The sequence below is a fragment of the Melospiza melodia genome, chromosome 2, assembly GCF_035770615.1.
Source record: "Melospiza melodia melodia isolate bMelMel2 chromosome 2, bMelMel2.pri, whole genome shotgun sequence".
Classification (NCBI taxonomy): domain Eukaryota; kingdom Metazoa; phylum Chordata; class Aves; order Passeriformes; family Passerellidae; genus Melospiza; species Melospiza melodia.
The window spans coordinates 60904939-60975843 of NC_086195.1; the positions used below are offsets into that span (position 1 = coordinate 60904939).

Genomic DNA, 70905 nt, shown 5'->3' on the forward strand with positions numbered 1-70905 from the left:
CACATTTCTCTGTCCTAAGCCAGTATAAGGAGGGTCAGAACAATGTTTTTTGTTTGTTGCAAGAGAGGAGATGTGTACACTACCTATGCTAGCAACTCTGAACAACTGCAGAACATCTCTATAAATGTATTTATACATCTCTGAACTCTCCATACATTGCACTATTGCCAAACATAAGAAGCTGAGACAATTGAAATTTGCCAGCATGGGGAAGCAGGGAGACCTAATGCAGCCACAGTGCCTGGCACATGGATGGTGCTGCACTGACCAGGACCATGGAATGGACCCTGGGCTTTGTGAGTGACCCCCTTGACTGCAAACTGGCACCCTCAACTCCTTCTCAGCCTGCAGCCAAGAGAGGCTTCTCACATGGGACATCTGAGTCTCTAGGCAGGGAGTAGCTGTGCAACTAAGTACTCAAAAGCCAAACAGCTTGAATCCTCTTCACTGCTCACACCCCAACACACCTCATCCACTGTCTAATGTGTTTGGATGGATGTGTTCCCTCCTGACATCTTGATCATGGGAAAAGATGCTGCATGGGCTTTGGGTGAAGAGTCAGCAAAAGCTGGAAGGTCATGGGGAATAGGAGTGCTTCAGGATGGGCCCCTGTGGATGTTTCCATTGGCTTGGCTCAGTGCCATGATCTTCAGGCTCAGTGGTTTGGACTCACACTGGGCTCAGAGCTGGACCAGCCTGTCCAGCAGTTCAGGAGTTCATGAGCTTTGTGTCTCATATCAGGATCCCTGCACTGACCCCAGCTGTGGCCTGAGCTTTCAAGAAGAAAGAGGCTCAGACAGGGGACCCAGTGTTTGGTTTTGCATTGCGCTGCCAGACAAGAATATCCTGTCGTTATGTGGAATCACTGAAAACTTTAATAGCATCCCTAAAACCTCCCTCCCCTCCCAAAGCATTTTTCTGGCTCTTAGCATGTTAGGGAGTAGCTACAGACTCCCACAGCAGAACTTGCAGGATTGAGTGGTCTTGGCAGAGTAGCTGCAAAGGGCATCGTGTTTAATAAAAGGGCTAGACTTTACAGTTAGGGTTTTCCCTATGTCTTGAAGTGAGATTTGGTCTTTGGATGTTAAGTGCTGGGCTGATGAACACAGAAAATACAAAGTGGCTCCCTGCGTCCCTCTGGCAGCAAGCAGGCAGGCACTTTTCTCCTGCCCTGGGACACTGGGGCAGATTCCCTGCAGGTTCCTGCAGTCCTTGCTAAGGAGGCGTGATTCCCAGCGGTGCTGGGCGCCCGCAGGCGCTGCCCTCCGCAGGGGCGGCCCCGGGGGCTCAGCACCGCTGGGAATCAGGCCAGGGGCTCCCGGCAAGGGCGAGGGCAGGGGAGCGGGGCCGGGGAAAGAGAGGAGCAGCGGTGCTTGCTGATGCTCAAACAAAGGTCTTCCGATGGAGGGACCTGCCGCAGGGCCGGGGCTCTCGGGCCCCACAAGTCAAACTGCACAGAGTCACAGTTAGTCGTCGTCATCATCATCATCGTCATCGTCGTCGTCATCATCGTCATCGTCGTCATCGTCGTCATCGTCGTCATCGTCGTCGTCTTCATCGTCGTCATCATCCTCGGTGTTTATCTTCCCAGAAAGCACGTCCTCTATCCAGTCCTCCAGCTCCTCGGCTGTGGGCAGGTCGTCATCATCTCTGATGTCCATCCAGACGCTGTCAGCCTGTGGGGACAGGTGATGAGGGTTAGCTGCCCTCCGGGACACAGGGTGGGACACAGCTGTTGGGGGGAGAGGGCAGGAGCACGGTGGGATGCTGGCATTGGCTCCCTCTTTGTACAGCCTGTGGGCAGGCTCAGCAGAGCATCTCTGCCCTTGCACTGGGATCCCCACCTCCCCCTGGGGTGCTGCTGTGTCTGACCAGGGCAGGGGGGCTGCTCAGCAGGTTTATGGGAGTGTCTGGTGCTGTGTGCCCTGATGAGGTGTGTGCCTGTGAGCAGGAGCACTGCCCACCTGATGCATTCCTCACTCCATCTGGACAGTTCTGTGGACTCCAAGTCTACGTAAAGAGATATCAAAGAGGCCTCTGCCAGCACCTGCTGCATCATCCCAGTTTGCAGGACATCACAGTGGTTCCTTCCTTCCATCCAGAACCCTTCTGGGACCTCTTCCTTGGAGCCTTCACAATCTCCTGTCAGCACCCTTTCTCCACAGCCTCCTTTACAATCACCCTTGCCTCAGGACCTTGCTCTGGACTCTCCATGTGTGATAATGGCTCCTAGTCTTGGAAGAGCCTTTCCTTAGATCATCTCAGCCATGCTCCCATGCACACCAGGGATCTCAGCTGAAGAGTGGTGAGAAACACCAATGCCCTGGACTGCAGGTGCCCCTGTTCTTTCCCCCTGGCTGTCTGCATTGCTTCCATAAACAAAAAAAGATGGGAGAATTCAGTAAGAAGACAATGACAAATTTGTGACTGCTACCCAGGGACAGCAAGATTATTTGGTCTCTGAGGTCTGGAAATGAAAGTTTTCCTCTCTGCTGTGCTATAGGTTCCTTGGGTAAATGCCTGGATAAGCCCCTTTCTGTTCACTGTCTCCCCTCCATAAAACAGGATCAGCCTCCTGTTTTGCAGAGGCACTGTGAGCTTATCTCATGCAGCATTTGATGTTGCAGAAGCAACTTCACATATCAGAAGACATCTACCAGCTTTTGCAAATGCATCCAACTTCTTTCCCTGTCTGTGGTATTTAATTCTCTTTGATTTACAGCTCGCTAAAAAGCCAGACCAATTTCTGCTCAAGGAAAGTGGTGTCTCCCATATTTTCCTCCTAAATCACAATATTTTCCTCCTAAATCACCAAAACTGCACTAATAAAGAACCCTGGAGAGGCATGCAGTCCTTGCTCCACTCAAATGTTAATGTTCCCAACCTCAGGACTGTTCGTGCGGAAAAAAGTGACACTTTTAAATAATGGGAAGAGGAGTGGCTCCATTTCACCTCCAGAAGGTGGTGTGCAAATAAAGCAGTGATATTTTGCAGGGCATCATGGCCCTAGTCCTGAGCCACAGTCACCACAATGTGATGAGCCAGCTGGGGCTGCTGGGAGCTCTGGTGTTTGCATTGGCAGGTTTTTACAGAAGTGATGGGGTCACAGGGGTTATGTCCACTGAAGCCAGCAGCAGTGTTTATTTTCACTCTGTTGTGTAAGTCCCACTTTGTACCTGTGTAGCTTGGCTGAATGCAGTGATGTAACACTGAAATAATAAAATGAGCTCAATGTTTGTTTTAGATATCACCTGCCAACCTAGAACTTTCTTAAATCTCTCTCGAGAAATAAAGAAAGGACTTAAGAGGAATGAAATAAAACCTGCAAATACTGTAATCAACAGCCTGAAACATTTACTATATCAAAGCCAGATAATGCAGGAGTTTTTACAGGTCTCTGAGTGACTGCTGAATAATAAGGCATATGTTCTTACCTAATTCTGCTTTCTATATGATTCTCATGCCACTGATAATCCCACTTCCATGAACTTCCATTGAGTGCTGTTTAATGTAGCTTTGACGTGACTTAAACATGACCAGTCACAGTAAATATAAAGAAGGGAGATACTGTGTTAAGGGCATAAGACTGGAAGACTTGGGCTCTCTTTCTGGCTTGTCCATTCATTTCTCTCATGGTCTTAGGTGACAGGTGCTGTTTTGGCCCTTTTTCCTTTTGTCTCTCCCTTAACAATTCTGCTAAGGAGCATTAACTCACTGGGTCTCCACTCTCTAGGGGTCTGCCCCATGGTCTGGTGGAGTACTGCTCTATTGCAGGCAAAAAGCTCACGTGCAGCCAGGGCTGAAACTACTCCCTGACTCCCAACTCAGCCTCTCAGCCACCTCAGTGGGATGAGCAAGACCCAAGGACTCTGCTTTCTTCGTGACACCATTGCTTTGCCTTCCCCACCAGGTCTCCTGTGTTACAGCCTTGCAGCATCTGTTGTAACAGGAGTACAAGCATCCAGTACACCCTTGCTGTCCCTCTTTTTCTGGGGCAGTACAGGAGAAAGGATGTGGAGGCTGGAAGCAAGGTCAGTGTTGAGCCAAACCAGCACCCAGCCCCACACATTTGTCCCAATTTTAACTCCCTCTTTGCTCTCTTCTGATGAAACATCAAGTTCACTTATGACTCAAATTTTTTGAAACATGAAGTCAAGCACCAATTTACAAACACTTCTGCAGTGGAGAGATTTCTGTTTCCAGAGGCACTTTCATACCCACACAGGTTCATTTTAAAGAGATTAAAACAAACACCCAGCACTTAAATGTTAAAAATAAACTAAGGTAACAGTTTAGGCAGGAGCATGCTGCATTACAGGCTCTCTGATCATCTGGACTGTTATTGTCAGAAAGAGGAAAGAATGGTTTCTCTCTGTGTCAGGGCTGTTCCATTGCACTCAGCAGCTCTGCTGAGATCTCTGCTGGTGAGGGTCAGACGGGTCCCTCTCCCACCTGCCTTAAAAGCTCACAGGGTATGGGCAACCTGAGATCAGTCCCATGATTTCTGGTTTGAAGGCCACCACAGTGAAAACAGTAGCTGCTAGAAACTCATCCCAATAGCACAAATGTGGGCGCTGTGGGTATTGTTCTCCCTCAGCTGTGCCAAAGCAGCACCTCTGCCTCTGCAGGTCTCCCTCTGCAGCTGCTCCTGTGGGATGGTGTGGGAACCTTCACCAGGCGTGGGGCAGGCAGGCAGGTCTCCTCTTCCCACCCAGATCCCACCAGCACTCCCTGCACAGCAGTGGCTGAAGGGCAGGAGGGCCTGGATGAATCCCAGTGCACCCTCCTTACGGCAGCAGGATTCCTTGATTACCAGTTTATGCTGTACTTCTGTTAAAGCTGTGTATTTATTTAGCTTTTTTCAAGCTGTGCAGTTTCTCCCTGTCATCTGCTGGGGATAATCTTTCCCTCCTACACTCAAGCTGTGCCCTTTTGCTTCTGTAGAAAACAACAACCTCCTGTTACTCCTCTTCTCCTCCCCTAAGCATGGCTTTCTTTTCCCCCTACACACACTTTTTCTACACAAAGCCACCCAAGCTGTTGGAGCAGGGAATGGATGATGGTGCATGCTGTGAGCTGGGGTGAAATATAAGATCTTGAAACCAAACTGGGCAAAGCCCTGAATCCCAGGCCACAGAGGCTGGTGCTGTCCCCAGCAGATGTGGTTTGTGGTTTGTGATTTGGCAGCAGAAACACACTCAGACTAAAGCCCTAAGCCTGACATCAGAGGTGTTACAAACCCTGCGCCATGTGGGAAGGGTGAGGCTTTCATATTTTTTCTCTGTTCTACCTGCACTTAACAGTGGAAATCCCACTGATTCCAGTGTCCCTCCTGAGGGACGTCCCCAACCCTTCCAGCACCCTAATTTTGGGATCACTGGATTTTCTGGGCACGTGCTACTCACATCTGTGACGTTCACCACCCCAATCTGTGGTCTGAACAGGTCGATCTTGAAGGTCTTCTCCCAGTAAGTGATGAGCTGCAGGAGTGAGACACACAAAGCTCAGTCAGGGGTGTCTGGGGAGTGAGGAATGTGCATCCATGTGTGCATGCAGAAAGGAGAGGCTGAACACAAGCTTGGCCTGTTACACATGGCAAAGGAAAGCGCCGGCTCCAGGGGTGTTCCTAAGACAATGCCCACTTGGGAGGCAGACCCAAACAAGCAGCTTTCAAGGGCCTGTGGTCCAGTTTCCCATCCTTCCCTGTCCCATATTCCCTGGGGCAATTCCTGCACTTGTGTGTGCACCCCCCCACACCCCCTCATGCCCATCCCATCCATGAATTAAAGCAAGAAAGGCAAACAGCCTCTGCCACTCACCAAAGGAAAGTCGTCAGGGTCAATCCAGACAATGCTCAGGTCGGGATTATCGGTGTTGTCCCTGGCAACCTGCTTCAGGATTTCCAGGAACTCAAAACCATCTGAAATGATACATGAACCACTGCAACTCTCCTGCAAATGCACAGGCACTTTTTGCTTGTGGGGGTTTCCAGCTTCCCTGGCTCCCCTATGCACACAGGAGTTGTTTATAGTTCTCATTAAAATGCTGTCTCCCAGCGCTTTCTTTTGATAATAAGGCTTTTAATTTCAAGCATCCTCCTCGGGTATTGAAATTAGTTACACATGAATTAAGCCCCATAATCCTTCCGTGGAGTGAAACAATGTCACTATTTTCTTGTGGTGAGGAGGAACTGAGCCCCCAAGAGGCCAAAGCTTTCCGATTTGCTGATGGCTCTGAGAAGCACCGATGGCACGGCTTTTCAGGAGTCAGTGGCTTTGTGTTTCCCACATGCCTATCCCACAGCCAGCCCTCAGCACACTCCCAGAGCTGCACAGCAAGATGGATGCAGAGTTAGGGAGCAAATACTGGTACTGGGGTGGAAGGAATGATTATTTTTTTCCCAGGCAATCATCCATTTCTATCCAAAATTTGATCCTGGCTAGCACACCTGCTAGCATAAACACCCAGTAGGTGTCTACAATGCAAACAAAGCAGACGAAAATACATTTTCTTGAAGGATGGAGAGTCACACAAGGAAGAAAATGGGCTCCTACCTGGGTCATCTTCTTCAGCAAAAGCTACGATGTGAATGCCCTCCATGTCATCCTCCTGGAAACAACACAACTATTACTGATGGGCCAGGGAGGGAGGACAGAGTCTGGGTGGTTGCTGGAGACAGGAGCACTGGGATGGCTTCAAAAAGGGCAATTACAGAGGGAGGCTTGACTGGAGGCCCAGAGAGAAACCAGAAATGGGAGCTGAGGTGAGGCTGCCTCATGAAGGTATTTAGTACTGAAGGGGGTAGTTTGGGTAGTGTTGCTGAAACTCTTTGGATAAAAATTAGGTGGGCACCATGATGGCAATGGCAAGGGAGCTTCTGATGATGTGAGGCAAAAGCTTCTCTGCAGAAAAGGTCAAGGGCTTTCTAGGATGAGAATAGAGGCTCCCCCTTCATGCCTGAGACCACCTATCCTCATTAATTTTCAGCTCCCAGGGGATGGTTTGCAAGGAAACAAATATCTGCCACCATGCTCAGCTCCTTTGGGGCCAGCAAAGAAGTTTTCTCACAATATGAGAGGCAAGGTGGCTCATTTGGGCCCCTATTTGGAGCTGAAGGGTCTCTGCTTTAGGTGAGGGTCTCCGAGAGCAGTGAGGGAAATTGAGTGGGGGGCACATTTCAGGGCTCCAGTGAGTGGAGGACAGAAATTACAGCCTGGTGGATTACTTTTCTCCATGAAACACATGAGTAATGATATTGGCAAAGGCCAATGGATCTGCTGGCCAGTTCATCATCTGCCTGCTATGAATGTCATCTCTGAATTATCCCATGGATCGGTTTCGCCTTCCTCACCCGCTGTCGGTCCCAGTTTCCATTTCAATTGGTTTTAATGCAAGCAAAAATTCCCATCTAAATGCTAATTTCTTTTCCCTTCTGAGCCCAGAGGTGAAAAAGCCACCATCAAATACTGAAAGGGAAAAAAAATCCTGAAAGATTAAGTGGAAAACATTATCTTTAAAAACAATAGTGGATGCTCAGCCTTTGTGGATGTCTTCAGGGAATACGTTTTCACCGGGACATTCCACGCAGATTTACTTGGGATTCAGACCACTTACAGCTGGCAAAATTTACACTGTTGCTTTTTCTTCATATTCACCAGCAGCATTGTCAGACAGCAAAATAAAATTAATATGTCTATATGCTACATATAATTACATGTATGTACTGATATAATGCAGCTCTATTCTGTCCTGCAAGGCAGCAAACAAAACTGGACTAACTCCAGGGAAGGCAGTGAGGATGTTGTGACCTGGCAGTGAGATCAGAATCCAGCCCCCTGCCTTCTGTAGCTATGAGCCCACTGCTTGTGGCAGAGGCAAGCTCTGTATTCCCAGGCTGCTGGTTGAGCAAGCATCCCACCATTGGGAATTCACACTTTTCATGAGGCTGTTTTAGAATATGGCCAGTATGAAAGTGAAACCACTGCTTGTGTAATTTGGGTCTCGCTGAAGTGCCATTAGAAACCTTGGAGGGGCTTTGGTGGATCTTGGAAGCTGTGTTCTATACAGAATCTGTATTTCAAAACAAAATGAAAAGCTATTGTGCCTAAGTGACTCATAACTCCTGGTTCAGTTTTATTACCTCTTGCCTTGCTATATTAAAGACTCCCAAGGTTTTTGCCACTTTGGAGTCCCGTGGTGTTTCATGTTACACAGCCAAGAAGGGGACATCTAAATGCTGTTATAAATGTGTCAAGTCTTTTGAAAGAATGACTGCATCTTCCTTAGTGTCTGTAAAGCACCTGTTCAGCCTTGCTTTTCTGCATTCATCTGGCACTTGAGAGCCCCTGACTAGCTTTTAACACCATATTCACTCACAGTGAAGGGATAATTTTGTTATACACAATTTTTCCTTCATTTTCACCCTTCTTTTCCCCGCCCCTGCAGACCCCATGACTCCTCTGTGTGAGATAGAGGCCAAAATGCAGGTTAGTTCTTCACAATTGCTGATTTGCATCTTGCTTGCACTGTGAGAAGTGCAGTCAATACAGGATCTGCTTTGAAATCTATATAATTAACTGTACTGTCTGCCTTCACTTCCATTTTGAATTGTTCAAGTGCTCTTGTACTTTTACAAGGACACATAGTGAGAGGATGGGGGAGAATGGATTTAAACTGAAAGAGGGTAGATTTAGACTGAATGTAGGGAAGCAATTCCTCACTGTGAGGGTAGTGAGGCACTAGAACAGATTATCCAGAGAAGCGCTGGATACCCCAGTCTCTGGAAGTGTGCAGGGTTAGGTTGGATGGGGCTTTGAGCAACCTGCTCTAGTGGAAGGTGTCCCAGCCACAGCAGGGGATAGGAAACAGATGATTTTTAAGGTCCCTTTGAACCCAAACCAGTCTATGATTCTGTGAGTTTCCATGAGACATCTGCACAGTGAGCAGGCCACAGAAATCATCCCACCAGCAGCTCTGGTGCCCTCAGCACTCAGCTGAGATGGAGCATCCTTGGGCAGGATCTCTCACAGGCCCCACACCTGCCTGGCACACTGCTTATCTTTCCCTCCTCCTTCTCTCTGTGAAGCAAGCAGGAGCCAGCCCAGCTCGCCATTGCTGCTGTGCAAAGCCCTTGAGCACCCTGGTTGAAGTGAGGCACTCGGCAGTGCACGCAAGGCTTTCCCATTTTCCCAGAAGAGACAGAGTAGCTTTGCAAGGAAGGAAAGGTGATGTTCTGCCCAGGCAGAGGCTGCAGCTCTTGAGCAGCAGTTTCTTGTCGGAAGCTGGCAGGGGACACGATGGTTCCCACCACAGGTGCTTACCCATGTCTCAAACATGTCCTCGGGGCGCAGCTTCCTCAAGGTGGCCCTGCAAGGGAGACAGAAATGCTCTTTGAGGACATATCCAGCACTGCCACACGTGACACTGTCAGCATCACGGGAAAGTCACCATGGCAGGTTTGGCTGGTGGCTGGAGTCAGCCACCACATTTTGAATACAAGAATGGGGGCACTGTAGGTAAATTTATGCCTTTATTTTTGGTGATAAAACCCTGCCCATGGCCCCACTGGAGTCACTGCAGCCACTGTTTCTGCTTGGGAAGATGAGACACCTCTCTGTGCTGGGATGTGCTGATGAATTTGTCCCGTACATGGCAGACCGGTCTGTCTGTCCTGAGAGCATGAGACAACAATCACTTTTGTTTTGGAGTCCCTGGGACATTCCTAATGGGCTCTGGCCCCCTTTTCTCCTGGTTTCACCCCAGCAAAATTTCAGAACAGAAATCTTTCCCACCTCTGTGGAAGCAAAGAAGACAGAATTAACTCTGGGAAGAAAATTTGGACCCTAACAACTACTGACAAGAAAATTTACATGCTAAGACTGGTCAAAGAATTTTTTTTGAGAAGTAGTACATAAAGGTAAAAAAGATTAATTTTCAGACACACCTGTAGCAGGAAGCCTGGCAAGTTGAGAGTTGATTGGTGTTAGAGGGGCACTCAAAGAACACAAAGCCATAGAAGATGAACACAAAGCCATAGAAGACAAACACAAATCATCCTTTGCACATCTGCTTGCTGAGGTATCAGCTGTTTGGGAGGATCCCCCAGCAGAGCAGGTCTCCCTGGCTGACCTGCCCCAGGACCTGCTGCAAAGAGAGGTGTCAGTCTGTGAGGTTTTGGAACAGATTGGTAGGAGTGGCAGCGTGTTGCCAGACCCAGGTGGAGTAAGTGAGATGTGTAACCTGTCACTTCAATTTGTCCAACAAACAGAGCAATGGAAACAAGAAAACATTTTGTGGAGGTTCCTAATGGACCTTAGGAGCCACAGAACTGAGCTCCAGTTAGATCAGAGAAGGAGAATCTCCTGTGGATTAATAACATTGAGGGGTGGAAATGAATGGTCAGTTTTCATGACAGAGGGAATTCACCAATTTAGATTCATAGCATATTCTTTGGCATGATCATAAGCACAACATATCCCCACATAATCTGAAAAAGATGGGAAATAGGAATATGGCAACATTTGCTTATCATATCCAATTCTTTGGCAACCAACAAAGGCCTGACTATCAGTTGATACAGAAGATCTCCCGAGACCTGAGTGTCTGCATGATAAACAGACATACAGCAAGTAACACACTTGCAGAAAACCAGCCCTGAGTGTACAGGTGCAGCAATTGGTTCTAAATTAGTTGTAATTAATTTTTGCCTCTCAGGAAAGGAGCCCAGGTGTCACAAATTGAGAAAGAATCAGCTCCAAAGGAAAAAGGCCAAAAGAAGGTTGCAAACAGTTGGGAAATGGCCAAGAGTAAAACAGACCATTATGGCAGTGGACAGCTACAGTGTGAGCCATGACAGTGGAGTTATGTGCAGTTCTGGTCATGCCATCTCAGAAATTATATTGATAACTGAAAAAGGCACTTGGAAGCGTGGGAGTGGTGAGTGAAGTTATGGAAGGACCTCTATTTGGTGAAGATTAAATAGATAAGAATTCTATATCTTGTGAAAGAGTTGACTGAAGAGGGTTTTGGCAGGTATTCTAAATACTGGGAACGGTAAAGAAAACGTGAATAGCTTAGAACATGGCCACGGCTCTAATGACATCAAGGTTGCAGATTTGATCCCTGCACAGGTCATTCACTTAAGAGTTGGACTTGATGATGCTTGTGGGTCCCCTCCAACTCAGAATATTCTGTGATTCTCTCTCTACCTTAAGTATTAATCATTGTTCCTCTTAAAAAAGAGTTAGTAGGTGCCCAGAGAAATTATTAGGTAGCAGGTATAAATGAAACAAATAAGAAAGGTCTTTTGATACAATGCATATTTTAGCTGCTGAACTCATTACAATTTGGTACATTCAGCATCAAAACAGAAATAAGGTAAAAGGAGCTATAGAAATTGAAGAAATAGCCACTAAGCACAAGATCAGGGATACAGTTTTTGAACTAGCAAGTCCTTTCATTGTTGATGCTCCAAAACTAGAGATTAAATCAGGCGAATGTGTATTATGTATTTAGGTGCACTTGTACTTGGCTTTTAAGACACTTTCCCTAGCTGTTCTCTGGGGGCAGCTCTTGGAGAAAGGAAACTCAGTGGGAAGGATCTGGGCACACCCACGTGTGCTGATTGCTGTGTTGACTCTGGGTACTTCCCCGTGTTGGAGGAGTGAGGCAACTGGGGTTTGGGTTAGTAAGAGAGAGCAGCATTCAGCCCCCATGTGGCTACACCACAGCTGCAGACAAGTGGGGTTCCAACCCCAGCATTTGCATGTGAAAGAGGCACCAACCCAGAGACTGCACCTTGTAATTTGTATTTGTGCCACTGAGAGTGAAATCTGGGCTGAGCCCTTGGAGTGGCAGTGACCCCCGTGCTCAGATGGACACCCACCTGTGCAGCCTTGGAGGGGTCACCCCACGGTGCTGAGCACCAGCTTCCTGACCTTCTGTGGACAGCATGGACCTTCCCACCACAGCCTGCAGCTGCCCAGCTGAGCTGTCTGTAGGGAGCCAGCACATGGCACCTGCTGAGGTTGCTTCATTTCAATCTACAGATCCTCTCCATGTCTGACCAATTCCAGCCTGTGGCTTTAGGTCCTTTACCGCTGGCAAGGCAGGATGAAGCACTTGTGCTCTGAGAAGCTCAGCATGAACTACTGGGAACATATGGCTGTCACTCACTTCTTCCCCTGCCATGGCAGCACCTTGGCAGGTTTGGGATTTCAGACATACTGTTTCATGGACTCCTTTTAATTATTTTCTGAGCTTTGGCACTTGCAAAATACATGCCCATCCCCTTGCTTCTACCAAGCACTGCAAAACATCCTGAAATATCTAAGACTTGGAGAAATTCCACTGCAATTTTGTGCTGGTGATGTGTTTGCCTTATTAGGATAGAATTTAGATGGCTGTGTCTAATCAGCCTTCTGATGCTGCTGCTTGACAGAAAGAGCTTGGGGAAAGGAAAATGGGAAGGACTAAGGCCAAGAAGCCTAGAAGGTCAGCAACGTGAATTGTGGGTACATGGAAGATAGAGGAGCCCTTCATATTTCAGAAAAAGCAGAGAACTATTTCTGGTGAGTCTCAGATTCTGGAGATGATCTCAACCTCCAGCTGAGCCTGATTTGAGATCCCCTTTTGATATAGATGGCCCTGCTTTCCTCAAACTTGTCTGGCCCCTTGATTGTCTGCTGAGAAGTGCAGTTGTAGGAGCAGCAGGCAGCCTGTGTCCCTCTCCTGAGGCATGGTTCTAAGGGTATAAAAACACAGCACCTCTGGGTAGCTCGGCCCAATACCTAACCCTGTGCTTTTACACAAGATCAGCCTCTCCAGTGGCTTCCAGACTATTTTTGTAGCTGAGTCCCTAAGCAACTGTGCAATAAACCTGATTGCAAAAAGCATGAGCATCCACAGCTCCTGCTGAGTTGATCAAACACTGTAGGTGCTCAGCATGGTTCCCACACAAGGCTCAACACAGCCATAACAGCTGTGGCTTCTTCTCTGTGCCTATGGTCAGCAGGAGCCTCTTAGGCCATTGTGGTTCCTCTGAGCTTGGTCTGAGCTCAGAGACTGCCTCCAGACAGATCTGACACCAGGAGAGGGATACACCCATTAGTAAATCAGTAAATCTGCTTTTGGGAAGGAGGGGATTGGACAGGATTTGGATTTGGATTTGGCTTGAAAGGCCTTGGAGAGTGTCATCTTCTGTACAGACCTAAATTAAAAGCAAGGGCAGTTAGGGCAAGGATTTCACTCTCCACTGCTTTCCAGCCTCACTGCTTTTTGAGTGAGGACTAACCAGGGAGGAGGAAGAGCAGGAGGAGGGAAGCTGTGTTATCTCAGCTCCCTTGTGGTGAATTATGACCGCTGCACAGATACTTGCACCTCTGGGAGTAGGAAAAAACCAGCAATTTCACAGTTTCAAACCTGGGTCAGAAAATCATCAAAAGTAGTCATCATAATAATGTTTTTTGAGAGTGATGCCCTAGAGAGGCAAGGTCACAATGACAAACATCTTAACCCACTTTTCTTGTCCAGGAGCATCCTGAATGCTACTTACCTTCTGTGCTCTCTCACAAAATCAACCAGCTCCTCTTCTGAGTAAGGCTTATCAGGGATGTGGACAGGCTCATCCATAAAGGGTTCGTAGAAGTCCACCTCATTCATCTTTAGGCCAAGCTTCTTGGCAACCTGTTGCAGTGCAGAAGTCACAGGTGAGAGAGCCTGATGTGCCTCTCTGCCTACCCAGAGTCTTTGCTGCTGGCAGAGCTGAGATCAAGGTGCTTCTCCCAGAGCGTGCACTCCTAGGAGTGGCCCACAAAACAGGATGGATCTCTCCTTGTTTAAAAATCCATTGATGCCCCCTACACTACTGGTGTCAAGCACTGGGGCAGAGCAAAGCCTCAGCCCAGGGCCTGTGACCAAACCCACATCAGGACCTGTCTCCATGCTGCAGAAATTGCCTTCTGTCTTGCAACAGGGCCAAAATATCAATGCAGACACCAACACGACTGATGCTGTTGAGTCAGGGACAGAAAGAAGACTCCAGTCTTCAGGTGGATCAGAAGGCAAAAGTGTTTAATGAAAGTAGTGGGTCTTTTTATAATGTGACTTGCTAAGGTGATACTTGATTGGTCTCAAAGCAGAAACATCTCACACCATTGGTGAACTATGAATAGCACACTTTGGAGAACCATATCTATAAACAATGGTTACAGAAAGAGAGATAATTGTTTGAATTTTTTCACCTAAGTTTCTTACAGTTTCTACACAGCTTTCCAGGATTTTCCCGGGAAAATTATGTCTCTCTCTATTCAGAGGATATGTAATTGCTACACTCCACAAAATCCAGGAATGCTGAAGCTGAAACTAGACAATAGATCTGGGAACATCCTGAGCTCTCAGCAAACAGGTGGTGGCATATGTGAGCTACCATGAAGATGTGTGGATGCTTACCCCTTTGTCAAAGGTGGCAAAGAACTTGACGTAGGGCTGGAATTGTTCAGCAGCTTCTTCAAATGCCTTGAAATCTGAAAGAAGAAAAGGGAAACGAAGAAGATGTTTCACAGACAGCTGGCCACACTCTGATCAGCCCAGAAGGTATTGGGGGAAGAATAAATACAAATTACTGCAAACTCCATCAAATGATTGTCCAATGTTTCTTCCACCCTTCCAGGGTTTACAAAGAAGGATGATTTCATGTGCAGAAACGTGCTGTGCAGTCCCACAGTGTTCAGTAAAGCTGCAGAGCCCTGCATGCCACACTTAACTGGGGCTGAAATCAGCAGCTCTGTGAAGCAGGTCAGGGGTAGTTCAGCCTGGGAAATACATCCTTAAGGATTGCTGCCATTCCCTAACAGTCACCAAGGGTGATCAGGCAGGCTTCCCCCACTGCAGGAGAATGGGCAGGAACCAGGTAAGTTTTTACTGTAACTGCTACCAGGTCTCTCTGAGCCTCAGGGTTCAGGAAAGACGCTCTCAGCCTACCAGGGGATTTTACAACAGGCATTTCCCACCTTTCTTTCAGTCATTATTACTGAATAGTGTTAGGATCACAGCCCTGCCCAAGCTGCTCTGCAGCCCAGTTTGAGAAAGATGAAGGGAGAGGTGGGTGGGCTGTTGCATTGCAGACCTGGTGATATGTGGTTTGTTCACTTAGGAATACCTGTCTTTCTGCTAAAGGCAGGACATGCCAGCATGAGGTGCACACTGCCAGCACTGCCCAGAAAGCAGGAAGAGCACTTGGGGCTGGCACATGAGACTGCAGGGCTTGACAGGGAGATTCTAACCTGAGGATTTTTATAGGCTGGTGAAAGTTGGGTTTGCCCAGAATGGTCCCTGTGTAGAGGGGACAGCCTGGCCAGAGAGTGAGAAAATGAGATTAGTTTTCCCACAGTGGACTTGTTAGACTTTTTAGGTAGTTGTAGAGAAATTATGATAGCTTGTCTTTATAAACAACTTGCAGGTGGTGTTTTCTTACTCTGTTTTTTTTTTTTTGTTCTTCTAAAGGACTGTTTGTGAGAAAGATGTTTTTGTTAATTAGCTAATCAAGTGGAATGTATCTAAACTGTTTATAAAAAGAGAAGAGTTTTTCACATTAAAGCTGCTGTTGTGCAAACAAGCCTGCTTGGAGTCCGTGCCGCTTTCTTACTCAACAGCGACATCCATGAGTTGCACATTCCTCAGGGCATGGGAGCAGCCTCTTCCCAGTCTTGGGGTCAGCAAGGAGGAACAGGCCAGTGCCTCTGCCAGGCTGCTCCAAAAGACCCTGCTCACTGCTGCTGTATGTTTGCCACGGTGGTATTTAATGTGTGTCCCCCCTTCCCTTCCCTTCCCTTCCCTTCCCTTCCCTTCCCTTCCCTTCCCTTCCCTTCCCTTCCCTTCCCTTCCCTTCCCTTCCCTTCCCTTCCCTTCCCTTCCCTTCCCTTCCCTTCCCTTCCCTTCCCTTCCCTTCCCTTCCCTTCCCTTCCCTTCCCTTCCCTTCCCTTCCCTTCCCTTCCCTTCCCTTCCCTTCCCTTCCCTTCCCTTCCCTTCCCTTCCCTTCCCTTCCCTTCCCTTCCCTTCCCTTCCCTTCCCTTCCCTTCCCTTCCCTTCCCTTCCCTTCCCTTCCCTTCCCTTCCCTTCCCTTCCCTTCCCTTCCCTCCTCCCTCCTTTGATGCTTTGGGCTCACTGCTCACAGGAAGGGGCACTTTGCTCCTTTTGGTTGCTCTCTCAGTGTAACTGTAACCTCAGCTGATTTTTGGGTGAGGTAAACTCACTTTTACTGCAGGAGCCCCTGGATTATGGCCCTTTTCTCTTGCCAGCAGACACCTTGCAGAAGGGTCACCGATGTTGGTGTAGGCCTGGGCTCACGCATTACACCGGCAGAAACCTGCCTGCAAACACACTCATCCTCCAGCAATTTTCACTCTGTCACAGGCCGATGTTCCATATTCACTCTGTCACAGGCTGCCATATTCCACACCACCCTTCATGTTCATGCAGAACAACCAGTGCCCAGTCCCTGGAGCTCCCAGGCAGGCTCCAAGGCCCACGAGGAACACATTTATCTTACGTTCTGAGTCTTCTCCCTTGAAGTAGCCGATGAGTTTGATTTCGTCGTCGATCTGGTCAAAGGCCTGAAGCTCCAGCTTGCTGTTGATGATCTCCACGGGGTCCTCCAGCAACTGCCATGACAAATGCATGTGGTAACGCAGTGATTTGCAGCACCAACCCATGCCTGGCAGGCTGTGCCACAAGCAGCCTAAGCAGGGAGAAAGAGGTCACCCAATTTCTCTGCTGTTGGAAGCCCTGCTTAGTGCTCTCTGCCTTATTGTGAGGAGCTGAGAGAAGCAGGTCACCTTCAAAGGGACATGTTAGTAGGTTCAATGCAGAGGTGGGAGCATCGAGAGGGAGGCCGATAGAGGACTGGGTAACCCAAATGAATGCTGAGGGACCTACTTTGGAGAGGGGTAAGGAGTAGCAATTTCAGCTGGCTTTAAGGAGGTCAAGTTGAAAGGAGCCGGTATGATTATTGTGGCCATCTGTGAATGATACCTGTGTATCTAAATCTATATATACTTTTTTTCAAGTGTCATTTGCTGGAAGAGGTCATTGCAAAGATCTTGCTTTTGAAAAACATTAACACCAGCTTGCTAGAGGGTGACTAAACAGTGATTTGGAGCAGTAGAAAGTCTGGATGTGAAGTTTCTTGGCTGATCCTCATCCTGTACAAAATAGTTTTAACCTATTCTTTGGTCCTACACACATCAATCACCATGTTAATGAGGAAGTTGGAAGACCTGTCTTTAGGCACTTTAGACTGTCATTGATGCAAACTTTGTTTCTCTTTTCGTAACTTTTTCTCTTTTTTTCTTAACTTTAGTCACTGCTGGTGAAAAGGCTCAGTCTGATTATTTTGCCCAGCAACAGTGGTGTAAATCAAGTGTATTCTCACTAGAAGAAGAAAAAAAGCAGGCAACCCACTGCCTACAGAGGTGTAGAGAACCTCTGGGTTTCTTTTACTTTTCAGATGAGGCTGCCAGGGCACCACAGATATGTCTGGTTTTATTTTCTTGCTTTGCCAGGTATTTTCTGTGTGGAAAACGCAAAACCGGCAATCCTTGCTCTCTTTCTTTTTTCACAGAACATGATTTTTCAGTGACACATCGCATGGCATAGCAAGGAAAACCTCATGAAGTACCTTACAGCATCCTTGAGAGTGATGCTCCAGCATGAGGCTGTGCCTTTGCATGTGCAATTTCCTGGTGCCAGCGTGGCCTGAGCCATGGGAACCTGGGGATGCCCCTGCTGCAGGGTCATGGCAAAGCTCTGCCCTGCCTGTGGCCCCTATGGGATTGCCCATTTCTGTCCCTGAAGCCACTTGCATGTGTTTTGGTCACAGCACCCAATGCACACAGCCACAGACATTGCCATGGGAGAGCTGAGGTCCAAGGGATCTGTTTGAATTCCCTGGCCATGCAGTCCTGGAGCACAGGTGACCATGTAGGCAACCGGGCACCCTGGGAAACAAACCCTGCCAGCTCTGCTGCTCACCTTACCTCCCTTATCAGCACTACTGCACGGCCACTCACAAAGAAAGCCTCACTTCAAAGCAAAGCCAAGCCACTGCAAAATGTTCTCATTTATAAAGCAAAGACGATGGGTTTTGTTGCCTCTCCTAGGAATAAAATGTAAATAAAGAGAAGTGCAACATATAGTTGTGGGATTCAGCATCACTTTTGCATTTAGGCACAAAGGTGAGTACATCATTGTGCCCATGCACAAAATGACTCAAAACTATTTAGTTCTAGGACCCTGATCTCCTCTCACTTGTGGCAGTGCAATTTGGCAAGTACACTGAAGAGATGCTAAGTTGCTTGTGTCTAGAAATGGGCAAATAATTTGCAACATTGTAATAGCCTGTCTCAACATCACACTGCAACACAACATAAGCCTTTTTCAATGCACTGAGCTCTTTTTAGTTGCTTCGCTAGAACCCTATTTCTTGGATATTCTTTTTATGAAAATAGCTATTTTTTTAAAAAAAAAGAAAGAAAAAGCATGAAAGATTTTGCAAATGGTGAAGTGTTTGCATGTGGGCTTGCTAGCTGAGGTGGGTGAACAGCAGGCAGTTATAAGGATTGTAGCTGACTTCAATTCAAATACTCTATATAGGAAAGAGAGAAGGTTGTCTCTAAGGTATAAAGTGTTTAGTGGCATGTAAGGATCCCACCTTTCCTGGGATCTCATGGTCAGACAGGTATTGGGGAAGATGTCAAATGTCATCTCTACCAGTGAATAGCAAGAAGGGATGAAATTTCAAACAAAGGTACACTACTTGTTTTTTTTTATCAAAGTAAGTATTTGCAGGGTCTTCTCTGAGAGGTTTTACCTAGCTCTGAGCTTATCTGTACTTACATCCAAGAGGAATTCCACCAAGACATCTGCAGACAGTTCCCCATCAAATTCAACCAACCGCTCGTCCTTAAAGACATAGAGACTCCCCTCTTCAAGCAAGCCTGAAAGAAGAAGAGAGGAAACAACAAATGGTTAACATGCTGTTAAAAGTATGTTTAGTGCAGAATGTCTTTCTTGTTATCCCAGCAATTCCTCCGGGGAAAATGCAATTGCCAGTTTGCTGTGTTGGTCCAGTTAGAAACAACCTGAGTGATCTCCTGATGGATGTTTCATGACACAGAGGACAGACTTCAGCCATAACTGGTGCTGACTTCTTCCCAAATGTCAAACTTTTCATTCAGGTCACAGTTTAGTCTCAGCTGGAAAAATTCTACCCCAGAAACTTGTTTTAGCTTGGCTGTCTATCTTGCAGTAAATACTAGGCTCTAACTGGCAGCTCAGATTTTAACAACCTGTCACTAGATGGAAATTGGATTTTGATTCGGGCTGTGCTCACTGTCCAGAGAAGGCTGAACTATGTGAGCGTCACCAGTGACCTGAAAGTGAGCTTCAAACTGTCTGAGGCTTAGCTGGTCTTGGCAAAAGGGTTAGAAACCAATGATAGAGATACCACAGACTGCAGGGTGACAGGTTTCAATGCTGTATCACTGGACTGAGGACTGAGTGCCACAGAACCTTGTTGGAGGCTCCAAAATCAACAGCACTGGTCTTCTGCAATGCAGGATGGCAGGGTACCACTGGCCAAGGAGGCTGGTAGTTTGTTTCTTCTTGGAGAGGCAGAAGCTCTTGTCTTTAGTTTACCTCCCATTAGCACTCACAGCCTCTAATTTAGGAAAGAAAATTACAGTCCAGTATGCTTAAACCTTAGGTTTAGTGGTATATTTGTGTACTGTTGTATTAATGTGACACAACATTTCCATATTGATTTGTGGGCTAAAATATGAAGGGCCTGCCAGGCCCTGGAAGGCAGCTGTGTCCAAGGTGGGCAATGCAGCAGCCTCCCACCTGTAGAGCAGATTTCCTCTTTCACTCTGGGGAACAAGACAGAATGATTGGCACGTGACTGCCAAGCCATTGCAAGGCTGTGGCTGCCCCAGGGTTTAACAGGGTCACTGGGTCATGGGGCTGATGACATTTGGGGGACTAAGTGTTTTCCCTGAATGTTCTGGTTCTGCACTGCTGTGTCGGTCCTGTCTCTGGGTAGAAAGAGCAGGAAGTTACTCCATGGCACCTATTTACTATTTCTGCACAGAAAGCTGTGAACTTACACCCTGTCATCATTACAGCATGAATTGACTTTCTTTTTCACTTGGTTTGGTTTGGTTTGCTTTTTCTGGAAGGGTCTTGGCTTGTCTCTCTCATCCTCACCCCCGCCCTGATCCTGCCCCTGTTGGGCTGTGCAAGTGCCACCATCATCCTCCCCATGCTTTGGCTGTCCTCTAAGGGACTCCCATAGGCACATCACTCCCACAGTCTCTCCAAGCTATTCCAGAGATGTCAGACCTGGGACTCACCTAACTTTTTGGCAAGCTTGGCATCCTTCTTGGAGTCCACCATCCCAAAGCCAATGCTCCTGGGCTCCAGGACCTGAGCTGCCAGCTGTGGGAAGAAGCAGAGAGCCCAACATTAGTAGTGTTAATACCACAGGGTAGCTAAGGGGCATCATGCTCTGCTAGCACAATATGACAGACACAAGTGACCCATATTCTGCTGCTGAACAGCTCCAATGGTGGCATGTGTCACATGCTGCCTCTCTGCTGAGATAACCCAGAGGTCACAGGGGTTGGGTTTGTTCCCATTGTGTTGCAGCAGGGAGTTTGCTGGCACTACCATGTTCTGTTTGACACTGCCCTCAGGAGAAGGCTCCTGAGTGAACTGGGGACACCAACGCAGGGGGGTGGCTGGAAGGAAGTCCTGTGCCACCAACACAAAGCAAAACCTGTTTCCTCTGTGGTGCCTTGGTGGCCTCCTGAAGGGGAGTGTGGCAATGGCACCATGGACATTTTAACTCTGGAAGTGCATGGTGGCAGGCAGCAGTGTGTGCAGGACTCTGCAGCATCGTGTTTTCTTCATGCATGTGGTGGGGTGGCCAAAGCAGGCTCCTTTCCCTATGATGTGCCTGAAGTTGTGCCTCCTGTCCAGGCTTCAGTAAGCCCCCAGATCCTGGTCCCCTGTTTTTACTAAAGAAATGCATCTAAAGTCAGCCATGCTCATGTTCACCTTCTCACAGCTTTGCAAAACCACTGCACCCTGCTCCCACCATCTTTGACCAAGGGGCCTCTGGAAGATATCGAGTTCCTGCCTGTTTTGTGAAAATAGATATGTGAGGAAAGGAGAGACGCTCTGCAAGGGCTGGTGGTGAGAGCAACCCCGGGTGAGACCCTGTGAATTCCAAATTGGCTCCCAGAGATGCACTGACCCTGGTAAATGGATCCACTTATGCACTGCATGACTGACAGCCCCACCACAAGCATATTAGAGACCCTACAAGGTAGTAATGATGCTCTGAGAACCACCAAGCAGCTGTAAGAGCCTTCTCCTCCTCCCTCTCCCTTCCTGCTGCACAAATGCCTGTGATGCTGATGGTCTTCTTGCTGCTCCTCCTCCCAGCCCTGCCGGACGGCGGGGGATGATGGAGATGAGGGTCAGGAGCCTCTGGGGCAGAAATGTCCCTATTAGGGCACAGCTGTCAGTGCTTGGCAGCACGAGGCTGGAGGGGGGCAGAAGAAAGCTGTAGCCAGAGAGATGGTGGGTTGATTTATGAGGAAGCTCCCCCCCTGCCCCGGCTCATTTTGGCTCCCCCCCAGACTCAAAGCCAGTTTGAATGTCACCCAGCAGTGCTGCCACCGTGGCCACGTGGCCCCTTGGCTCCCCTGCTATAAATAGCTCCTGCCTGTGCCAGGCCTCTGTGAGAGTGTGCAGTGATTAGAGGCATTGGGGAGCAAAAGTGGCGGGGCAGCCACCTCTCCTGTGCAAGGGGGTGTCATGGGGCCAGCCAGCTCCCTGTGCTGTCAGCCTGTCCCTGAAATTCTAGGGGATGGTGGCAGGCACCCTGGGGATCAGGGCTCAGGGACCTTGCTTGAGCAAAAGGGAGAGATGGAGCATGTTCTCCCTTCCACCAAATGCACGTCCTCAGGGCTGTCCCAAAGCCCTCCAGGAGGAAAAAAGACTCCACCAACCACCACAGCATTGCTGCAGCCTTGATCCCCTGCAGCCACGTGCCCTGTTGTCTTTAGGGGCAAATGCCACCATGGGAGGCAAAAGTGGTGCCTGTGTCACACAGGAAACTGGGGTGTCAGTGCTCTTTTCCCTGCTTTTTGCCAGAGCTTTGAAATGAAAGTGAGGCTGCAGATTCAGGGCTTGTGCTTACAGGGGACACAGCCTGAAAGGGCCAGAGCACTGGTTTGTGTTTGCACATCCACTGATTAGGCTGATAAGGCACTGGTCTGGTTTAGCATCCCATCTGGTGGCTCAGGTCACCTTAGAGCACCTGAGAGCAGCTGGAGCCCCATATTTGCAATGAGAGATGGACACCTCTCATGAGCTCTCTAGACATCTGCAAGTGAGTGGTGATATGAGAAGAGATTTTCTGTTTCCTGTTATGGGGATTTACCCTGACTGGACAAAAGGATGGAGCCTGTAGGAACCATCAGGGTTATGGGACATTGTCAGCACGTCCCTGCTTGTTGGTGGTTGTGTATACCAGCAAGTGGCTCCTGAGAACCACCACATGAGGCTCTGGCTGCTCTGTGACCAGAGGAAAACACAGAATGGCCAAGGGAAGCAGACTTGTTCAGTCATGTCCAGTCCAGGCCATATTGATTTAGTTACTTACAGTTATGTCAGCGACAGGCCAGACACAGTCAGGGCAGTTTAAGCCCAATGGTTCTTGACTCCTGCACACAGGAGATGGTTAGGGTTTCTTTTGAGTGTTTGAAGGTCAGAAATATGCAGAAAAGCTGCAACACCTGCTGCAGACAAGTGGTTGGATGTGAGCAGGGATGTGTGCAAGGGAGGAGGCATTGATCAGAACTCATGTATGTCAGCATGCAGCACACACAAGGCTGCTCTTTGGAGGGGTGTGGGTGCAGTTCTGTAGCTGTGAGCATGGAAGTTTGCTGGAAAAGAGTAAAAGTGTCAAGAAAACGTGGGTGATGTGATGAAAACCTCTTTGTGTGAGACTGTGGGAGTGCTCAGTCATCAAAAAGAGTCTCAGTAATGGTGGAGGTGTGCCTGTTTGTGTGGCAGGGCTTGTGTGACTGCGTCTAGCAAGACTGTCTGCTGGAGGTGTATGTATGGTGGGTGTGAGTGTTTGGAGGTGTTCCTCTGAACAGGCTCATCCCAGAGATGTGCAGCAGTCTGGGCATGCAGGAGAGAGCTTGTGCATGGTGTGTGAGCGTGCCTGAGGGGGCAGAGCTGGGAGCTCATGGACAGGCTGCCTCCTCTGCAGGGACCTGCATGCCAGTGAGACACTGAGGGGAACAGTACAGCCTGAGCTCCTCTCCAGAGCAGGGTCTCACAACAGGGAGGTCTTTGTGCAGCATGAGACTTTCAGGAGCCCTTCCTACTGTGGCAGAGCCTGGAGGCAGGAGGCTTTGCAGGGCGTTTGGGGTGGCATTTGCAAGTGCAAGCTATGCAGGGGCTGGGCATTGCTCCTGGCCTTGCTTTCTCTGCTTTCCACTGCAGCAGGAGAGTCTAACCCATGCATAGGTGACAATACATTCCCACACCTATATCTGAACCCCAAAAAGCAGCAAAATATGGGGCATGCCAGAGGCACAGCAGTTTGGCTAATTCCCCCTACTCATTACAGTATCAAGCATTTATATATCCCCTTACAGTATTTTCGGATTCCATAATGCTAGTGGGATTTGAATGCAGATAATGTTTCTAATCTTGACAATCCTCTTGGCTCAGGGCCTTGGGACAGAGGCATCTGTAATCTAAGAGCACAGTCCCTCCTCCTCCTGCCTTTAAATTCATATTGCTCGAAGTCTTGGCCAGCCAGAGCCCTTGCCTTTGTGTCAGCCTCTATCTCTATAGCACATAATTTAGCTTCAACAGCTGCACGGAGACATGGAGGGTAGAAAGTGCCCTGGAAGAACTGGACATAACAGATCATGCAGTCCCTGAAGTAGAGCAGGAGCTTTGAGCTGGCAGAGTTGGCTGAGAGCATGAGCAAAGAGCCCAGTAGCTCCAGCCCAAAGTGAAGTTTGACTGCTACCAGGTGTGCAAGAACCCTCTCATGCTGGATGGTGTCAGCAGTTCCAGGCACTCAGAATAATGGATGTGGAAAGGCACAGCTCCCTGCCCAACATCTCAGCTCCACACCCACTGTACCCACCTGAGCCTCGGTGTGATGCTGAGAAGTTTTGGGAGATTAAAGCAGTCCCATAGGGTCATTCTGAAATCCTTGGTTATACAGCAGCAGAAACGTCACTCTCTGCCTTACCATGCTCCTATTCCAGCTGCAGGCAGCAATGACTGTGCCAAACCTTGCACTTGTCAGTTTTGCTGCTAAATGGCAGACAAAAATCCCTCAGAGAGGGTTAAAAATGGGAGTGGGAGGAGTGGCTGCGTCAGCATGGTCAGTTTTCATTGTGAAGTGACATTATGGCATTCTGGCCTGGATTTTCTTCCCACTTCTCTAGCACCTGCCCAGAGCTCCCACAGACAATAAGGCTCATCTTCCCCAGTTCCTCAGGCTTGGGAGGAAGGGCTGGGGGCATTTGGGTGTCTCTGAGAGCCATCATGAGTACACTTCTTTTAACCATGGGAGCTTTCTCTTTTGCTATTTAGCAGTGCAGGAAGAACAAAACTCCAGCAATGCAGGGAGAAGAGCAACAGGAGATGATGAGGAAAAGTCCCCCAAGCAATCTACACTCCTCTGCTGCTTCTCTCCTACTCTCTTTAATGCTGCAGTTGATGCTGATGGTCAGAACCTGGTTGATGAAATGATGATGATTTTATATCCCAGAGTGTTAGGTTTTTATTTTCAGCAGCAAAAGGAGACAGCAAGTTTTTAGTGTATTTCCCCAGAAGTTTTGAATCCTTACGCAGGACTCCCACCTACACACTGTAGTTGGCTACTCTGAGACATTGGGCAGTTTCTTGGAGAACAGAGGCCATTATTTCTCTTCCCTAATGCTGTGCTGTCCCCACTAGCACCCCCTTGCATACCACACCAGTAATTTCTTAGTCTTTTCCACAGTTCAGGCTGTCCTGGAGCACTGTGGTGATCAAAGAGCAGGGCCAGAAGCCTGCTGAGCAGCTGCCACTAGAAAAGTCACTTTGCTGGCAGTGGGGACTGAAGGAGAGTATGTTGGTCCCACCTTGCTACACTTTTCCACCACCTGAGCTGCTTGGAGAGGCTGAAGCCCTCTCCTAGAGATCACTACTCCATGGACTAAAAGGCAAGTCCCCAAATATGGAACACTCAAAGGTCACTCCCTCAGAGCTGGCTTTCACAGGTAATGCTTCAAAAATGCTGCCCTGGAGCTTTAATTGTTGCGCAGCCGCTCAGCGGGGTCAGCCACACGGCAGCGTGCTCTCTGCCTGCCTCTCTAAAGGTTTCACATAGCTGGGGCTGTATTTTTATCTGCTCCTGGCATCCCTAATTTTAGCCAGCTGCAAGCCAAAGCACAGCCTCCCCGGCCGGGAGCTACTCGAGGCTGGTGCCCGTGCCACCGAGCACCCACGGGCGCAGGGGCCACCTGCCACCGCTCCTGGCTGGTCCCTGCTGGCACGGCATCAAAGGTGTGTTGGCAACTCAGCTGTGCCACTTGCATGTCAAGGGCAGACAGGGACGTGTGTCTGTGTGTCTGTGTGTCTGTGTGTCTGTGTGTGTGTCTGTGTATGTGTCTGCGTGTCTCTGTGTGTCTCTGTATGTGTGTGCTGCCCCAGGCATCTGGGACAGGGCAGAGGCCACCCCCCTAAGCTGCCCTTTCCAAAACAGAGACTGACAGCGTACTTTGGGACTGTCCTTGTCCTTGACAAAAGTGAGGCTGTTGCTCCCTGATTCTCCTTCTGACCTCAGAAAAGCTGCTTTGAAACTGAAGGCTGGAAGTTGCTGTGAAGCCCATGTGAAGCAGGGCAGAAAGCTGGGTGCTTTTAGTGGGTGCTGCAGGAGGGAGGCATGCTTGGTATTAAGCCCATTCACCTACACATGCCCATGTCAATCCTATGCCTCTGGCTCTCAGGAACAAGCCAGATTCCTCCAGTTTCTGACCCAAGTGAGTGTAAGCCAGCACCTCTGGAATCCCAGAGAGTCCAGGATGCTGTGGGCAAGAGCTGGGAGCTCCCATCCTGCATACACAAGAAGGATTAGTGAAGCAGGGCCCTGGGGGAACAGAGTGGTCCTTGAGACAAGAAAGACCTTTTCCCCAAGAAGTGAGCAGAGAGAAATAAGAACTGAAGAAAGCTTTAAATATACCCAGCCCTCCTTGCACTGGGTTCGAGGTGTCAGAGGTCTGCTGGCTGATGGCAGTGTCTGCTGCCAGGGCCGGAGAGGGTTCCCAGAAAAAGAACATATCATGTACAGCAGCTGGCCTTCACCGGAGCTGTGTCAGAGAGCACGCAGGAATGAGCACCATCAGCACTGCTCAGGAGGGGGTGCCGGTGAGGGGAGGAGCCACTGCCTGGGAATTCAGCTCTTGGTTGCTGCTCCCTCCATTTCCTTGGGCAAGTTTTTTTCTTTTCTCATGTATGTAGGTAAATCCCAAAGTGCAAAGGGGAAAAAAAAAAAAAAAAAGAAAGGAGAACTTGGACCTTGTTAAGTCACTTCTTTCCTAGTCCATGGATTTCGTGCCTGGTTGCCTGTTATTTAGGGACAGAGGCTGCAAAAGGACATCTTTGGTCATCAGACTCAGAATCGTGTCATTCAATCTCTGTCACAAAGCAGCCAGTGTCCATTTAAGACTCACTGGACTGTTCTCCCCTTCCTCCTCTGGTGATTAGGGACTTTGTAGTTCCAGACTTGTTTTATTCATAGCCCATTTGTCCTTAGGCTTCGCGCTTAAATAGCTCTTCTTCCTCCCGGGTGTTTAAAAGGAATTATCATATCCCCTTTCCATCCTTCCCACAAATGAAGCTCAGGCACGAAGGAAGGGCAGTCATGGGCTTTGATTCCTTTGCTTTTAGATGAAGGGCACTGGCAGAGCAGGCTCTGGAGTAAGGTCAGGGTGGGCGAGCATGGCATGGCCACCCCTACCCAGTCTCAACAGCTGCCCCAGCCTGCCGTCAGCTCCTGCAAAATGTCAGGGTCCAGGGCAGGCAGCTCAAAATGGTAACCACAAACACCACACATGTCCTCTGAGTAGGTGAGTGTGAGGTCAAGCTAGCCCTTCTTGGGCCCCTCGCTCAGGATAAGGCCAAGAAAAAAATGCTCCATTGTGAGCCTGGTGAGACAATGGAACAGGTTGCCCAGAGAAAACATGGATGCCCCATCCCTGGAAGTGTTCAAGGGGAGGGGCCGTTGAGCAACATGGTGTGATGACCCACCCTAAAGAGGAAGTCACACCTCATTTAGTGGTAGGTGTTCCTGCCCATGGCAGGAGGGCTGGAACCAGGTAATCTCTAAAATCCCTTCAAATCCAAACCATTTTGCATTTGTATGAAAGGCATCTCATTTTACAAAAGTGAGACCCTGCCTCCTGAGGACCAGCCCAGCAGAAAGACATCAGGAACACTTGCTGGCACTTTTAGGGGAACCTGACTAGCATGGCAGGATGGCAAGACCAAAGTGGATGGACTTTTCCACATTTTTTCTCAATTGTATTTCTGAAAGGAGGGGTGGCTCAGAAATTCCTGAGTCTCCATGCAGCTCAAGGTCTTACATAGAAATGGCCTCAAATTGCACCAGGGGAAGTTTAGATTGGAAATTAGGAGAAATCCCTTTGTTGAAAGGCTGGTCAAGCCCTGGGACAGCTGCTCTGGATAGTGGTGGAGTCACCATGCCTGGAAGTATTTAAAAGACGTGTAGATCTGGCACTCAGATATGGTTTAGTGATGAGCTGTGCTAGGTTAATGGTTGCACTCAATGATCTTAGAGGTGTTTTCCAATCTAAATTATTCCATGACTCTATCACAACCACCTACAGAGGTTGTCTGCAACAGCTGGACTGTGATAAGAGCTCCACAGTTCAGGGCCAAGACTCGGCCTCGTACTCTGCCAGCAAAGCAAGCCCAAGCTCACAGGGGTCTGCCATGTCTCCAGGAGATATTTGCATTCTTTAGATCCCCTCTCCAGTCATAATTTAGCAGATGAGAAAGGTGCCTTTCAAAGCACGTTTATGGCTGTGAAAGTGCAATTTTAGGAGAGATGCTGCTCGTGCAGCCTGTCCAAAGTCACTGCTTGGAACTGACAGAGGGACTTCAAAGAAAGAAACATGTCAATAATAGGTAATTCAGCCTTGGAAATTATTTTGGCCACACTTACACAGGAAGATCAAGGCACACAGTTGTTCCTAGATGTCAATGTGCCCATCTGTGAAACAGGGAGTTTTCTGCAACCTGTTTTTGTGACTGGCATGTCAGTGAGTGAAACCCCCTAGGTGCTACTGCTAAAAATCAGTACTCTGCTGGCTGTTGCTGAGTTGAGACCTACTTACATGGCCTCAAATGGGAAGTAATCAATGCACAATTTTTCTTTTTCTTCCTCCCTTCCTCATTTTCTACATTAACTTATCTGTAGTGGAAGCACTTCTTTTGTAGACATAGAAGCCCAAACACCCTCTGTTATTACAGGCTTTTGCACACTTTCCTATCCAGCCAAATGCCCCTCATCTCTCACCTTGAGATTTGTTCTGTAGGGACTCAGACAACTGAGAATTTTTGTGACATTCATTGAACATGTCTTCTATATCCGTATTTATACTCATACCTCAACACTAAATTGTGTTGAGGCACTGTCCCATAAACATGGCCATTTTCAAAGAAAATGTCTGAAATCTGAGTATGTGAAGCAAACATAAAAAGGTGCTTAAAGAAAGGGCTTGGGCTTATATTTCTATTTTTATATTTTATATATTTTTAAGATTTTATATTTTTATACCTAGAGATGGGAAAAAAGTGGAATCTCATTTCCTGGTTCCTATGGATTTTATGAATATACAGACCTAAACTCATAAAACTTTTTTCTATGTTGCATCAGAAGCAGAGAGAGGCTTTTTGCTATGTATTACATGGCTCTGAACTCTTGTGGGAATATCTGCTCTCAAGAGAGTTCAAGACCATATGAGGGAAACTACCCCTAAACCAGCTAGCTGATCTTGTACTACTTTTTCCATCCTAAGCTGGAAGCTGCAGTAGTTTCAGCACTTGGAAATAAATGAATTAGAAGGTAGAGCTTACACACAGTTTAATCCTTGCCTTTTACTGGACTCAAAATCCTTCTTTCCCTTTCACATCACAGGGAGATACTGGCTGTGTTTCCATGTGTTACAGAATTGGCCAAATATGTTCAGGAGTTTCACTTTGTTCTGCCATTTGTTGCTAGAGGCTGGACTGATCCTAGGCCTCATCTGGAGAGGGGAGTACACATCCCTCTTCTCTTTCCTCTTATCAGACTGGCTTGTGCTAGGCAAGTTCTCCATGAACTTTCAGTCCAGGGGCACTGTTGCATTGAAGGGACTGAAGTATCTGGGCTTGATGAGCCTCTCTTTTTTAAGGCTATTACACACGCACACAGATGTCAAGGGAAGAATGGCAGGGGAGCTGGGACTGAGGGAGTTTCAGCAGAAAGAGGATACCAGAGTGCATCACAGGCAGCCTGCTATGATAGTGAGAACCCCTCAGCTGCTGGAGAGAGCTTCTCAAGTGCAAAAGGAAAGCCCCTAACACTAATGCTTATTTATTCCTGCTACATTATTCCTAGAGACAGAGGCTGGCCCATTGGAAGGCCAAACTCCCTATTTAGGACATTCAGAGATGAGAAGGGAGAAGGTCTTAGAAGTGATGGTAGGAGACAGGGTGAAACATGGTAGAGGAGATAGAGAGGAGAAAAAGAGCAGAACATGTATTTCTCAGGTTCACTGCTTTGATCTCTTCCCCTCTAAACCCTTCTTCATGAAAGTTGAGACCATTTAGGACAAGTAGATTTTTCTTTTACTTGTCTGTTAAACAATTATTGTGATTTTTTCGGCTTTTTTTTCTTCTTCACTGTGCTTACCTCATGGAGTGTGCAGAGCTCTTGCAAACATCACTACAGGGTAGGAATGGCTACTGTTATCTCTGGGACTTCTTGGATCAAACTCTGCATTTTCCTGTATGGAGGCTTTTCCCTACTCCAGGTGCAGGTGCTTTCCAGTAGCCAGTGGTGCAGAGTGGAGTCACAGGAGAAAGGTGCACAAAGGAAAGGAACCCTTTAACTTGAGCTGTGAAACAGCCTGTGTTCATGGTATCTCTGCCCAGGGTTGTCTTAGGACAATCCTTCCCCAACTCTTTTCCATCCTAGCCAGAAAGCAGTAGGTGTCTCAAATCAGTCCTTTGGCTATTTTTCCTGACAGACCAACCCAACAGCCTCCATCTTCCCAATCTGGACCTGAGGGGCTGGCACTGCCACCCCTGGAGCTGTTGTCATGAACTAACGATGGTCCAAAGAGCTGCTTTTGCTGCCAGAGGGGTTCAGTTGTCCCTGGAGCCTGTTGTGACCAGGTGGCACCCAGCAGTGTAGGTGGTAAGAGCTGTTAGGGCCACTTCATAATGATCATCATCTTCATTCCCCTTCTAAACTGGAAAGTGACCCTGGGCTGCGTGGGAATTTGTTGATCCAGTATACCTGGCTACAGGGAGCTGAACACCCCATGTGCTGTGCCAAAAGCAATATCAGCTTGATGACATCATCCCTTTTCTGGTGACAGTGGGTGTGCATCCTCAGCTTTCAACAGTGTCAGTCAGTCCTACATGCTTCTCTTGGAAGGAAATTTTTCTTATTATATCACTTCTTGGTCTGCTGTACATAGTTATGGTTTAGTAAAGTCCTTAAATAAGTGCTTAACTTTACTTATGTGCTATCATGTTGTCAGCTTGATTTCCTAAGTAAATGAGAGCCTTGTGATTCTCTTCTCTCTCCCCTATCAGCTCCCTTCCCTAATAAGCCTTCTATCTGTTGGCCCTTTTAAACCAAATTTTCCAGAGTGAGTGATCTCAAACATAATGAAGCTGTTGCAAGTTTTATGAAGAGCAAAGACTTGGAAGGGAAAAGGCTGAAGTGCCCTGAAAGAAGGAAATATTGCCATCTGAGCTGAGCCCCTATGGAATTTCAAAGGACCCAGTTAAGAGAGAGCCTCGCGTGTTCTTCACTCCTGGGAGGGGCCCCAGTCAGAGCTTGTTACTGACGAGCTGCATATTTCAAGGAAGCCGTGGTGGATCTCTCTTGCTCTTTTCTTTGGTGTCTAACGTAATTCTTCATGCCTTTGATCTTTGGAATTGTACATTTCTTATAAGAAATATAACACGTTAGAGAAGCAGAAAGGATGGACTATTTGGGGGTTTTCTGGAATTAAATTCTTTGAGCCCATGTGCCCACCCATGCATGTCCATGAGACAATCTGATGTAACAGACCTTAACCACCTGCTCAGACCTTTGCTTTGCTCCACACCTGCCTGTGTGTTGGATGGAGGCTCACTTTTATTCCTAAGGATGGGCACTGATGACACTGTATGGAAGGGGGCTAAAGACACACTGTATTGCCAGGCTGTGAAAGCAGCATGTCTCAGTGTGAAACAGCAGGAAAATTGTCAGCAAAGTTAGATGGAAAAACTTGAGGTGCTGTAGAAAGGAGCATCTTATCACAGGCAGCACCCTGTGCTGGGAACCTCCCAAGAGAGCTGGCAAGGATTAGTGATGGCTGGAGTATTTACCTCTTAGATACTTCATTTCAGGTGTAAAGGACCTTCAGCACTCCAAGTCCTGACCCCTCTACTGAAATTAGATATGTAAAACCTTCCTGAGTGAACTTTTCTCAGGTTTGGCTGGAAGGAGAGTCCTGTCACTGCTCCTGTGCCTACAGAGCAGCTCACTACTCTAAGGCTTGCTCAAATTACAAGAGACCTGGGTTCAGCTGCTGACTGCTTCCAGGAATAATGATCCCAGGCAGTTCATCTCACAGGCAAACAGCTCCACATCTCAGTCAAGGAGCCACTGCAGACATTTCTTTCCTTCTCCCTGTGCTGGTGAATATGCAGTGAAGTCCAGCAGCTGAATGAGCTCTGACAGGGAAAATTAAGAGTGACCCCCTATGGTACAACACATTATGGCTTGAACTGAGGGAGTTGAATGCTCTCACAAGAAGGAGCAGATTACAACCTGGCTTGCCCACTCAGAGTGCTCCCATGGCTTAAATTAGTCTAGAAATTGGGAACTGTAGCACCATTTTGGCCTGTGTCCTGTGCAGAATAGAACACGTCTTTGTTGCATTCTGAGACCCTCTCCCCTTCTGATTCCCTCTGGGTGGCAGAAGCAAAGAAGTGCTTACTCTGCAGATTCCTCTTGTGCCTGGGCTGTCAGATTGCTGCTGCTGCAGTTCCCAGTCCAGGGGAGGGACTGATCTGAAACTGTGATACATGCACTGAATCAGCACTGCAAGTGCTTTGGAAATTTTGAGGTCAAAGCCACAAGTGCCAGTTGATGTGTGGCACCATTAGCTGGAAGCTGAGCACCAGGGGACTGGAGCACTACAGTTATGTAAAGGTCTAGCCCTCAGTCTCTTGCCCAAGGTCACATAAGAAGTCCATAGCAGAGAGCAATTGGAAACCAAATAAATCACCAGAATCCCAAGCTAATGTACTCATGGCTGAATCCAATCCTGAAAAATAAAAGCTTAAGGCCAGATTATATTGCAGCTGTTGCACCCTTGATAGCATGGGTAATGGTGTCATGAGGACTCAAACTGATGGTAGACATCAGACCGTAGAGTCATGGAAACATGGCCTGGTTGGAAGGGATCTTAAACATCATCTAGTTCAAAGCCACTGCCATGGACAGGGACACCTTCCGCTGTTCCAGGTTGCCCAGTACTCCATTCAATGTGGCCTTGAACATTTCCAGGGATGGGACATGCTTCTGTCAGGTTTCTATCAATATGTATCTAGTAACTGTTTGACACCTATCAAGCACAAAATAGTTATTCTGTTAAACAACAATGTCATTATACAACCAACAATACTCATTTCAGCTGGAGTTCAAGCATTACTTTTTTCTTTTCTTTGCCAAATGTTATTTGATCACTCACCTGCAAAAAGTAACCCTTGCCTGACAGGTGAGTAAAATCTGGTTAGTTTTTGGACCTTTCTTTCTGGCAGTCATCAGGCTTGCTGAGGAGGTCAGCAGACCTTCAACTTGACACTGAACTTTTTTGGGTCCTATCCCTCAGCAAGCATATTTTCTTATTCACATTTCCTACACTCTCAGGGGTGCAATGCATTTTTTCTCTGGATCTGACAAATAAAGCTGAAGTGTTTCTTCTGCAATTCTGAATTCACCTTCTTTTCAAATATGTCTTTTAGTTAAGAGGGAATATTTGCAAGCTCCTGGTAAGAAATATGCACCTAACAATCAAGGATTGCAGCTGTGTGATTCCCTGCATTACAGCTACAATACAAGAAAGAATGCTAGAAATCTACATTGTCACTTTTGCCACGATTTATTTTACTGAGGATTAATGAATCATTCGTTCATGAAAGAATTAACAACACTCTTTTTCCAGCACAGAAGAGAATGGTTGCATTAACAAGCAGCTATAGACTGATTCCAAGCAGGCAACCAAGTGTCAAAAAACAAAAAGGGATTTAATGCTGCTGCACCAGCAGGGAGCTTTTGAGATGGGGAGCTAGGACGCCCATTTGCTGCACAGCTTGATAAGGTTTCTTGGCTGACTGCTGCTAGTGGGATAAAAAATGGGACTCAATCCAGAATACAAGTGGGATACTGGCTTGTACAGAATGAGAAAGGATCAAAAAATTTCAAGCTACGGATTCAGGTGCTGAGATTTGGGAAAGCTGAGCTGAGCTGAGTTCATGTTTCTGAGGTTTGCAAGGTTACTTGCTATTGCCTGAATTTCTGACAGACAATCCAGAAAAACTATTTCCCAGCAAACTGAGAAGAGCACAAAAGAGGCTTTTTCCTGGGCTTTGCAGAATTCAGGCAGGGGCTAACTGAATTCCAACCAAACAAACTTTTGGATGCCCAACCTCCCCTGCACGAGACCATTTGCCTCTCCTGTCCTGTGGCTCCTCTCCATGACTCTGAGCAGTGCTGTGGTCCTGACCCCGACGGGGACATGCAGCGGCACTTACCTCCAGCACCATCTCTGTCATCTGGAACTGCTTCTGGGAGACCTTGTCAGAGCTCACAGGCTCATGGAAGAGCAGGCAGAGCATGTCATACTTCTTCAGTGCCTGCTTGTAATTCTTCTCGTTCAGGTCGATCACTCGGTCTTTCCCATCGTAAGTAGGGAAGTTCAGTCCCTCTTCTGCCTTGCAGCAGAAAAGCAGGTAAAAACCTGCCAGGATCCAGCAAATTGCCTTCATAGGGGCACCCTTGGAGTGCAGCAAAGGGTGGGTAAATGTCCCCCTCTTTCTTGATTTGAGAAGAGAGGGAGACCAAGGACTCCAGGTGAACTTTGAGCTAAGTTTCTCCTAGTTTCTCTAAGTTTCTCTCTGCTGCTTTCCTAGAGTTGAGCCCAAACACTGCAAGGCTGGCGGGGAGCGGCAAACTTTGCTGTCCTGTACTCACAACAAAGAGAGAGACAGACGGGAGAAGCTGTCAGGCCAAGCCCTGGATACCTTACATAGCTGTGTCCAGCTCCCGTGTCATTAGGAACTCCATTTTTAGGAAGCAGTTGTTTCAGGCTAAAAATAAACCCTGCAATGAATAAAAAGGACAGATATGACACCATTGAGGGACTTGCTGGCACTCTGCATCATCGGAGAGAGACAGAGTGGGCAAGAGGGAGGGAGTGGAAGATGTCAGTCCTGGGAATATGCAGGCAGGGTTTGAGAAGGGACAGACTTCACTCACACAGGGAGTCAAGGCACAGGCAGTCCTACTAGGAATTGACAAAAATAGAAGGTATTTACTGCGATTTATAATAAGGGTATCTCTCTTTATATCCCTTTGGGCATCACGGTGATTAAGATTTTGATAACAGATCTCAGATTAAACAGTTTCAGAGCCTCATCTGCACCACTAGAGGAAAAGTCCTGTTTCCTCAGCAGCAAAGGAGGTGAACACTCCTGGGACTTCTTTCTCCTGCCTGGAGCGCCATTTGGAGCTGCTAGCTGACATTCAAGGTGCTCTCTGAATCACATTTTCTGCTTGTGGGGCAGCAGGAGAATTGCTGGCCCTTGGACCTGCAATCCAAACGCAGAGGGAAGCTTATGTTGCAGCCTCCTGTTTTCACAGCAGTTCCCAAGCTACATACATTGCTGCCAAGTGGTTCAACCTTATTGTGCTAAGGGGGCTGATGGCTGGGAGGCATGTGCCCAAGCCAGTGTCTTGGGGCAGGAGGCAGGGCTCTCCTCAAGAGGATGGTCAGATGGCACCATCATCACCAGCCACTCTTTCTGGGGCCTGCCTGTTGGACTGGAGCTGATTTTTCACATAACTCTCTTGCATTTCCCAGCAAGCTGTCCTGAATATTCCTCCTTCTTCATGTCCCAGGGATGGTGGCCAGTTCCTCCTGAGCACAGCTGCTGCTTTGCTGTATCACCTGCACAGCGCTGCTGGGGGAGAGCGGTTCAGAGGCACAGTCCCTCAGCTCTTCCCTGCTCTGACCACGGTGTCACCCCTGACCCATGACTGGCAGCAACAGGCAGGTGGAGGCAGGCCAGCTGGCCACAAGCCAGCCCTGGGGCTGGCATGGATCCACTGGAAAAGGCCTGCTGAAGGGCTGGCAGAGAAGAGCTTGACGGGGGCACGGCTCCCTTCCCCCTGCCAAAATGATGTGCAGACAAGTGGCCTTATCAGGTCTTTTCCTTGCATGCTGCTCCATCACAGCTTTGCTCCATCCACACCAGGGAAGAGACAATATCCCTTCTTAATGCACTTGTTTCCATTTAATTGTATGTCTGGGATTGTTTCAACATTTGGGGGAAAAGGTGAGCATCACTTAGCAATTACAGAATCATAGAATCATTTAGGTTGTAAAAGACTCTGAACATCATTGAGTCCAGCCATTAATCAAATACTGCCAGGTCCACCACTAAACCATTTCCCTAAGCATCACACCTACATGTCTTTTAACTACCCCCAGGGACAGGTACTAGAACACTTTCCTGGGCAGATTAAACACATATCCTGGGTGACTTAGGAGCACACATCCTTTCACTTCTATGTCAGCTTTCACTTCCCACCTGAACAGCCCACAACATATTTGGAAGCCAAACCCTCTGGGTAATGGCTTCCAAATCTGTCTGTTTCTCATCTGTTATTTCCAAAGCCTTTTCAGAAGTTCAACCTTTGCTGTCAAATTAAAGTCCTAATGACAAAGCCTGAGGAATATAGGTAAAAGCTGAAGCAAGACAAGCCTCCAAAATATACTTCTTAGAGGCAGACTTCAGGGGCAGTCATTTTTAGAGGAAGAGGTAAGTCTGAATTGCTTTTAGTGGGACACAAGTCTTGTGTCACCGTGGGTGGCAATGGCTGGTTAGGTTTATGCTGAGTGTTTAGGATGTAAAACACAAACCCAAGTTTGTGGGATGATTAGGCATACATTAGGCTGGTTGCTTGCCTTTGAAGGACTCCATGGATCTGGGGTGCAGGAGCAGGCTTCACTGGTGTCACAATGTGTTTTAAAGCAGAAGCACATTAGACAGGGTGTGAAAATAAAACATTCACAGCTTCTTCAAAAATTGGCTTCTGAGGCTCCTGACCTCCTTTATTTTTGTAGGTCTTCAGCAATTGCTCCACTTTGATATTGCTCAAGCTATTTTTGATGCGCTTTTTCTCTAGTCTGAATAACTTTTTAATCTGCCTAAAAATAGATACAATCCAATTTTCATTTTCTCCTCTTTTCTTTTTTTCCTACCAAAAAAGGGAAAAAATGCTTCTTGTTCACAAAAATTGTTGCTTTGTTAGCCCCACATGAATCTTGTTTATCTGCTTGTGGCATTAGTAGCAAATATTTGTGAATTTTAGGCTTCACCTCTGCATCAAAGGGAATTCTTCCATCAGATCAGCCCTGGGTGTCATGGTCACCAGAGAGTCCATCTCTTTGTGTCTCCACCCAGAACCTCAGTGGGGCTGCTAGAACTAAATCTAGTGGACATTTTCTGTGGTCTTCTAGCTCTAGCTGCATCTACATGAAATTCAGGACACCTTGTTCACCAAGGCAGAAGTAATGGTGAATTCCTCAAAGTCAGAACAACTGCCTCAATCACCTGAAATTCTTAATTCCAATAAACTTTAGTCAAAGCAGATGTTCTCTTTGCAGTCCTGCCAATACAGGTCAAAAATCCTGTATTCATGTGTTTTGGGATGTTCAGAGCAGCAGTTAAACACTTGAATCTGAGCAGAACTGCTTTAGTTTTTTCCCCTGGGGAATAGCAGAGCTGGGACTGAAGCAGATGCTCCCACAACCTGACAAAGGCCATAAACGTTGTGCCTTTCTCTTCATCATCTCTCTTGGTGCTAACAGCAGCACACTGAGATGTGCTCATCTCAACCCCAGAAGCAAAACTCCTTGGAATTTCAAAGTGTGTCCATCCACTCTCAGATAATGTTTTAAATTTGGAATTTTGGGCCAGGCTCACTGTCAAGAAAAGTATAGTGTGCAGTCCCCATGCCTTTGGGCAACCTGAGTTTTGTTGAAGGCCCATTTCTACAGGACACTGGCATAAGTTTTCTGTGCATGTCAGATCTTCTTTCATAGTGTAGGAGAAAGAGCAGTTCTTCTCAGGAGGGAAGGATAAGAGGAGCAAAGACATTTCACCGGCTTCTCTGTGAAACTCCAGATTTTGCACTCCTCTGTTCACTGGAGATATTTTGTGGTCTCTTCCTGCATAGCCTAGTGTCTTCCTGATCCCACTTAACTGCCTGTGGTTTCAACACATGTGTTTCTGTGGGCAGTGTCACACAAGGGAAAGATGGTCTGAACTAAATCCTGGGACACTTGCCTTTCAGCTCAGATATCTCATTTCCTGGCAAAGCTGGCATCTGTTAGTCTCTGATATAAGCTGACTGCAAGGTTCAACCTCCCAGCCCTGATTACTTAGCCATTGACTCCTTCATCCATTCTGTTGCTGCTTCTCAGCCCTGCCTCAAGAAACCAGTACAATGCTTTCCCCCAGCTAACTATCCCAGAGATGCTTCCCTGAAAGCTTTCTGAGGAATGAACTGGTAGCGCTCACTGCCTATCCACCCTGACAGGTGCTTAGATTGTTTAAACAACCTTCAGAACTGGCCCAAAACTTGAGGCAAAGAAAGAGATAATTAAGTGGAAACACTTGCTGTTGATTTATTCACTACTGTTGGCTTTCTGGGTCCATCCATCCAGCAAAATCCTAGCTCCAGGGATTTAGCTTGCAAACCCAACCCTGAAATTCATTGAAGTAGGATTTTACTTTATTTCTTCCAATTTTGTGAGGATAGGTAGTCAATAATAGTGCTCAAAACAGTACAACTTCAGCCCTTCAATCCAGGCTTGCAGAAATGCAGGGTGGAGATGTAGGACAAATAAAAACCTCCTTCTTCATGATTTTTTTTCCTGCTTGTATTATAAATTAGGGATATACACTTGCTGTTCCTCCCTCCTGGCCACTGCAGCTGCACTCCATGCTGCTGTTCTCACCTTCACTGTCCTTTCTATCTGACACAGTAAAAGACGTCCCCAGCCACTGCTGATCCAAATGCTTCAGTGAGCCTTTTTTCCAGGGCTTCAGGATTTAGGGCTCTGCTTTAGCTAATCTCTTTTCAAGCTTCTAAGACCTTGTGTGTTTTGCAAGATAGGAGTATTCAGAAAATATGCCTTTTGCCACCAGCTAGCCAAGCAAGGTCAGAGCGGGTAATAGCTTGCAGGGTATTACCATGACCAGGGTGGGAGCCTCAGAGACACACTGAACTTTCCTAAAGAGACCAAGGGGAACACTGAGAAAAGCTCTGCAGTGTAAAAACATAGTTCTCTCTCCCGTCCCTTCAGCCCTGAAAGGTGATAAGTCCTTCATGGTGCTTTACATTGCTTGTACTCCAATGCAGTCATGCCAGTGACAGTAGGCAAGTGCAAGGCAGAGGAGCTGTATCATTGGCACTCCCTCCCTTTCTCACCTGTTACAAAAAGCCAGAGACCTTTGTAGTACCTGACACTACTTTAACTGAGGTGTCTTGAGACCTGCTGTGTGATAAGAAGATGCTATAAACCCTTTCTGACTCATGGACACTGTTTTTCATGAGGAAAAACAAATACAGGACAGTCAAAAGCACTTCTATGAAATTATGTAGAAGTTGTAAAGGGAAGGTAAAAAAGATAATCCAAGAGTCCTAACTCATTCTCAGACACACAGGCATTTCAGATAATCTTGTGTTTTTTTAGGCATTGTGTCCCCCAGAGCAAAGTTGGTCTGTGCCATGTTAGGGGGATCATTGCACCTCTCTGCCTTTGGGACCTCGTCTGGCACCTGTGACTTGTACATGTCAAAAAGTAATTTAGAAGGTCAAAACTGGGACTGTCCCAGAAGGATGGGGATAGTCACCTCTTAATGAGCTAATAATCTCTCCACAGCAAGAAAGGATTTAACTAAGGCATCACTGTGGCCAAATGGAAATGTGCCCATTGGCATATATGGAAATGGGAGGGAAAGAGAAAGAAACTAATTGAAAATGAAAAGCGTTATGAGAAATTCTGGAAGGAGACAAGGCTGCTGCTTCATGCAGAGGTCTGACAAGGGACTGTTGTTGTGGTTGTGGAACCCATCAGGTGGACTGGAAAAGGTGGCAGATAGTTTGCAATGCGACACAGAGGCAGTGACCTGCCTCCCCCTCCCAGCTGGGCTGGGAGCTCTGCCAGCCTGTGGCAGCAGGGTTGTATTTGTCCACATCCAGCTCACCCTGGAAAGGGTAGAGGGGTTCCCTGGAGGGCTTTCTGCATGTAGCACCAGGATGGGAGAATTTTGTGCATGTGACAGGCGTAGGCTGGTTAGTAAAATCTTTCCTTTGCTGGTAATCACAATGAGTTGGGGCCCTCCAGCTGTGACTCAGAACTATTCCAGTCATGCTGCACAAAACAGCCCACACAGAGCCCTGGCCACAGTGCTGCCTGCAGTGGGCTCCTGCCCATCTTCTCTTCCGCAGGACCTGGGAGCAAGAAGGGGTCAGCCTGCATCTGGTGCTGGCACCTTCAACCTTTGTTTGATGTATAAACTCCTAAAATATGCTGGTGTCAGTGAAGATCCCTGCACAGCAATTTTAAGCTGACTGATGAGAGGTCCTTTTTTTTCACCAGATGCCTCTAATACACCCTACTTCAGAAAAACCACCACACCATTTCAGTCCACCCTGCCCTGTTTAATGCCCCTTTCTTCTGCTGAGATATCACAACTGAGGAGTTAAAGCAGTTGCTCCTGAGACAGTGGCATCATCTACCCTCAGGGGGAAAGGTGTGGGTGGGTGCTTCATGAGGGACAGGAAGGGGCTGTGGATAGGAGATGGATGTTCAAGTTTTCCACAGGGCTTTGGAAAAACATTTCCATGTGAATTATACCAGCAGGGTCCAGGGATGATATGATGCTGCAAGGCTCTGAGACATCAGACTCACAGGGATTAGTGCTTTAGGTGGGCAGGGAGCCTGGGTCAGGTCTGGGCTCCTGAAGGTTTTGGCATTCTGAAGAGCTGGAGAAGGAGATGCATCAGCTGCTGACCATGTTTTCAGAAGAGCTGGCTCAGAAACCAGGCCAGGCGTGTTCCTGTGAAAGGTGCTGAGATCTCAGTGAAAGCCCAGTGATCCACAGCCAAGCCATGAGCTAGTGTGAAAGTTTGGCCCAAAGATGGTGCCCCAAGAACTGGAGTGTGAATGGTGCAGACTGAGCTCTGACCCAGGGACCTGAGCAATTACAAATGATATCATAATAATTTAATTATTATTAATAAATAAAAGAAATAAACCACATGATCTGACACATATTAATAAATAAAAGAAATAAACCACATGATCTGACACAGTATGTTCCCCTCTGAAAAATCTTTAGGGCATGTACAGCCCAGCCATTTCCATCAGTCCCCTGACTTTTTCTTGGAGGAGGTGGGATAATTGGACTCTTGCCCAGCCTTGGCCATGATCGGTATGTCCGAGCCTGCGTCCATGTGTCTGTCTGCACGCACCCATGCACGCACGCATTAACCACTGGCACTGCTTTCACCCAGCTCTGCCAGGCCAGACTCTAAAAGATGGAGCCCACATGGAGCACACTCATTTGGGGTGGACAGGTCTGGGGTGACACCTGCACCTCAGGTTTCTCCTAGCCATGAGGGCACCGGCATATTTAATAACATCTTGATGATTGGAGGGGTGTTTAATTTAGTGGTGTGGCGCCTGCTGCTGCTGACGGAGCTGTTCCCAGCAGATTTACACCTGTTTCTGTGGAGTGGCTGCTCAGCTCTCCTCTGCTCTCAGCCTCTTGTGCTGCCCCTCAGAACCTTCCTCCTCCCCTGCCTGGACAGTGACGCCTGTTGGGGCACAGCTGACAGGCTGGGAAGCGCTGGGGTGAGCTCACTGTGCCACCAGGAGCCTCATTCCTTTTGAATGATGAGCCAGACAAGCTTAGCGCGCTCCTTAATTTTGTAAGGAGACAGAGAGGATTTGCTGCTCTTGAATTTCTGCTCCATTTTTACCTTCTTCTCCTCTAACTGGGTTTTATACTGTCTGGGATGGCCCTGAGTCACTCTAAAAAGTTACTTTATCAGGTACTTGTATTTCTGGGGCGAATGAGTTTCCAGGCAGTCTAGATGTCTTCCAGGCAGTCCATTATGCATCCTCTGGGCATGCTTTTTCTTTTTTTGGTGCCAGGCAAATTGTGCAAAATTTTCAAAGTCTTCATGTGAATAAGTCCTACTGGCAGCAAATCCACCATGGATATTGGTATGTAGCTGGGTACAGTTACACAGTGCTCCCAAGAATTCAGACAAAATGACTCAAGTATCCCCTTCTTTGGATCCTTAAGTCAGCCTAGAAATATGGAGATCTGAAAAGAGTCTTGCTTGAAACATCTTTCTCTGGCAACTTCAGGGTGCCTTTGCTCAAGTTTTTACCTGCAGTCACAGAAGAGAGAAAAGCTTCTCTAATAAAGTATCTCTGTTCAAAAATGAAAGTGGAAATATTTGGGTAATAGCATGAAACCTGTCATGAAAAGCCACAGAAGGATCTGAAAATCACAAACTGTAGGATGATATGGTGGAAGGTTAGCAGAAAGTTGGAAACCTTGCCTCCCTCCTTGGGATGGCTGCAAACTGCTGCTGAATCTGATGGTGGGAAAAGGCCTGTAACAGAATCACAGAGTCATAGAGCAGTTTGGGTTGGAAAGGACCTTAAAAACCATCTGGTTCCACCCCCCTGCCATGAGCAGGGACACCTTCCACAAGACCAGGCTGCTCAGAGCCCCATCCAGGCTGGCTTTGAGCTCTTCCAGAGATGGGGGATCTAGAGCTTCTCTGGGCAACCTGTTCCAGTGTCTCACCACACTCAGAGTAAAGGATTTCTTCCTAATAGGTAATTTAAACCTACTCTCCTTCAGTTTAAAGCCACTATCTCTTTTCCTATCACTACATACCCTTGTAAAAAATCTCTGCCTTATTGAAAAAATGCCTCTGCCATACTGAAAATCAGCCACAACCCACATTTCATGCGGGAAATGGAAACATTTGGGCAGTGGAAAAAATTTTGCAGCTCCTTCTGAATCTTTTTTGCCCCCTCCGTAGAAATGCCCCCTCACTCTTGAAGAAACATTGGCTTGCCTTGATGAAGAGTCTCGTCATCCTGGGACAGAGCACTGGCCCATTGGCTGTGTCTGCTGTGGGAGGCTGGGAAGCAGAGGCTCCACCTGGGTAGGCTGGATGCTCAGAGGAGCCCTGCTGGAAGGAAGATCCCCCAGCAGCAGCCTCCTGCACCAGCACTGTCCTGAGAAAGAAAGAAAAAAAGCCCAACACCCCCAGAAACATGCAGCCAGTGCTTTCCTGGAGGAAAAAGCAGAAGCTGTGTCTCTTCAAGACTGGGGCTAGCAGGTGTTATACCACAGCATGGTTTGGCTTTTCTTTCTAACCTGAGGTTTCTAGTTAAGCACCACCTGGCAGCGCCCCTGAGCTGCAGCCTGGCTCATGGTTTCCATAAAGGGCTGCTGGGTTCACTCATATTTATAACGCTTGCCCCGGCATGGCGTGTCAGCTTGCAGAGGTCAGCTCTCCCCCGGAGCAGGGAGTCATTCCACAGGCTGTGCTCCTGTTTCCATCCCTGCCTGCCAAGGGGCCTCCCACCCCTTGGCAGATGGGACCTGGGGGTGGCTGGCAGAGGGGCATGGCAGAACGGTCTGAGGGGTGAAGGGCACAAGGAAACAGGGTGCACAGGAGATACAGTGCCTGGTTTCCCGTGTAAACTCTATGAGGGAGGGAGGTGTGTGCCTTTCTTTAGTGCTCCAGGGAAAGTGGGAACCACTACATCCCTGTGGGAGACAGGCTGTCTGCAGGCAGGTGAAAAGTTTTCTTCTTCAGGTGCATTTTAGTAGGTACTGTGGGTAAGGAGGATCACAAAAAACTAAGGCATGGCTCCAGCTTGGTCCCTTCTGCTCTGAGTTCATAAATGATGTCTTCAGACTGACTCTTAGAGCTGCCAGCTGTACCACGTGGTACACTCCAAATGGAGTTGTACCAAAGAGAAGATCAGACCTTCAAATGCCAGCCTGTGGCCAGCATTCAGACATTTGTCATGGCTTGGCAGCAAACCATGACATTGCTCTCAACAGGTCCCTTGCTGGGTGCCGTGGTCCTAGTGAATGCTGAAGGTCCTAGTGAAGACTGAGGGGTATTTTGATGGGCTGGAGACAAAAGCCAGCTTGGAGGATGTGACAAAAGCCAGCTTAGAGGTTTTAGAAGTCAGGCTGTACGCGGATGATGTTCCTCATCCTCTTGTGTCTCAGAGCACGTGCGTGGGGTGAGGAACCAGCCCTGCCAGCTCGGCCCTTCCGCCTCTCAGGAGCCACGTGTCACAGCTGTGTGTAGCACCCGCACGCTCATGGCTGCAACTAAGCTCCTACAAAGCTCCCTGGATTAGCAGGTGTGGATATACAGGGCAGGGATGCAGTAATTTGAGCTGGAGTAGTTAGTGCAGTCAGGCAAATGTCACATGGAAAAAGAGGACCTAAAATGATCTAGCACAGCAGTTTGTGCTCAGTCCTTACTGGACTGTAGATAACTGTATTTTAGTAAATATAACTGATACCTGTTCATCCCTGGTCAGTGTATTTTCCTTCCTTCCTTCCTTCCTTCCTTCCTTCCTTCCTTCCTTCCTTCCTTCCTTCCTTCCTTCCTTCCTTCCTTCCTTCCTTCCTTCCTTCCTTCCTTCCTTCCTTCCTTCCTTCCTTCCTTCCTTCCTTCCTTCCTTCCTTCCTTCCTTCCTTCCTTCCTTCCTTCCTTCCTTCCTTCCTTCCTTCCTTCCTTCCTTCCTTCCTTCCTTCCTTCCTTCCTTCCTTCCTTCCTTCCTTCCTTCCTTCCTTCCTTCCTTCCTTCCTTCCTTCCTTCCTTCCTTCCTTCCTTCCTTCCTTCCTTCCTTCCTTCCTTCCTTCCTTCCTTCCTTCCTTCCTTCCTTCCTTCCTTCCTTCCTTCCTTCCTTCCTTCCTTCCTTCCTTCCTTCCTTCCTTCCTTCCTTCCTTCCTTCCTTCCTTCCTTCCTTCCTTCCTTCCTTCCTTCCTTCCTTCCTTCCTTCCTTCCTTCCTTCCTTCCTTCCTTCCTTCCTTCCTTCCTTCCTTCCTTCCTTCCTTCCTTCCTTCCTTCCTTCCTTCCCTTCCTTCCTTCCTTCCTTCCTTCCTTCCTTCCTTCCTTCCTCTTTCTTTCTTTCTTTCTTTTCTTTCTTTCTTTCTTTCTTTCTTTCTTTCTTTCTTTCTTTCTTTCTTTCTTTCTTTCTTTCTTTCTTTCTTTCTTTCTTTCTTTCTTTCTTTCTTTCTTTCTTTCTTTCTTTCTTTCTTTCTTTCTTTCTTTCTTTCTTTCTTTCAGTACAGAGGGAAAGATTTTCAGAAGGATTACAGATCTTTCATTATGCTGTCTGGGATGTTTTGACAAAGCCACAAATACCCACCTCACCATGAAGTGGTGTTTTCTGGACTACTTATATTACTGTTTTGCCAGAGTTAAAGCCTGCAGATTCATGACCTGAATTTTTTAGCTGCTTTTAAAGACCAGTTTCAAGCTGCAGTCATTTCAGGATCATTATTTCATTTGCAAGTAGCAGATTTTTGGGGTTTAAACAGCCAAGAAGATACTAAAGGCCAGTTTTGTGAAGATGTGAAACCCTGATGTTTTTCCTGCTCCTAGAGTTTGTTCTGATTGCTATTTGTCCAGATCAGACCCACAGAGGAGAGATTTAGGCAGCTAAATGAATCAGAACAGGGCCTGAGTCACTGACGAATTTAAAATTTTTCAAATCTGATGAAGAGCTTGAGTGTTTAAGACTGACATTAGTCCTTTTGACTTCCACGTGTTGTGATCATATACAGAACTATGTGGCTGAACAAGATCATTTATCCTGACAATGTCAACCCAAATAACTGCACATGCTGAAAAGGAGACTACTCAGCAATCATCTCAGGCAGGCTTTCCACGACATTAATTGAAGCGCTAATTGAAAAAAACAGAGTTAAAACTCTCCAGTGGCAGAAACCACAGATCCTGCAAGATAAAGTACTTTAAAAGTGGGTTTTAATTCGATAGAATGGTTTGCACTGAAAATATGTCTTTTGACATTTTGAACTGCAATATTTTCATTTTTATCCAAAATTCCCCTCCTGTACCTAAACTGTGTCTCAAATGAGAGCTGGGACACCACTGCTTGAGGATCAGGAATGTGCACACACACACACACATTTACTGGAAACATTTGGAAGGAAACCTGGGGAGCCTGATACTCAGGAAGAGGTTGTAGGAGCAACAAAACCTGCCCAGAGTTATCCAGCCCTGAGAGATTTCACTTATTAAACTCTAGTGAACCAAACACTGTGACCAGCTGCTGTCTTATAGCTATCCAGTGTCAGTAGCTTGGCTTTTTTTTTTTGGCCCGTAAATTACTGTACACAGGTGGGGAATTTATTAGCATAAGTAAAATTAGGAAGCAGCACTCCATCTATCTCCCCACTGACACTGACAGGCTGTGAGATGTTGACCTTCTCTGAAGTGTTAGTCTGTATGGCCCTGAACCCAGCAAAAACATTTAGGCCTGCGCTTAATTTTGCATCCCATTAGGTCTGCCCTTGTGCTAGAAGTTAAGTATGTGGGTCACTGTTTTCCTGGATGAAAGCCTAACTCCTGAAGGTCCTTCAAGATTTAGCTAGATAGAGCTTCTTAAATGATATGATGCAATTAATGGAATGGGCTTCTGCTCTCTTTTCTGCTAGTGGCTGATTTGTGATGGGGAGGCTGGGCTGCACAGAAGTATACAGCCAGCCATCAACAGTTTCTCACAAACTATCAACTATAAACATGTTAATAAGTTTAATTATCAAAGTCTCTGGGAGATCAGCCTTTATGTAGCTGATAAAGGCTGTCCCTCCTTGCAGACCCAGAATCCATATGCTGAGGTCTAAATTAAGAGCCTGAAGCTCAAAAGTGACTTTGGTTTAGCAAGAGATGTCAGAACACTCAGAGCAGCTGCTGCAGGATGAACAGGTCTTCAGATTGAGCTGGTGGCTTTTGAGTATCCTTGGTGGTGGGACATGGCCCCCTGTATCACATGTATGGTGGTGAGCCTGGCATGGCAGGAGACAGGGACTGATCTTTCCATCTCCTCCCACACAGGCAAAGGAGGTGTCTGTGACCTAGAACCACAGAATCACAAAATGTTTTGGGTTGGAAGGGACCTCAAAGATCATCTAGTTCTGGGGATCTGAGAAGCGTCTTGCTCATGATATTTCTCTGGCATGGCATTTCAGGGTGTCTATGCTCAAGCTTTTACCTGCGGTCACAGAAGATAGAAAAACTTCTCTAAAAGCATCTCAGTTTGAAATTTGAAATGGAAATGTTTGCGTAATAGCACAAAACCTGTCATGAAGAGCGACAGAAGGATCTGAAAATCACAAACTGTAGGATGATAACAGTGGAAATTCAGCAAAAACTTGGAGATCTTACCTCCCTCCTTGGGATGGCTGCAAACTGCTGCTGAATCTGATGGTGGGAAAAGGCGTCTAATAGAATCATGGAGTCTTAGAGCAGTTTGGGTTGGAAAGGACTTTAAAGACCATCTGGTTCCAAACCCCCTGCCATGAGCAGGAACACCTTCCACTAGACCAGGCTGCTCAGAGCCCCATCCAGCCTGGCTTTGAGCTCTTCCCAGAGATGGGGGCATCTACAGCTTCTCCGGGCAACCTGTTCCAGTGTCGCGTTTTTGAGACCCTCAGCTTTTCTTCAGCTTTAGATGCTTGCGTCCAGCCGGTCCCTGTTTTCCCTCTGCTCCTTTGCGGCCTCTGCCGTGCCCGCCTCACGTCCCCGGCCCGCGGCCGCCGCCTCACGGGGAACCGCCAGGTGGCGCTGCCACCCCGCGCCTGGCGCCGCGCGCCCCGCCCGCCTGTCCCGGCGTGAGGGGCGGCCCGGGGGGCACACGGGGACAGCCCGGCGGGGACAGCCCGAGTGACCAGGGACAGTCCGACTGACCAGGGACAGCCCGGCGAGGACGGCCCGAGTGACCAGGGACAGCCCGGGTGACCAGGGACAGTCCGAGTGACCAGGGACAGACCGGCGGGGACAGCCCGGGTGACCAGGGACAGCCCGAGTGACCAGGGACAGTCCGAGTGACCAGAGACAGCCCGGCGGGGACAGCCCGGGTGACCAGGGACAGCCCGCCATGGACAGCAGGGCAGCCCGCGCCTGATGCCGCATGGGCCGTGCCGTTTCGTGCCGTGCCATGGCCCGTCCCGCCCGCTCGGTGCTCCCCGGCCCCTCGGCAGCCCCGTTCAGAGAGCGGGTCCGGTTCTAGGGGCGCCTTCGCCGTGTTTCGCTGATGGTGCCCGCAGTGCCTATGGCCAGGAAGTCCAGGAGTATCCTGGGGTGCTTTAGGAAGGGCAATGCCAGCAGGTCGAGGGGGTGATCCTGTCCCTCTGCTCAGCCTGGTGAGGCACATCTGCAGCGCTCTGTCCAGTTCTGGGCTCCTCAGGACAAGAGAGACATGGATATCGTGGAGCAGGTCCAGTGGAAAGTTGATTAGATGATTAAGGGACTGGGAGCACCTGCCGTGTAAAGAATGGCCGAGGGAGCTGCACCTGTTCAGCCTCGAGAAGACAGAGAGAACCTTATCAATGTGTTTAAATATCAGAAGGGAGGATGCCAGGAAGATGGAGCCAAACTCCTGTCAGTAGTGCCCAGCAACAGGACAAAGGGCAACAGGCAGAAACTGGAACACAGGAAGCTCCACCTGAACATGAGGAAGATCTTCTTTACTGTCCAGGTTACTGAGCACTGGACAGATTGCCCAGAGAGGATGTGGAATCTCCTTCCATGGAAATATTCAAGAACCATCTGGACACGATTCTGTCCAGTATGCTCCCCACCCTGCCTGAGTGGGGAGGTTGCACCAGATGATCTACAGAGACCTCTTCCAGCCTTACATATGATGAAATTCTGTGTTTTAACTAGGACCTATTCAGAGGTCTGGGCTCCAGAGTGGTCCCCATGGACATTGTTTGTGCAGCTGGCAGAGTGTCTGCAATGGAAGAAGGAGCGGCAGGGAGTCACAGGACTTGGAGGTAACTGCTGGAGTGAAATCAGGTCTTGGCTTTCCACTTTCAAATTCTGAGGCTCCCCCTGGCCCCCAAAGTTGCAGAGGGCTCAGCTCATAGTTTGAAGCCATGACCTATGGCAGGGTTTTAAAGAACCAGAAACCAAACTGTAAAAAAGCTCACCCCTTCCCAACTGAATACACACATAAAAGTCTAATTATGTAAATTAAATCTTATGATTTATAAATGGTCATGTAACTTAGGCAGCTGCAATTTTTGAACAGGTAAAGATGGGTCTGCTACATTTTAGGGGTGTGATAAACCCTTCCCCCAAGGCTGAATCCAAGGCACACCCCCACCTTCCCCACGGTGGGACACTTTTTGTACGTTCTTCCAGCACTGATGGAAACAAAGCTACACGGCCAGTTGGGCTCAGGTTTAGCCTTGTCTGCTGGGGCCCCTTTTCATACCAATTCAGACAGCCTGGCATCAGTCCCCCTCTTTGTGCGCGGGGGAGAGGGGCAGGTCGGGGCCGGAGGAGCGGCGGGGGCTGCAGGCAGCGCTGGCGGGCACAGATGGTGTTATTTCCCCCCAGGGCCGCGGGGTGCCCGCAGCGATTCTGGTGCTGGCTGAGCAGCGCGCTGGGATTTGCATGTGCCCTTTGCACGCCAGGCGCCGGCTATTTAAATGACAATGGGGCGAGGGGCAGGTTAGGTGTATATATATAGACAGAGAGATATTTCTCTGTCTGTGCGGGCTGCTGCTGGCAGCTGCAGTCCAGCAGCCATCCTCGCCTCCCCTATCAATATCCTTTCCCCTGAGCTGGAAGGACTAAGGGATAATTTAGTCTTTATGCTAGTTTGGACTTTGTCTGATTACCAGCTGAGCCTGATTACACAGGCCTTGCTGTCCCTTCTGGGAAATAGTCCAGACAGCACAGAGGGGCCACTGCTCCTCCTGCCTGTTTTGCCACTGCCAATCCCTCAGATTTTATTTTGGATTGCAGGAGGGGTGACTTGTTCTCTCTGCTGTCCTCCCTGTGCACCCACTGTCAGGGACCAAAGGACCCAAGTTTTTCTTGAGGTTTTCATAAATCACATTCACACACAGGGCTTGAATACCACCATGCAGCTAGTGGGGAGCTGGGCTCTTGTGACTACTGATGACATGGAGCTGGGTCCTGCAGCAAGGAGCAAAGTGGGGCCCATCTTCAAGTGAGTTTCCTTATTCACCCCAGTTTCCCTTTCCTTTCACTCTTTGGCGCCTCAGTATGTGTCAGTGGGTGCTTTGGATATGTGAGTAACTGGGAGAAAGGGTGAGCTGTCAGGTAGAAACCGGTCCAAGCAGCAAAGCTGAAGATCTGTTCCAGCTGGGCATCCCAGCTCCAGCTATTTCACTGGGAACAGAGCGAGTGGCAGGCCAGGCAGCATTGAAGTACTGGGAACTGACAGCAGCCAGCAGTTGCAGTCCAGCAGCCAGCCCATTCTCCCCCACCACTTGCCACTTAGGAGCACTTGGATCAGCCAGACACAAGATTCAGATCTCCATCCATATCTGCAGTTCTACAGAGTTCAGAGAAAGTGAAGTTTTGGCTTTGGGCTTGTGCAATTTTCAAAGCTAATGAACAGATGGTGTTTTACTTGCTGTCTCCAGCCCCTTTGTATTAGCTGTGATCCAAGTCTAAACACCATAGATGAATTAGGATGGTCATGTTCCCACATTCACTTGGAGAGGAATTATGTGGGGAGATGGAGGGACATAATGCAAAAAGTCCTGGAGCCAGAACCAGTTTAAAAACACCTCTGCACAGTTGGAGCAGTGTGTGTTACACAGAGGAGTTGCCACAACTTCTGAAGCTCAATGAAATCACTTGACCCTTGACTTGAACTAAGACCTCTGGTTATTGATCCCAGGAAAACTTTAGAGAGAGGGCTGTTGCATTCTGCCTGCAGCAGCTCTGGCTCCTGAGTGGCTCCTCCTGTTTTTAGGAACTGTCACACTGAGCTCTCCTTTCAGCCTCTCTGCACTGTCTCACGCCTTGTGGGTGACAAGGACTGTACAAGAGTTTGGCTCCATCATCTCTGGGGCTCCGTTTGAAATAAGTGTAAACTGCTCTTATATTGCCTGGTAGCTTCTCTTCACTAGACTACAAGCCCAGCTCCTAAAACCTTTTCTCATAGGTTATGTGCTTCAGGACCCTCACCATCTCAATTGATTCTTCCAGGTTTTTCAACATCCCTCTGGAACTTGGGAGGTCCAAACAGAACAGAATATCTAAGCACAGTCTCACCAGCACTTAGGAGCAGATTGGGATAATTTCTCTCAATCTGCTGGCCACTTTCCTCCTGATGGAGCCTGGAATGTGGATGGCATTATTTACAGTGACAACACTCTCCTTGGCCTCCACTTGTAATCCCCTGGGCCTTTTCAGCAGAGCATAAGCAGGTATATCTTCACTGACAGATCATACAGGCCCAAGGAGTGCTCCTGGTAGCACTGGTCATGGGTCTAGGTGGCATTTGGGATTTGACCCCCTGAGTCCCATTGGTGGTGGCACCCTGGCCATTTTCCTGTGTCCTGTTCCATGAATCTGAGACACTATGAGAGCTTGGGGAGCAGCGGGGTGCACCAGCTGCTGAGAACTGATGCAAGCAAGTGTCAGAGAATGGAGCTCAAGCACTGGTTTGTCTGGTGGCACCGGGGGTGCTGACCTCCCCTGTGACACTGCAGGCTCAGGTAGCACAGTGCTGTCCTGTGCTCTGAGGCACAGATGGTCTGAAAGAGACTCTCTAGTACATGGTGGAGCAAAACATCACACACAATGTTGTGACAACTCTATTGGACCAGAGAGCTGTCTGTCAGTATCCTGTTTCCAAGCATGACTAGCAGCAGCTGTGTAGGAAAAAGGTCTCGCTACCAGGAGGAGGATCATTGTCAGGCCTATCTTTGTAGCTTTGGGACATTTTGGAAATATCCACAGAGAGGAATTTGATCAATCTTTCCATAAGACAGACTGAATGAAGCTGGATAACTCACAGCCCAAAACATTTGCTGATTTTGCAGTGGCACTCTGAGCCCCTTTTCATTGTACACAGATACTTGTGCCCTCATAGGTAATTTAAAGGTGGAACACCTCCAAGTTATTGAAATGTTCTGTATTAATAGTTCATTTTCAAGCAGCTTTTTGCTTAGGCTTTATTTAAGGTGAAGCAAAATGTTTTTATTGATCTGAAACTCACTTCTTTGAGTTTTTTCTAAATGTGCAATTTCAAATTCCAGGCTGCTTTTCTGGTATGGGTTGAACACAAGAGTTGAAGTTTTAAAATTGCCGCTGCTAAAGACACAGAGGAAAACTATGGAACCTCAATACTCCTAGACTTCAGTTGATCTTTCTGTTAAGTTTGGGGGAGTGGGTTTGTTATTGTAATGGTCTGGGTGAAAGCATTGCTATTTTTTGCCAAGAAGAGTGCAAGCTGCTGAGCTGTGTCATGTTTGCCAAGCCCAAACTTCAAGTGTTTTGCTTTGAAGAGCTTGGGGGCCTGTGTTCCGTGGTTGGCTAACTGGGATTTTAGGAATAGAATCTATTTTTGATAAATGATGCCATGTAGACATGCTAATGGACAAAGTGTCAGCCTCCAGATAACAATATTGTTCTTACAGCCTGCTGAAAATGGTGGTTGGTGATTTGGTCTCTCCTGCTAACCATTGCTTGCCTAAAGTGCAATTAAAGCTGATGTGAAGTCCAGTTCTGGGCTGGGAGCACTGGGAGGTGTGCTACAGAGATCTAGGGCTTTCTCCTGAACATTGCCTTGTTCCAAGTGATGTGTCCTGGCCCTGGCTCCCTTTGCCATGGTATTTGTGCTGCCCTCACTGAGGAGAGCTGTGCTACGCCTGTTTTCTGCTGCTGTGGGCCCCTCCAGGTTCATTAGCTGTGCTCTGCACCGTGCTGAAGTGGTGCTGCTGCAGGACACGAGCTGTGCTTCTCTGCTGAGAGCAGCTGTGCCTGAGGTGCTGGGCCATGGGGCTCGGTGCAGGGCCTCCACCTTCATGGTGCAGCTCACGTGCAACCTGGACCCGCTGCCTGCAAGCCTTTGGCCTGCTCTGTGCCAGTCCATGGTTGGGTAGCAGGGGGCTGCCATTGTGCTCTGCCCCCGGCTGCTGTTATTTATGGAAACTGGGCAACTGTTCATGGAAAAAGCTGGTTGGTGCCTCGCCAAGCGCTCCTCTGCGGGCAGTAACCTGCAGAGCACGTGTGCGTGCAGTGGTGTTCAAAGGGGGCGTGCGGCTATGGAAACCTGCCTCTGCATGCCCAGAGAGCGTGTGAGAGCCTGCAAACAGAGGTACTAATGCTCCTCTGCCTTGGCTCCCCTGTGATCTTCTGCAAACAGCCCTGCGGGGAGAACCACTTCATTTTCTGCTCTGCATTCCCCGTGCTCGCAATACCTGGGGAAAAAATGACAGCTCTCTTTTCTTGAGACTACATGTCAAATGCCCGGGGCTGTAATGAAATATAGATCTACCTGATGCTGGACATAATACACGGGTGTTTCATTCTACACTTGAGGAAAGAGCCTGCCATGTCTCCAGCTCACTGCAGCCTACTGCAGCTGGAGAAGAGCCATTCCCTATCTTCACTCACTTTTCTACCAGACACCTAAAGTGTCTGGTATATGGTGCTCTTTAGGGTGTAGTGAGGCTGCTTGGGAAATATGATCAACTACAAAGATCAGTCAGGGGCTTTAACCAAAGAACCTATTTGGGGAATTGGCTCCTGACTACTCATTTCACCGGTGCTTGTTCCAGAGCCACCTTGGTGTCTGTTATGCTTCTGGTCTGGAAGGTTCTTGTTAAAGCAGTGCATATGTCTGGCACATCTTCCTCTCAGGCCTGGCCCATTTAATGCTGGGGAGGACAGATGAACAGAGCTGAGTCAGAGCTGACCTGGAGAGGAAGGAGGAGGCAGGGAGACCTGAGTTGCCCAGAAATGCTCTCTGCACTGCAGTGACAGTCACCACCCAGAAAGGGGAGCAGAGGAAACTCTGTATCTGGAGGAACCTGCCATGCTCAGACAGAAGAGATCCATTCTGCTGCAGCTCCAAGCGTGGCTTGAGCCCAGTGTGTGGCTGCAGTACAGCAGCTTAATGAGTTGCCACATGTCAGCCACACTGCGGTAGCCATCTGTGTCTGATGGATGTGTGGTGTGCAGTGGGGTGCTGAGGAAGCTACCTCACCTCCCCATCTTTGCTATTTCAAGTGGCTTTGAGTTTGTCACAGGCTGCAGGCATTGATCTCTGCTCAGCTGCCATGGGGTGGTGAGCCACCAGGCTGCAGAGCTTGGAGCTGCTTGCCCTTTTCCAAAGTGAGGAGTCAAGCTTTGCTGGAAGGAGACATTTCCTCACATACTGCCCATGAAGGCATTCACTGTGACAGGAGATCACTGAGGCCAATGACTATGCCCAATGCAAAAAAAAGCATCAAATATTTATTTAAGTGGGCCTTCCAAGTGATCTATCAGTAAATATGCAAAAATATGCAAGAGCCATGAGGGAAATGGAAGAACCCAGCTTTGAAGTGTTACAGCCTACCCTGGCCACAGTGTTTATGAGATATTCCTGATGAACAGGTAGTGCATCATGGAGGACAGCAGGTTTTTGAGCACCTTTTCCAGACAAGGCAACCTTGGCCCATGCCAGGAGACTGAGCTACACGAACCTTGTCCTTAGTCTGGCAAGTTCAGCCTGAAACCTCTTTACACAGCTCATATCAGACCAAAACAAAACCATTGCTCCCAGATCAGGTGTTAGGCTGATTTAATGACAACCTTTTTTAAAAAAAAATCTCAACACCACATCGGTGAAGGTTATTTTTTAAATTGGGCAGCTGAAAAAGAAGAAACAAAATGAATGACCTATAAGGACTTCTATTAAAAGAAATAATTTTTAAATAGTTGCTGAGGAGTCATCTTTGGTAAATGCCTAGTAGCTGGCTCGACGTGGGTCTTCTGTCTGCCTTTGTGTGCGGGTACATATGGTCTCAGTGGATATGTGTGGAGTGGAAGCAGTCCTGTTCTGTAGGTCCCCTGTGCTCAGGTTTGTGTTTGTGTACTGGGAGCGTTAATGAGAACAGACTGCCTTTCTTTCCCTTCGTTCCCCAATCCCATCTGTTCAAACAAAAGGCTGAAAGGGAGAGAGAGCTGAGACCCTGCTGGTCAAGAGGGGATGGATAATAACACATATCCTTGGGCTACATTTCAGCACATGCAACCCTTTCAAGCTGTGCTAAAGCTTTTATTCAGGCAAGAGAAAGAACAACCAATATAAAATAAGGATTTTTTTCTTCTTTTTAGAAAAGCTGCATCAGGCCCGAAGGATGCAACATTCCGTTCTTTCCCTCTAACATTTTATAATGCTGGATTATCCAAAAAAAGGGTCCAAACCCATACTGATTATATATTTGTGTGTGTACAGACAGAGCATGATATTGGGCTAGAGCGAGTGACATATGCAGAGGGGCCAGGGATGGCTTAGAAAGTCAATTTTCACTCTGTTTGCACATGGTAACAGTTCCAGATTCGTGTAATTAACTATACATCAAAAGGGTGTGAAGGAAGATATATTCCTCTCCACCTTGGGGATTTGATAGGTACTTTGCAATTCATGGTTAACCCCCCATTCACATATTTGTCATTATGGTCGTGCCAAACAACTCATCTGAAGATCAAAACAGCTTTCTTGGGGGCTGTAACAGCGAGAGAAGCACAAGAGATGGCACCTCGAGTCCCAGAGCGGGTACGGAGTGGCAGAGAGGGATGCAGCCCTGGATGGCGGCGCTGGTGTTCAGCCCTCTGCCAGCCGTTCCAGGGACGTCATAATGGTTTACGGGAGAAAAATGGTCTCAAATGCCATTAGTTTAATGCTTCATAATGTCGTTGTGTCTGTTTTAAATGCAATCACTGAGCTCAGGGGACACCCAGGACTAAAATAAAAGAAGAGGAAAAGCGCTTCCAGAAACGTAATGATGGAAAAGGAGGCAGGGAAATCTTTGGCGAGTGAAGAAATGAGATTCACTGGTTCTTTTCCACTGAGCAGGTAGCACATGAGTAATTGGTATTGGATGGCTAAAGGGATATTCATCATGAGAACTGATTGCACCCAGGTTGTAATAAATACACCGAAGTAACATAATCAGTCTGGAGGCAGAGGAGAGTTTTGCAAAATATAAGACCTGATCCTGGCTGAGATTTTCAGAAAGAGTCATTTCAAGTAAGATTTCTAGTGCTGTGTTACTGTCTTTGCCTTGTTTTCAGAAGTGGTGCACAACAAATCCCACTGAATGCATCCGTCATCCCCTACCCCTACCCATACACATTCCTTGATGTGTATGTGGGTGCCTAACTCCAGGGTGCACTGTCTCAAAGAGAGGCAGCCAGAAAAAATGAAACATAACAAAACCAGTGAACAAGCTGAATCTGATCTGTTTACACTAATAGAAATGCAAATAGATAAATTGGAAAAGCAATGAGTACAAGCAGTAGTTGTGCTCATGCAAGCTTTAGAAATCTTTCTGTGTCTCATATCTTATTTCAATCGCACAGGTGGAGCTGTTTCCTTAGGGATGAAATCCTCCCTTGGTTGACATCTCCCACTCCAAACGAGGCAGGGATATGTTCCTTTCAGACAGGAGCTGCTTGGTTTCAGCAGTCATCAGTTATTCTCCTCCAAGGAAGGATTAAACAAGGTGAAGGGATCATAGGACCATCTAGCACTGCTCCTTTGTGTCCTTTTTCTTTGGAATCCTAACAATTGGGAGCAACCTGCTTCTAGCATTGATGCTGGCAGCTAATCTAATATAGAAAATTTACATGAGCAGCACATCCCCTCTCATCTCTACGCCTCTTCTCACAGGGCATCCATCTCACACATGGGTTGCACACTGTGGCTGCCCTCATGTCTATCATTAGAAAGCAGACCCTTGAGCCTGGCCTAACTGTGCTCCATTGATGTATTGCAGGACAGGCCTCTGCTGAATTCATCCATCAAGCAACCACAAGAAGTGATTTCTGCGGATTAATGTGCTGGTGGGTGCATGCAGAGGTTGAAAGAGGAAAGGTTCATGGTAGTAGCTGGCTTACTGAAAAGACAGAGAAATGAGTGTGGCAGAAATGGGGTCCTTAGCATTGCAGATAGGTACAGATCAATAGGTTGTTGCTTTCAGCTCTTGTATTTGCTTTCTGCTACAGCTGTTGGTAAAAAAAAACAAGAAAAAGGAGTTTTTGACAATGCTTTCTACAAGGCTGGCTTTAAGAGTCTGTTCCCAGAGTATTGCAACCCAGATGAATGTAACTGTGGAGGCTGAGATTCACCATGGTGGATGTCTCTGGTGGTTTGCGTTGAGGGAGCTGAGTTTAATCTTGGAAAGAGGTTAGAAAAAAAGAAACAGATGTATCTGTAGTTTAAAATTGACTAGCAGTGCCTTTCTTTGAGAAGATCTAAAGTTTCTGTGGAGCAGAGATTAGAAATTTGGCTTGAAAGGAGCTCCACTGCAGGGGATATGACTTCTGTCATAGCCTGAAAAACTGTCCCAGTTTGGCCAGATTGTGAATCTCCAAAGAAAACCAGATTAAATCTCATTGGCACTTGGCAATGGAGTTTTGTCAGAGTTTAACAGCTGAACTGCCTGTCCATCCTTGACATGTATGACCAAAGTGCCTGACCCATCCCCTCAGAGCACAGCCCTGAGCTGTGTTTTCCTTGGAATGCACTTAGCTATGTGGGATTGCCTTGGTGATGGGTACCACAAGTGCAGACTGTGGGAATACAGCTGAGAGGGGCACACAGAAAAGTTTCTTTTGCATTTCACCAATGGATAAAATTGTAACCAGATGGACTTAAAGCATCAGGAATCACTGAGAAAAGTCAATGAAGCCATTTGGTGTAATAGATGAAATAGATAAAATTCTTCCATTAGCTCCTGATGTGAAACAAATAAACTAAGGGAAATGTTTTTCACTGCAGGCCATCATTTTTTGTTATCCTCAAATATATTCCCTGAGTGTGATGTATCAGCAGGCTTCCGGCACAAGGCTTTAGAAAAACTGAGTGTTTGTTGGCAATGTGTTCAACACCCTTTCTAGGAAACATCTTTTCCTTCTTCTGACATCCAGGTTGTGTTTCATATCTTACCCCGCTTCCTAGGAAAATAACATCAAGATTGGTGATATTAGGATATTACTTTGGTCTGCAGAGGTGGTATTTGGATATGGGAAATATCATATGAATAGCATGACTGGTGACTTGGAGTAACTTTTGAAAAAGCTGGAGGTTCCAGATGAATTAGCAAAACGGTCTGTATCTTATGATGGAAATGGTGTGCCTGGAAGAGAAGTTAATACAGCCAGGTAGACAAGAATAAATATGTTCAAAGAATTACATCAAAGGTGTTCAGGAACTGAAAAAAATCAAAGAGAAGAGCCAAAGAAGTTTCATGCTGGCATCAGAAGGTCAGTACCATCAAGGAAGTCAAGGAAGCCTGTCAAATACCTAGGGATAAGTAACAGAAATAGAAGGGTTACCATGAGTGAAATAGTAAGATTACTGTAAATGAAACATGAACAAAAATACTAGTTTGTGTGATACCACAAGAAGCAAAAAATAGAGCAAATGTTGTTAAGCTGGTCTGTATTGAACATCAAGGGTATGACTTCAGCAATCAAACTGTAGACTCTGAGGAAGATGCTGTTTATGTCAGGCCTGGACAGGACCCCAGCACAGACAATTCCTCAGCAGGTACCAGCTCTGATAAACAGGAGGATGGCAGCAAGGTTGCAGCACATTGAAAGTGTTGTTCTTCCCATTATCCCTAAATGAAGTCAGGCTAGGAACCATGAGATGCTCAAAATGAGAATTCAGAGATGTTGTGTGCCAGCTGTGCCCAGGGTTTATGGAGACTGAAGTGAACAAGACTGTGAAGCAAAATCTGCTCCCATAGATTCTGCTGACTCCAAAAGAGTATAAAGGACTCATTTCAAAACCAGGTAATTGGCAGCCAGCAAGGGGGCTCCAAAAGCATGAAAGAAATTTTTCCTGGATACAATATACCCGGTACCAAAATATCTGTACTCAAGAATCTATCAGATTGGATACTTAAGTACTTACTGAGTATGGACACAGACCCAAATTCAGACAGATGATTAGCACTGCTACAGTTTAGAGTAGTACCTCAACAGTGTGGGTTATCACATGGTCAGTAGGAAACTGAAGAACAAGAAAAATCCTGACAAGGACTCTGAGAATCAGAGTCCCTGGTGATTCTAACATAGAAAAAGCCAAGATAAAAAAAGTAATATGTGATTCATGGACCCAGGAGTTGCTATTATGCATCCTTATGATCAGAGATAAAGTTGCAAATGGTGAGTTTAGTCCTGCTACTATGGAAGACAGGTGAATACATCCAGTGAAGGAATAAGGAGCAGCTCCTCACAAGATGAGTGAAAATGAAGCTGGATTGATGCACTCTCTGTTCTGGAAGGGCCTCAGACAAAGACAGCAGGATCACGAGGAGACAGTTGATGTTACGTGACCACAACAAGCAGGCTTACTGCTGCTTGCCAGCCGTGCCATTGCTCTCTCAAAGGAGACATTAAGGCACAATAGACTCAGCATTGTTGAATCAGCTAATCCAGAGGCTCACTGGATAGTTCTGCTTTTTGTAGAAATTTTTTCAAAGTTCTGTGCTGCAGGGATGTCAAGCAGGGATCCCATTATATGGTGAAGCACATCAGTAACTGGCTTTTGTGACAATCAGCTGTGGTGCAGCACATATGGAGACTGAGGTCATCCTGTACCAGTCCCTCCAGGAGAGAATGATGGTAACCTCCTTGCCTCTGAGTGCTTGCTGAAGGGTGCAACCTTTTACTCACACTCCATAATTAGAGACAGTTTCTGCTCTCATAAAGCGGTGGCCAGCAATAAAGCAAGGCTAACCCACAGCTCTGGATCAAAACAGCCTGGGATGTTGATCTGTTTGAAAGCTGGCTCCTAGTTTGGTGGATGAATTTAATGCCTTAACAAACTGGCTGACTGCAGATGGGCATACACAGGCTGCTCAGCTCCCTTTTTTATCTCTTTCAGATGTCACTGCTAGGAACAGTGATTAAATCCCCATGTGACTACTTTCAATCAGTAAGAGCAGGACTTGTTTCTCCAGAGGCACGTACCAGAGTGGCTCTATCACCTCATGGCACTGAGAGAGCACCTGTGTTAGCCAAGAATTTAGGCACTTCTCATGGTGGGATGAAGCTAGATGAGACTGGTCAGCTTCACAGACAGGGTGGGACTGGGCAGGTTGCAAATTCTCCTGCTGTGTGGGTCAGGTCCTTGTACTGCTGACAGAGCATTTGCAGTCTAAACACGTAAAGGGTGGAAAAGGGGAGCATATGTTGCCTCCCAGGAGGATGTGAGACACAGAGAAATACCAGACTGGCTGTGAGATTCAGAGATTTAGAGAAATGGCTTTGCTGGTGTCAGTCAAGCCAGAAGCTGCAACTCTTAGAGAAACTCAAGGAGCCACCATGCAAGGGAAGAAGGAGCCAATCTGGTGTGGACACTTCTCTTGAGTGTGACAGTAGTATAACTTCCACGTGGCAGAAATTCCCCTGCTGAAGATGCTATTGTTTTGAACGCAATTATCTTTTACAAGGTTCTTCCAATCCACCTAATCATCTTTATCTTAATGTGCTTTTCCTTTCTACATTGTAACATAAAATCCATTTCCTTTCAATTTACTTCAGATCTATCTGCATCCAGATTACTGTAACTTGGACGCACGGTAATTAAATGCGGTTTGTCTGACTAGACAGGCAGTGAATGCTATTACAGCCTGTTTATGCTAGCAAGCAATGCAGCTTTCTCTGTGCCATCCCAGCAGTGTGGTTTAACCCTACCCTAGAGAGTCTGTGTGCTAGGCCGTGTGCAAGCTTCACCATGCATTTGGTCCTTGGTTCATGGAATGACATTGGTGTTTCAGATTCTGAGATTTCAAAATATTCATCCCACTAGGATCTACCTCAATAGTTCAACCTGTGTCAGCTCCCACCTGAACCTCTCTTTCTGGTGGGGGCATTTAAGAGGCTGCTGACAATACCTGCATGTTTTAAAAAGGATACAAGGGTTCTACCCTTTGGCTCTACAATGTAGCCTTGTGCTAGAATCCCTGTGAGACTGACAGGGTTTGACCCTGGCCTTGGCTCCATACAACACTCTGTGTTCTGGGAGCTTGTTAAATATGTACTCTGAATCCCATTTCATGTTGTACTTTCCCCTTTTGGATGCTACTGAGAAGCCAATTGTGTGGTAGCAAGAGTCCTGGATGTCTTGAAATGATACAGGGGAGGTATTATGAATGTCTGTAGTTCAAGCACGCACTGTAAATGCACCATTGAGAGGTGCTTTAAGAATGATTCAAGAAAAGGTCAAGTGAGGTAAATTCACCTTTACAGAGTAAGGTTCAAATGGGTTCAAATCTTGGATACTGTTACAAGGCAAATGGAGTAGCAAAGTTTTGTGCTAATTTACTTTGGACACTGTTGGGAGATACTTCATGGGCCAAGAAAGATGGGAGGTGTCCCTTAGAAATCCTTCTAGTGATGAGCCTTGTGTGGGGAGCACTGAACTGCCAGAGACAAGGGGCCTGCTCTACAGTTTTTAAAGACACTTTTCTTTGAAAGCAATGCTTTCTCTGATAGAGCCTCAACTAGAGAGTGTAGCCTTTGAGACAGTCATATGATTATGTACAGCAAAGTGACTTTAGTGTTTAAAGACAATTTCTGAATCTCTGGATCCTTTTTGTGTTCTGTGTCAAGAGAGCGGGGTGAGTGCCCCCAAACCACTTTTGAAGACTCCCTTCCTAGCTGGTCAGCAAGACATGGCTCATACAGGAGGTGGTCTCTGGTCACAAGATTTAAGCTGCTCTGTACTGGGATTTTCTGAATGACTGCATATGGGGTCTGAGACTGGTCTGAGACACCTTTGATCACCCAAAAAAGCCCCAGTGGGATAAGCTTAGGAGATGATTGTCCATTACTCCCATAGTTCATGAAAACCACTGTTTTCACTCCTCCTCTCTTTGTTTTCATTTTAACTTTCCTTTCACTTTCGTTGTTTCTTCCTCATTTTTGGGGTTTGAATCTAAAGTATGTTAAAATTTGCTAGGTTTTGATGAACACAGTGGCTGAATCTAAACTCTTCAAGTCTCTGAGCAGGCCTTTCTTCTTTCAAACACTTTGCTAGATCAATATTATTTAAGGTCTCCCGAGCTTTGATCTTCTTGGGGCAATTTAAGCAATATAAGACGCTGTGACCCTGACTAATAGGACCTACATGTTCAGAAGGCAGCTCTGTCAAAGTCTGAAAAATATGTCAGGACAAGGAGATTGGGGCTGAATTCAAGGCAAGCCCCGTCCTACATTTGACCATCCTATCACACCACGATTATCTTTAGGATCCTTCTAGGACTGTTACTCTGGTGACAATCATAAGTAACTCCTTTGAGATCATGGAACTGCTGTAGGCTTACCTTTATTTGTTTGACATCAAACTCCAACCTTTTGGCTTTCAGAAAGACCACATTTGTTATGCTTATTGCCCCAGGGAACAAGTCCTCCTCCCTCCCTATCTAAAAGATTATATTTATCTTGTCACATTGGCCCACTGAGGACTTACCTTACAGACAGCTTTTGTAGAGAGCTTTTGTGTTCAGGTCCAAAGTGACCAAGGCTTGAAAGATGTTGGCATCTGTCAAAGATCTATTTCCTTCAGATCGTGAAGATGGAGACTGAGCCAGTCTGAAAATCCATCTATCCCAACATCCCAGTGCAAATGGGAGCAAAAGCAGATGCCTGGGGAATATCACAATAGCAGAGGTCTATATGATACTTCCTGCTAAAGGTCTGCTGCCCTTCAACTATTTGTGGTTTGAGGAGAGACTAGTTGGGAGGAATTTCTACACATTTAAAATCCTCAGCAGATTTCTATTTTGTGAACTTCTGTCCCTGAACTTGTATAATATTTTTGCTTTCACAACATCCCGAGGAAGGAGTTCCACGGTTTTACTGCACATGGTGTGACAAGACACCTCCTTTTGTTTGTTTTGAGCCTGGCATCCAACAGTTTCATTTGACGCCTCCTGTTATCAAATTATATTGGATGAGACAGGGAACAACTGATCCCTCTCCACCATTCCCTTGTTAACTGGGATATGATGGCTTTCTGTAAAATCACCGTTGGCTCAGTCCTTTCACGTAGCCATTTGCTGCATGGAAGCTATTCCATGCTTTGTATTACCCTTGCTGCCATTCTCAGATGCTTTTGGACTTCTACTTTGCTCTTACTGAGACTGAACCAGAGCTGCACATAGAATTCAGGATACAGACTTACTTTGGTTTTATGCACGGCATAATGATGCTCTCTGCCTTGCTCTCTACCTGTTCTGTTCTATTCTCTCAATGGTGATAATAATATCTTACATTTCATTTTCTTTTTTCATGACACGAAGACCCAAGCTGATGTTATCATGAAGCAATATATCATAGCTACAAGATCTTGCTTCTGTGCTTGGCTCAGGACTGATCAGTTATATGTGAAGTTAGAAATGTTCTTCCCTGCATGCATCACCTTATCACTTTATTTAGATTGAATTTCTTGTGCTATTTTATCAGTCTCACACAGTCCTTCTGCAATTTTTCATGGTCAGTCCTTGTCTTTATTACCTTGAATAACAAAAGTCCAATACAGATTTGTGGCTCTATCCTGCAGGGATCATTTCTGGGATAGTCTTGAAGCCTGTCTTAAATCTTGAAACTGCTTAAATGGTCAGAAGACCTTAGTTATTGGGAATATTGGGTCTTTCTCCTGCTCTGTTCTGCATTTCTCTTTCTTTCTTTCTTTCTTTCTTTCTTTCTTTCTTTCTTTCTTTCTTTCTTTCTTTCTTTCTTTCTTTCTTTCTTTCTTTCTTTCTTTCTTTCTTTCTTTCTTTCTTTCTTTCTTTCTTTCTTTCTTTCTTTCTTTTCTTTCTCTCTTTCTCTCTCTCTCTCTCTCTCTCTCTCTTTCTCTCTTTCTCTCTTTCTGTTTCTCTCTATCTCTCTCTCTTTCTTCTCTTTCTTCTCTTTCTTCTCTTTCTTTCTTCGTTGCTGAGCTCTAGCCCTAGGGTTTGCAAATCTTTCTGCCACTTCTATGCACAGAATTGTTTTGAGCAAGGAGACAGAGAATTTCTCTGGAGGATAGGTCTTATATGACAAACCCCTTGTCTTTTGGTCCTTGAAAAAATGTTACTGTGCCAGTCCATCCCTCTGGCCATGACTATAGTTGTGATGATCTCTCCTGGGTAGTTTTGAATGTCTAGTTAACAACTCCTTCCAGTTCCCTTCCTGCCTGGTTCCTGTCTGTTCCTGGACTGAGCTTGCTTTTAACCCCTGGGCAAGCTGCTCCTTCTGACTTTGCTGGAGCATCTTCCCCCATCCCCCCATACCAGCAGCTCTGCCCAGCCATTCACATCCTTCTCACACTGCCTGCTGCCGTCCCTTCCTGTTTGCTGCCTACCTTTTCACATGCCTTTTGTTCCTTGTTATGCCCTGGTGTAGACCTCAGGTTCAGTGTACATCCCACCACCCTCATGGAAAATCCTTTATGTTTTGCCCAGTTGCTGATTGATGAGGCCCCTCCACCTATGTGACCTAGCTTCTTCTGCCAGTCATTCACTCCATGCTGCTTTTGCTTAGATTTAAGCACTCCTAATGGCACCTTTTTTCATGCCTTCTTTCGAAGCTCCTCTGAATTCTCCACAAATTTCTTCTCTGATTTTCTTCTTGTTTTAGTGAGGAACGGCTGTCACCTGTTGCTTTTCAAGTGACTCTGTGCCCCACCACTCTGAAAGCAATCGCTGCATATAGCAGTGTGTGTGTGTGCACTCATGTCTAGGAAAGTTTGGGACAAAAAACCAGCAAAAACAAGGTGGGGGGTGGAGTGGGGTAGATGGGGGTCCTTTATTAATTTGCTAGGAATGCCTTAAGCAAATGGGTGGGTTTGAGAAGTGTAAGTCTGTTACACCACCTCTTTCAGATCAGTTGAGTAGAAATCTGCATGGATGAGAAGTGAGACGCCAGCCCTGAGCTGGAGCACCAAGCAACTCCCTGTGAGAGCAAGGACTGGCTGCACGGTGCAGCATGGGCTGGTGGGGTGGCAGAGGAGCAGAGCCACCTCTGCACAGAATGCCTCTCTCAGGGACCCTGAAGGGCAGGGGGGCTGTGGGAAGGCCAGAAGGAGCAGCTGGAGGGAGGGGCGCAGGAGCTGCTGTGAGACCTGGGCTGTGAGGACTTGGTGGAGAGCAGTGGTGGGCAGAGGAGCCTGCTCCGCAAGGACAGAGGAGGCGACATCAAAGAGCACAGCCGTAAGCTGAGAAAAACAGCAACTTTGTGCCTGCACTTGTGTCTGAAAGTGGACGGGGTCTGAATTCTCTTTCATTTTGAGCCTGAGTTATTCCAGCCCAGTGACTCAATTTATTTCTGTCTCTGCTCCTGACATTTCTCTTTCAGGTGGCTGCTGCATGGTTTTGGGTGGGGCTGTGGGCTGGGGTGACTCGTGTTTCCAAGCTCTTATCGGCATCAGTATGATGTTCTGCTTTTCTTTTCTGTCGTACGGCATCCCGCTCCCCTCCCCTTCCTCCCCTCCCTCTGCCGGCTCCCAGAGGAGGCGACAGACGGTCCTGTAATTTGGTTCCATTCGCTCGACTGGAGCAACACCTGCCCCCCTCTCTGGGGACAGGAGGGTCTCATCCCAAACCGTGCAAGGAGCCAAAGATGAATCTGAAGCTCACATGCAAATAGAGCTCAGGATAAAACAACACGGCCATTCTGGGCAGGAAAGGCAAAATCCGTCACCAGGGGAAGAGGCAGGGAAAACGAAATCGGCTCTGAAGAAATAAATAAGAAGCGCCAGGAGATTGCCTTTTCCTTTTGGGTCGGTTGCTATTGTGGTTATTGATCTGTCCCACCCTGGAGAATAAACTGAGAGTACTGAAAAATAATGGCTGATATTAGAACACATTTATTCACCCTAAAAGAACTGGGTTAATTGGGTTACAGGATGGCTAGATGGATAGATATGTGAAGAGATAGATAGAATGTCTCTGCTATTTCTTCACAGCTATATAATGGAAAAGATCCATTTCTTTGTTGGGTTTCATATACAACATCCTCTTCAGCTCCCCATCCCCCATCTCTTCCCAATCACACACAAATTCCCTTTGCTAGAAATGCAGCAAAGATATCAAATCACATCCAAGACCCTCAAAATTTATCTGCTGTAAGTATTAGTGGTCATATCCTACCTGGCTCAAACACTTTTTAACACAAACAATAAGGCATGACTTAGTGGCTGGGGCGTAATGTGATCCTGAATGCACAGTACCATGCACTTTGCTGGACAGTCTATGCCTAGAAATTCTTCCTTTTCTATGTGCATATGTAATAGCAGCATAAATTCAAGCCTATAATTTGGAATATTTTGTGCTGGAGATCTTTTAATCTCTTAGGAAACTGTATGATACTAAGATACAGTTCCCCCTTAGCTGTACGGTCCTGTCAAAACCATTATGTTTATTCGGAGGAGTTACTTTTGGCTTGCTGTCTGTCCTCGTTTGCTGAATCAGGGTCAGGATCTGTTCCCAGGGTTCAGATGAATGCATTAGCTGTCGTGCTTCCTAATGATACCATGTGAGTGTGTATTGCACCGTGTCCCTGTGAGTCCATATAGGCCTGAAAATGTGTCTTAATAGGTGTTATAACCCAATGTTAGCATGCATTGGATATCTCTTGTACTGGGATATTTTAGGTTTATCTATTAGAGCTACTTGCTCTCTGTGAATGCTGGAGGTTTCCATTCAATGTTTTATATGTTTTATATAATATTTTAAATGTTTTATATACTGTATTCAGTTCAGGCCTAAAGTCCCTCTTTTAGAGTCAGCTAAAGGTCCGGAGATAGTGCTCTGACTTCTCTGTCTTTTAAGTGCACTTTCTTTCGTGGTTTGTAGGATGAGCTCCTCTTCAGTTATGCAAGAAAGGTATCTGAATGTAGCTAAAATACCAGGGAATATTAACTGTGTCTCTTCCCTTCCAATTATTGTAATGACTGAGTGTGATATAAACTTCCATTCAGCAGTTCCAACCCCATTCCTCCTATAGTATTGTCATTCAAGGTCATTCATTCCTTTATTGCTGAGGGAACATAGACATAGGCAAACTTTGATTATATAATTAGACTTTATTGCTATCTAACCCAGACTTGCAATGAGATGGAGTTAAATTTGTTTACCCATTCTTCATAAATCCAGACTTCTGAGCACTTAGCCATGCAGACTTGTTTTTTTGCATGGGCCTTGTAGCTTGTGCATACTACTCAGCTCCTTAAGAATAAAAAAAAAAAAAAAAAGGTGTGAAATGTGGGAGCAAACCCTACATTCTGTTTTCAACACTCATCAACTGCTAAATGGGAATGAGCTTCCTTCTTGGTGCCAGCAGGAAAAATAGAAGTAGCTGGGGTGATGTTATGGTGGGGACAGGATTTAAACAAGGTGTTGAGTGTATGGAAGCGAGACAGGACTTGTAGGAAAAAGCAATTTCTTACATCAGATAACACTTGGGAAGAAAAGCACATCTCTTCAGGTCAAGTGCCCTGACACTTTTGCAGGTTAAACTTGAGATCTGACCCTTTGGATACCACCAAAAACAAAGCCCTTGCTGCTCTGTGTCCGAGCGCAGTCAGGCTCTCTGTTGTTTCAGGGATGGTAAGAGTGGAATAGCTCACAAGATTTTCTGACTTCCTGCACCTGTTCCCACACATCTCCATGCTGTGCTCTTCTTTGCTCACAGCACAGCAGCCTTTCTGGCTTATCACTTGGGCACAGGGTCACGTGGCTGAGAACCTGGGACTCAGGCATTATCTCAGCTTGTGCCTCTGACATGTGTGTGAGACCCCCAGAAGGGGAAGTGAGGCCAGGGGGAATGTGGGGTTGACACCTACAACTGCCAGTGACTGCAGCCATCATACTTTACAGGCAGGTGTTGCAGAGCCCTCTCTCCCCCTGAAACATGCATTCCCAATGGTCAAGAAGGAGATAATATGTTTACCTTTTCATTAACTAAGTCCTCCCAAATGCTGGTAGCATGAAGGCTTTTTGGATGGCAGGATTTATAATATCACTCAGGCAATTACATCAAACTCAACACAGCACCCTGATATTGAACCTAAGAAACAAACCTCTCCCAAAGGAAGCCAGCTCCAAAGTTGGTGGAGTTATTTCAGCCCTGAAATGCAGGATTTGAAACCTGTGCATTGAACTACCAAACCAGGGTGTGCTCCCTTGGGACATGGCAAGCATGTATTTGTAGGGAATGGAATTAACAGTCTCTCTGACAGGTTTTCTGCATGGAGCTTTTCAGCTGGTCAAGACCACACTTAATTAAATCGCTGTGCAAAGTGTCAGCCATAAAAATGGGGTAGAGGGGAGGGTTTTATCTCTCCAGCAAGAAAGAACGGATGATGCAGCCACCAGAGTCAATGGCAGCATTCAAATTATAGGTAAAATTAACCCCTTGTGGGAAACAAGGAAAGGGTTTAATGAATGAGACAGTCTCACATTACTCAGGTAATAACCTGTCTGCCATTGAGTCTGTATCCGTTCCATGTTTCGAATGATAAGATTTGGCAATTGAAGCCTTGTATGAAAGATTATGGTTGAGGTTTTCTAAAGCAGGGAAAGGGCAAAAGATTTTTCCTTGGTTTCAGTAGAATAAGACCTGGTCTGAGAGGGATCAAAGCTGAGTTTAAACAAGAGAAAGAAAACCCAGTGCGCTCAGGCAGGACACAACACATACATTTGGGTGGCAAAGCCAGGCATTTCAAAGAGTGAGATGGCAAAACAGGTGCTTGCAAGCATCAGATTGGATTGTACAGCTTGAACTTTGGAACATGTGACCAGATGCCAGTCGTGATGAGACCGGGAGAAAGTGACAGCAAGGGTTCTGTGTCTCCTTTGCATTTGGGCAGGGCAGCCAGCTGAGAGCGGCTGGAGCAGGGGAGCTGTGCTGGAGGGACTGCAGTCCGAGTCTCCCTAGGAAGAGGCAGGTAACCTGTTGAAGCTCTCCAGGCACACTTGAGAAGCCTTTGCAATCCTTATTCATAAGGACATCTCATGTCTGTCTTACAGAAGGACCAACAGGGAAAAATAATTAGGAAAAAACAGCTTTTATTTGATACTTTTATTTATATGCAAAACAGCTCACCATTCATGAGAGATATGAAAAACGCATCAGATAGAAACCAGATTTATCTATTTTCACTACAAAATATTGCATTATATAAAGCAACATAGACACACAAAAAAACCCTGAAAAAGACTAAAATCTTTGGATAGCAGATGTGGTTTTTTTTCTTTTTCTTTTTTGTCCCTAAAATGCGCTTCTTGTTTTAAGAGATTCACAGCAAAGAACATGAAACATTTTCAGGTTATAGAATTTTTTTGGTTGTCACAAAGGAAAGCAGTCCTGGATTTACTTTTCTTTCTTTTTTTTTTCTTTTTTTTAGGAAAAAAATGTCCTTTCCTAAAAATATACCACACACATACACACCCACGCTCACTCCCACACACATGCATGTGTACACACACGCACATATACACCCACAAAGAAACTACTTCCCTTATAAACGATTTGCAAAGTACTTTTCAGACGCAACTATAGATCAGAATAACAACAAGTTTAAAAAAAAAAACTCTCCTAGTTAAGTGCTAGTGGTTGTTGATCCCACACAAGGAAAGAAAGAAAAAAGGTCAAGAACAAATGCCTTGATATATATAAAATATACTTATAAGCAGGGAGGGAGGGGAGGTTTGTGGTACACAAGTGCAATATAATTGGAGGGAGAAAATAAATTAAAAATAAAATTAAATGAACACTGTATTGATCCCAACAAACACTCATAAAGTCAAACATAATATTCCACAGGAGAAAGTGTAAACACCCGACTATAGAAACCAATTGGCACGAAGTATCCAAAGTAAAATTGCCACCACTCTGAAAAATAAATAAATCTTGAAAAAAATAAATTGTCAACTCCTTCTACCATAAATAAAAAATAGTTATTTTTAACTGCACCCATGGGTCACACGTTTAAGGTCACAAGTAGATGTTTTTGGATATATATAAAGGGGCACTTGACAGCCTGAAGAGACAATCCGGTTTTACACTTCTCTTCGAAAAGCGGGCTCTCGACCGGGCGGGAGCCCTCCGGGGCGGGGAGCGCAGCAGCGGGGACCCCGCGCCCGCCGCCCGCCCGGGGAAGGCGCTGCCCGCCGCGGCCGGACCGGGGCGGCGGCACTGGGGGTCCCGGGGCTCCGCGCCTCCGCCGGGCGCTACACGTCCAGCACGTGGTTGAGATAGGAGATGTAGCAGATGGCGAGGCGCAGGATCTCGATCTTGGAGAGCTTCTTGTCGGGGGGCAGGGTGGGCAGCAGCTTGCGCAGCTCGGCGAAGGCCAGGTTGAAGGCCTCCACGCGGATCCGCTCACGCGTGGCGTGCGCCGAGCGGTACTTGGCCGTGGCGCGGCGCCGCCGGCGCTTCTCCTCGCGGCTCAGCGGCGGCGGGTGCAGCCCGGGCCGGCCCCCGCCGCGACCCTCCCCGCCGCCGCCGCCGCCGCCCCGGCCCTCGCCGCCGCCGCCCTCGGCGGGCTCCGGGTCGGAGACGCAGCAGCTGAGCGCCTGGGCGTCCGCGCCGCCCAGGGACTCCGGGTCGGAGGGCGCCGAGGAGGGGTGGTCGGAGTCGGCAGCTTGGTCCGGGCTAAGCATCATCTTGGAGGGGGCGGAGGAGCCTTCCCGAGACAGAGAAGCAAAGAGAGCGGGTCAGGGCCCCGGCCCCGGGATACAGGGGCAAGGCGGGGAGCAGGAACACGGGCAGGGACACGGGGGACATGCCGGTCCCCGCGCCCTGCCCCCGGCGCCGGTACCGCCCGACCGGGGCGGGGGGAGAGCCGGCTGGACGAGTTGCGGCTCCTTCAGAGAGTACTAATGAGAGCA

The 70905-nt window shown here is 47.2% G+C and overlaps 2 protein-coding genes across 2 annotated transcripts in view; both read right to left on the reverse strand.

Moving 5' to 3' along the window:
• Window positions 1-852: 852 nt before the first annotated feature.
• On the reverse strand, window positions 853-34651 carry CASQ2 (calsequestrin 2). Its single transcript, XM_063148377.1, has 11 exons — window positions 34186-34651; window positions 20406-20490; window positions 18892-18992; window positions 16547-16658; window positions 14449-14522; window positions 13553-13683; window positions 9321-9366; window positions 6555-6609; window positions 5820-5920; window positions 5406-5480; window positions 853-1676 (listed from the first exon to the last, which is right to left on the reverse strand). The coding sequence occupies exons 1-11, from the start codon at window positions 34417-34419 to the stop codon at window positions 1467-1469; spliced, it is 1224 nt and encodes a 407-aa protein (XP_063004447.1). The 5' UTR covers window positions 34420-34651; the 3' UTR covers window positions 853-1466.
• A 35594-nt stretch (window positions 34652-70245) lies between these two features.
• The window catches only part of NHLH2 (nescient helix-loop-helix 2), a 2857-nt gene continuing 2197 nt past the window's right edge, over window positions 70246-70905 (reverse strand). Inside the window, exon 2 of the mRNA XM_063150413.1 lies at window positions 70246-70700. Within this exon, the coding sequence (XP_063006483.1) occupies window positions 70246-70680 (435 nt within the window). The 5' untranslated portion in view covers window positions 70681-70700. The remainder of the gene's footprint in view (window positions 70701-70905) is intronic.

Excerpts from the sequence above, each read along its gene's own strand:
- CASQ2 (XM_063148377.1), bottom strand. The coding sequence starts at position 34,419 with ATGAAGGCAATTTGCTGGATCCTGGCAGGTTTTTACCTGCTTTTCTGC. Across the intron at positions 14,523-16,546 it reads CAAGGGAGAAGACTCAGAAC|ATTTCAAGGCATTTGAAGAA; the intron begins GTAAGATAAATG and ends TTCTTCTTTCAG. Across the intron at positions 6,610-9,320 it reads AGGACATGTTTGAGACATGG|GAGGATGACATGGAGGGCAT; the intron begins GTAAGCACCTGT and ends TGTTGTTTCCAG.